Source organism: Phoenix dactylifera, unplaced genomic scaffold (assembly GCF_009389715.1).
Source record: "Phoenix dactylifera cultivar Barhee BC4 unplaced genomic scaffold, palm_55x_up_171113_PBpolish2nd_filt_p 000373F, whole genome shotgun sequence".
Taxonomy (NCBI): Eukaryota; Viridiplantae; Streptophyta; class Magnoliopsida; order Arecales; family Arecaceae; genus Phoenix; species Phoenix dactylifera.
Genome location: NW_024067824.1, coordinates 375,289 through 446,678, shown reverse-complemented (window position 1 = coordinate 446,678; position 71,390 = coordinate 375,289). Strand labels below are relative to the sequence as shown.

Below are 71,390 nucleotides of genomic sequence, written 5' to 3'. Positions count from 1 at the left end.
TAGGCTACTTCAGGTTGGTGAATTTGGTATAAACTTTACTGACCAAAATATCTTTCAGATCATGATCGTTGACTACAAGCTGATCTATCCAAGTGGTACCGCAACTGCTTTTCTTATTAATGGCTTCCACACTCCTCAGGGTGCCAAACTAGCAAAGTAAAATTCTAAAAGAACTTACAAATCTATTGTGCTAAAGCCTATCATATTTTAGTGTTTTTCCTTTATGTTACATCGATTTGTTATATATTTCAGGAAACAGGTTAGTATATTAGGCAAGTGCTTTGTCTCCAGCTTCCTCTGGGGATTTTTCCAATGGTTTTACACTGGCGGTGATGACTGTGGATTTGCAAGCTTTCCCACACTTGGTCTCAAAGCTTATGAAAACAAGTAATGTGCATAACCTTTCCATCCCCTGTTGTCAAAAATACCTCTCTCTCTTTCTCTCATTTCATTCATTTATTCCAATAAAGTGGGTTTAATATGTAAGATATTCATATACATATATTTGCTCGTTGAAAAGTACCCAACTTTAAGTTATTGCTTTTCTAAAATCATCATTCCCTAGCTTTATTGCTTAATTACATATTGGTGATATGATACTGTACATTGTTGTAGATCCTTCTTTGATTTTTCTGCGACTTATGTTGGAGTCGGAATGATCTGCCCCTACATTGTAAACATATCTGTTCTCCTTGGAGGCATCCTTTCTTGGGGAGTTATGTGGCCTCTTATTGGTAATAAGAAGGGCAGTTGGTACCCTGCAGATATCCCATCTAGCAGTCTTCATAGCTTGCAGGGCTATCGGGTAACTATCCACTCCTTTTCTTTTGTTATGCTGTTCTTGCTTGTGTTTTGATTGAACCTTCAATCCTATAAATAGTTTAAGTACACTAAATTACCCCGTTACTGAATACATGGTTGTTTCTCTTTTGCAGGTCTTCATAGGCATTGCCATGATTCTTGGAGATGGTCTCTACAACTTTCTCAAGGTCTTTTCTCGAACAATGTATTCCTTCATTTCTGTAGTGCGGAGTGGAGGTTCCATGAGCACACTTCCTGTCTCAGATGATGGTGGTTCTATCCCTACAACCACCACCATATCCTTCGACGACCAACGCCGAACTGAAATTTTTCTCAAAGACCAAATTCCAAAACCAGTTGCATATGGGGGCTACATTGTCATTGCTGTCATTTCCATTGCCACACTTCCCCACATCTTCCCTCAGCTTAAGTGGTACTATGTTTTGGTTTCCTACATATTTGCGCCGATGCTAGCCTTCTGCAATGCTTATGGTTGTGGCCTCACTGATTGGTCTCTTGCCTCAACCTATGGGAAGCTTGCCATTTTCATCATTGGAGCTTGGGCAGGTGCCTCACATGGTGGTGTACTAGCAGGTCTTGCAGCTTGTGGGGTCATGATGAGCATCGTGTCCACTGCATCAGATCTCATGCAAGACTTTAAGACAGGATACTTGACATTAGCCTCTCCAAGGGCCATGTTTGTTAGCCAAGTAATTGGTACGGCAATGGGTTGTGTGATTGCTCCATGTGTTTTCTGGCTTTTCTACAAGGCTTTCAATGACCTTGGCTTGCCTGATAGTGAATACCCAGCTCCCTATGCCCTTGTTTATCGGAACATGGCTATACTTGGTGTCGAAGGCTTCTCATCGCTACCAAAGCACTGCCTCACTCTCTGTTACATATTCTTTGCTGCTGCAATTGTCATTAACTTGCTACGAGATTTCTCGGGGAAGAAGATAGCAAGGTTTATACCACTCCCAATGGCAATGGCGATACCTTTCTATATTGGATCATACTTTGCTATTGACATGTGTGTAGGGAGCTTGATATTGTTTGTGTGGGAAACGGTCAACAAGGCTAAAGCAGATGCATTTGCGCCGGCAGTGGCCTCTGGTTTGATATGCGGTGATGGGATATGGACTCTGCCTCAATCTATACTTGCTTTGGCTAAAGTGAAGCCACCAATATGCATGAAGTTCCTCTCCAGGAAAGTGAACGTCAAAGTTGATGAATTCATTGCCAAGTTAACATAATTTCTTTTTCAACAAGAAATCTGTGACAGAAAATGGATTCATGGATCAACTATGTAAGCTGCTTATCCACCAACACTATATAGCATTTAAGTGGAGAGCTGCATTCTGTAATTATGGTTTGAGTCAACTATCATTTATTTAGTTTTTCAAGTTTGACATGCAGACGTTACTATGTGTTTAAAAAAAGCTTTAGTTTTCTTTGCTGATGAAAAGTGAATAAAGCTTTGGTTGATTGTAATTCCTTTTATCACATCTAGTTGCATATTTTCTCTACCAAAACCTTCTCTCTGAGCCCTCCTTACCCTGCAGTCCAGCAAAAGAAGTGTTTTGTTGCTATAATACCCGGATTTACTATTTCTTTTCCAACTTTCATAAGTATTGGACTTTGACTCAACAAAAATATCATGGCTTGCATCTGATACTGGTGCCAATTTATTGACCTAAGTTAATGAATTGTTCGGCTTTGTAATGGTGCAGTATTTTGAAAACAATGCAGCAAAGGTCAACAAGCCAAGCTTGTAAGAATTTGTTTACTTCCAGTTTACATTAATAATTGAAATTCGTACATTTTTCGTATCTTTTGACCGTTTATTCCATACATCTCCTTCAAAACTGTCCAAGCTTAGATATGTCCATTCTGCTTCTGCCCCAACATTTCTTTGATAAAGCCTTCCTGGATTCCATTATGGACATAAGCTTAGGTCACCCGAATATAATTCAGCTGCTTGTTTTCTTGCTACCCAAAGAGCTCCTTAAACGCCTCAAAGCTAGATCTCAAAGGCCACATCTCTCATAAATTTCTGACTTATTGCAATCTAGTCACAAGGTCCACTGCACTACTGGTTCACCTAGAGGACTAGAAATTCTTGTTATCCCAATCGTACACAGTGAACAAAAAAACATTCCAAATTGCCTTGAAAGGATCACAGCTGGTCAAGATATGATCCACCGTTTCTGCATGCTCATTACAGAAAAAACATCACCATGGATTGCACCCAAGCTTTCTGATGAGATTGTCCTGGTTTTCAACTTGTTTTTGTAGCTCAGCCCTAGGAAGAACTCGTCTTTGAGAGGTGCCTTTGCATTCCATAAGGATGCTGCAAATTGGCATTTGGTGCCATGGTGAGTATACCTGACTTCTCTTCCCTTCAGACTACCAAAGCAGTAGAGTTGGAGAGTGATACTAGCAAACAGAGATTGTTGGATTCCTCTAGTGGTCATCCATTTATGTTGGCAGGTGCTTTAGGTTCCATCTGGATGATCTTTCGTCGAAGAAATCAGCCACCATGGCAATTTTCTTTCCGCGCACCTTAAACAGGTAAGGTAAAACAGTTCTAAGTGGGCAATCACAAAGCCAATTATCCCCCCTAAATAGAGCAGTGAGCATCGGTTCGGGTTGTATCTTTTGCACGAAAGAATGATTGATCTTCCTTCGCGACGTCATCCATTGGATCGCACCGCACAGCTTTCAAAGCAGTCCAAACTCTATCATTCATCGGCTGGTGCAGATCTCAAAGCGATGTTTGCGCGATCCATCGGCAGATTGGCATGAAGGAATGTGAATTATTCTTTCATGTGAAAGATACAACCCCTACCCAGTGAGCCCATTCCCAATCACAACAAAGGAACTCTTCCTGTAATTGATAAAACGGCCAGCAATTAACCCAAAGCAGCAGAGAATTTGTTCATACACAGGTATTGTCCATTTTATCCTTGGCAAATGCAAGTGTGTTGTCAGCATTGGAGTATTATTTTTTACAAACACCTAGAAATGTTGGAAGAAACTCAAAGAATCTGTTGGGTCCTGGGCTTTTATCTCCATTAAAATCGAAGATGGCTTTTTTATTTCTTCCATTCTAAAAGGACTCTTGAGTGAGCATAAATCCAGGTACAGAGGTGAGTAGAGTTTATCCAATTTGAGGTCAAGGAGCAACAAGAAGTCTGATAAAGATACTTATACAGAAATCCATGAGATGCTTTTTAACCTCTATGCAATCAGAGATTTCTCTTTACTTCAATTCTAGATATCTAGTTATATTTCTTCTGAAAAACCCGCAATATTGTGAATAAAAAATTAGTACTATTATCTCCCTCTTTAAGCCACTTTGTTTTGGAACGCTACTTCCAGCATACTTATAGTCAAAGATTTGCATGAATTCCCTTGTAAACAGCTCCACTCTCTATTTCCACAGGCGACAAAGGTACAAGTTCCTCCTTTTAATCGAAATCTTGGATATGCTTTAGCAGCTCATTTCCCTCAAATCTTTTGCTCCAAACCTTCAAAGTGGAATAAGTAGCTCTGAGCAGAACCAAAGCTATCGTTGCCCTGCTCAAATTCTTGACAGAATTCCAACTTTTTGAAACAACTTCATTAATGGAAATTTGCAAGAGCCAGCTTCTTACAAATTTAAAGAACCTCTATACTTTGTTAGGTCTAAAGAAAGAAAGTTTGATGGGGATGTGATTCGAGCATGGATTAGCAACGACAGATTGGATAGTATGAGATGAGAGAATATTCTATTTGGTGGAGATTAAGAAATGATCCAATGCTGTCGATATTGGATTATCTCTGTGGTTACTCAATGTATATTAATGACCTTTGAGCAGAAGTTCTATAAGCTGTACAGATCCAATGAACTAGAAGAAAGCCAAGCTTTCTGAGTTTGCTTGTGGAAAGCCATTCTATCAGAAGCTCGGCAAATAGCATTAAACTAACACTTGATAACCCAGGGCACAGCAAAGAATTTACAAACATCCTATAGTTCTTCCCAATATACTTTCTTTAGGTCATAATTAGCAGTCCAATGCATCGTAATCAACCAAGTAGAGTTCAGCATTCTGTCTTTCCATTGAGTCAAGATGGAGAATTTTCAGACATCCTTATGAGTTCTGGCTCTACCGTATTCTATCTAGTCTATTGAGTATACATCTTGAGGTTCCAATTGCATGAAGAGATGCCACTACTCAATTAAACTTCAGAGATGGAACAAAGAATAGCAGCAGAGGCATTGAAAAGTTTAGAGTGCGGTCCAACTACATAACAACTAGAGGAAGTGATTAAATCTCTTAACAGCTCTCCTTTTAATTGAATATCCAAGACTTCTTACGTTCCAGCTGAGGATAGATGTGAGCAAAGAGACGACACAAATCTTTTTAGCCCTTCAAGTTCAACACCAATTGCATCAGCACTCCTCAAAGAAACCAACCCTGCTATCTAGTAAGAAGACCATAAAGACTAAGAAGATGGAGGCAAGATAACTACATATTCAGTCACAAGAAGCACTAATCCAAAAATAACCAACAGCATAACATAATATTAGCATCCAAGAGCATAGTAGGACCTCTGAAGAACCAACTTGACAAAGCATAGAAGCATAGACAACCTTCCTTAAACTAACAACTCCTCCACCGACTATAGCCTAGATAACAATAAGAATGACTGAGTGGAGAAGAGAAATACAATGACCAGGAGAATGATATGTTACAAGAGGATGATACTTGGTTTCTAATAAAAATGATGCTAGGTTCTACTAATAGAAACATTAACGCACAATATGACCTGCACTAGTTTGTTTTGGCCTAATTATAAACACTTGGTGGATATCTACTCAAATACATATATATAACAATCAAACCTATGGTCATCATAGATGGGCAATACAACAAGAATAAACAGCAAGCAATAGAAGAGCACACGCAACCACATGAGAATACGAAATTTTCATGGTTGGACCAATCCAAGGCCTACATCCACAGGAGAACAATACAAATATAGTTTCCACTATCAATAAGAGGAGACTATAAATACAAGGAAGACACTACCTCGAATAGGATATAGGAAATGAATGTAACCTTCCATTTTTGCTCTTTAACTTGGAGAAAAATAGGGAACAATTACCCCTTAGAGTTGCAGGATCTTCTCCTTCTAGAAAGCCTATAAAAGTTCCAAGAGAATTTTGAAGAAGTGCTCCACTATTTCTTCACCTATCCCTCTCTCGTTCCACACAAACTCATCCAGCCCAAAACAGCCCCTTTAAGTGACCAACAAGCAGGGATAAATATCATCCCTTTGATCAAAACCTAATTCAGTGGTTAGTATGGAAGATGGGTAAGTTACTTGAGTTAGTAGGGAGGGAACGGAATTTGGCTTCGCACATGGGCCAGCCCAGTATAGTCCAATAATCTCCCACTTGGAAGGCAAATCTCTGACCTTCAAAATAACCAATCTTCACTCTTTATAACAATTTCCATTCTCCATACATTGTTCTCCACCCACCCAGGCCAAATTTCTACCAACCTGGAAAACCTCCTGCAAAATTTATTTTTGTTGGGAGGCACAACTTTGTCGACATATGGGCAAGGTTTATCCTTGTATGGATCTTATCTACACTCAAATCATGGTGTTTCAAAGCAAATCAAATGACATGATACCAAACATCTATATGCTTTGTGCCGGAGTGATAAGCTGTATTCTTTGCCAAATGAATTCCACATTAGCTCTCATAGTGCGTAACATATCTTCTTTATCTCACTCTAAGTTGACCGAGAAATCTTCTCGACCAAAATATCTTTGCTGCTTTAGTCAAAGAAACATACTAAGCTTCAGTTGAATGAAACCACAATATCTTGCAACTTTGACATCCAATCAACTGCACCACCACCATTATGAATACATATCCAGTAGTAGACCTTTTTGTCTTCCTACAGCCGACATGAGCAGCAACAACAAACCCAACAGCATTCAAAGAAGAGCATCTAGAATATAAGTTAGAATTCTGTTCCTTAAAAATACTGAAGGATCCATTTCACTTCTTGCTAATGTTCCCATCTTGGATCAGACATTTACCCCGAAACAACTCACACTGCATATGAAATTGATTTGTAGCAGGCTAAGAAAAAGAAGAAGAGTAGGGATTTTATAGACCAAAGAATGGAATAGGCTGAGCCTCTTCTCAGGCCGGGTGTGGCCAGTCAGCTTTGATACCATACTTGGGTTGTGAAACCCCCTGCTTTAAGGTTTTTGAGAGGAAAAGAAAAATAAAAGTGATATGAGCAGCAGGAAAAAAAATATATTTTAGGATAGACCTTATGGTTGATGGTTCACACACGAGTCGTGGTTCTAGAGTCGGTATAGCATTTTATTTACCCATAGGGCCATGAGAATTCTAGTTAGACTTCCTGACCAACATAGCCAAATATTAAGTGGTTTGAAGATGGGCTTTTGAGATGGATATTCCTATGGAGAAGCTTTTAAGATCAAGGGATGAGAAAGAACGGCCTGAAAAGCTAATTGTGGACAACTTTTGAAAGTGTTTCAACCACATACATACTCATATCTAGGATGGGTAATGAGCAAGCGAATGTAATGGTAGCCAAGACATCTATGTTGTCTAAGGGGGCCAACTTAGTGGCCAGGCGTCTCTCTGACCTGATAACTAGTATCGCCTCCCTGCCTAACTCTATCAACACGCTCCTTCTTTTACAATACTTAACAAGATCTCTCATGGACAAATTCTTATTAAAGCCTTCTCTGCCATAGAATTGGGCCTTTGGGGTCAACCCAACGACTTGTATGAGGAAGCGACACAAAGGAGGCTCGAGGGCTTGTTGAGGAAGGCAGCAAGGGCCGCTGAAGGGGGAAAATGAAATTAAATTCTGATATTTATTTTGTACTTAGTAAAATAGGTCAGGCATGTTAAATACTATTTGAAAATTTTGTTATATGCTGTGAAATATGTAAAATTTGACTGGGCAAGTTATCTATTTTGTATGTATGTATTTCCAGCATGGTTATGTTCTGGCCCCGTCAATAGAGATTATTCGTTGGCCCCATCGACTTGTAACTGTGAGAAATTAGTTTCGACACTATTGTCACTAGTTATTAGAATAGTGGTTTTTGGATACTGTTACCACCGATGATTAGAATATTAGTTTTTAGATACCGTTGCCACCGGTAGTTAACAATAGTAGTTTTTGGCACTTTGTATGACCCATGCCACTGGGTTACGTGGCCGTAGCCTATTATTATTGGAAGTCTGATATCAGAGTTTTTGTGAAAATGATAAGAAGTTTCGAAAAAAAATGCTTATTTGTGACTTATTTTGTATTTTGGTTAAATATCTAGTATGCTTTAACCCCACTTTGGGGTATTATATTACTTACTGAGCTAGTGTAGCTCATTATCCTGTTTTGTCTTTTTTTTTTTAGATCTAGAGGTTTGATTGCACGGGATTGGGGAGTGCATAAGATTTTGCTCAAACTGGAATTTTGGTTAGACTAGCTAAAATATTTGAATTATGTTGACATATACTACTTTGAAACTTTGTAAAATTGTTTTGAATATATTAATGTTTAAATAAATTTTTAAGTATATGGAATCACTTTGATATGATCAACTGGCTTACATACCCATACAGTCTGCTGTGTGGGCGTGCGGTATCTATTGCGCTCCGGGCTTGGGGCGTGACACTCTCTTTGACAATTTGAAGTGCCCATCTAGTGGTGTAGAAGCTGACTTATAGTCAATCATACCAAATCCATTAAGGACTTTGCCAATGTAATCAGACCGACTCAACTAAACCCTGCCATGCTCCTTGTCTCTATGAGTCTCTAAACCCTGCCATGCTCCCTGTCTCTATGAGTCTGCATGCCAAATACCTTCTTAGTTGTCCCTAGGTCTTTTATAGCAAACATATTAGATATTAAGATTCAGAGATTTAATTTCATATTGATCATTGCTGGCAATTAACATATTATCCACATAAAGCAACTAAACAGTGAAAGCACCATCTGTTGACCCTTAAAAGTAAATATAATGACTAATTTGGTTCTAACATATTCTTTATTTCTCATGAAACTATCAATTTTCTTGTACCACTGCCTTCAAGCCATACAAACCCATCTTAGACTTGCAAACAGAATCTAGATTGACCTTTTCCACAAAGCCTTGAAGCTCTTTCTCTCTCTCTCTCTCTCTCTCTCTCTCTCTCTCTATATATATATATATATATATATATATATATGGAGAGAAAGAGATTTACTAATGCAAATCAACATAGAAGGATGCAGCCTTGATGTCAAGCTGCTCAAGTTCTAAAAAAAATTCAGATGTACAACTAAAGACAAGAGAACTCAAATGGGGGTATATTTCACAACTAGTGCAGAAGTTTTATCGAAGTCGATGCCTTACTTTTGCCCATATTTTTTGATGACCAACCTTGCCTTGTAGCTTTTGAAACCATCAATCTCTTCCTTTATCACATATAGCTATCTATTATTCAATGATTTGTTGCCCTTTGGAAGGTTCACCAACTCACAAGTATCATTTCGATGAAATGACATCGTCTCATCCTTTATTGTGCTTTGCCATTTTTCACTTTCCAGATAATCTATAGCTTCTTAGAAGCATTCAAGTTAACCAGCATCAGTAAACAAAATAATATAAGAAAGTGAATACCTTTGAATAGGCTTAGGAGGTCTTGATGACTTTCTTAACTACTGTATGGATTTGGCACATTCTCCTCATTTTCAGAAACATCCAGCTAATGCCCAATTGAACCTGTGTTTTTTTCATGATCAACAACATCATCATCATAAGCACGAGAATCATCACCTTGCACATGCCGAGGAGGAATGCATGGATTAGTAACTTGAAGCTCGATTATGAGTTTTTCTTCCTTTCAGTCTTTACCCTTGCTTTCTTGAAACATCGCATCTTCACAAAAGATAGTATCTTGGCTCCTTACAGTGTTTTAGGCCAGCAGGTCCCAAAGCCTATAGCCTCTATCATCACCAACATACCCAAGGAACGCACACCTCCTTGACTTTGCATCAAGCTTAGCTCTGTTCTCTTATGGGATTTGAATATAACCTTCACATCCAAAAACTGTCAAGTGGTCATAGGAGATGTTCTTGCCACTCCATAAAGTTTCTAGAATGTCACCATCCAATGTAACACTAGGTGAACTACTAATCAAATAGATAGCTATATTGTTGCTTTAACCTGAAATGCCTTTAGAAGACTTGACCGAGACAACATGCTTCACATGCTCAATAATAGTTTTGTTCATTCTTTTAACCATACCATTCTGTTATGCCTTGTGACGAACCATCGTTACCCTATCAATAGCATTTTTCGCACAAAATTTATCAAAAATAAGGGAGCAAAATTCTCCACCATTGTCAGTTTGCAAGCTTTCGATAAGTCTTTCAGACTCTTTTCAACATGGGCTTTGAAATTCTTAAAGATATTAAGAACCTGATCCCTAGATGCGAAGGGATAAATCCAACACTTTCTAGAATAATCATCTAAATATAACAAAATATAATGCATCACCAAGAGACTATGTTAATAGGGTTACAAATATTAGAATAGACCAATTCTAATGCCTTGCTTTTTCTATGAGATTCATTTCTTTTAAAGTTAACCCTACGTTGCTTTCCCATGATGCAGTGCACAAAGAAATCAAGAAATGAATGCTCAAAAGTAGGAATGAGGTTTAGATCTTGTAATACCTTCATACTGCACGCGCTAAGATGACACAACTGACTGTAGCCAAACATGAATATCACAATGCTCACTAATTGTTGCCACCGTGTCATTCTTTTAGTGCTGTACCATGGAGTGTATATAGACTCCCATGACCCTATCAAAATTATAAAACATCTCCTTGATATCTTCCATGACCCCTTTCCAAATCTGACTAGAAATATGAAATGATCCAATTGCCCAGCCGAAATTAAATTCGTGGTAATCTCTAGAACATACTTCATATTAGTTGGCGTATTTGCTTTCCTGTCCCTTTGCTTTATGACAATATCACCTATGTTCATGGTTTTACAAGCACAATTATTTCCATGATAGACAGACACTGTCAACATCTCCATAAGTAGAGAAACATGACATATCCAAGCATATATGAAATGAAGTATCTGAATCCAATGCCAGAGTGTTTGCATTAGATAAACCTATGCATGCAACACTAAAGTGACTCCATCATCACCATCGGATTTGGTGCTAGCTCGCCATCACCATCTTTTGTTCTTTTGCTTATTCTTCCAAGCATAACACTTCTTTGTGCGACCAATCTTTTTGCAATGCCAACAAGTGCTCTTTCTTTTTTGTGACTTTGACCTTCCCTTGCTTTGAAATTTCCCTCTACCACTAGAGGATGGATCTCTTCTTAGTGACTTTTCGCTATCTCCAATAGCAAGTGCTCAAATTGATACATTGGACATTTGTGTGAAAGCTTGTCTAGTTCCTCATTTAACAATGAAGTAACAATATCGTTCAACTTGAACTTTTTCTAATTATATTAGTCATAGTAGAAACAAGGATATCCCAACTTGAAGGTAAAGAATCCAAGAGAAACAAGCATAGGACTTCTTCATTAAGATTAATCTAGAAAGCTTTCAATTGAGCCATAATAGAATTGAAGTCATTCACATGCTTTTGGATTATGATGGCTTGATTTTCATGAGAAATAGCTTCTTCACAGTATGCACTTGTTCACACCACAAGGTCACTTGAGTGAGTTCTCTAAAGGTTCCCAAAGCTTGGATTCCATCTTGCATCGATAAACATCAAACAATATAAATGTGAGATCCATAGTCTGATGGCTGCCATGCATTTTTAGTTAAGACTCGTTCCTTCTTTGTTTGGCATATCCAAGGGTTTAGCATCTAAGTACAAATCAACAAAGCTTTGATACCAGTTGTTATGTTACAAAAGGATGAAACTTGGTTTCAAATGGAAATGATGCCAGGTTTTAAGAATAGAAAAACTAATGCGCAATATAACATGCACTAGTTTGTTTAGGCCTTTCGACAAGTACTTGGTGGGTATCTACTCAAATGCATATGTAACAATCAAACCTGTGATCACCATAGATGGGCAATACAACAAAAACAAATAGCAAGCAATAGAAAAACACACAATCATAAGAGGACACCAAATTTATGCGGTTTAATCAAACCCAAGATCTACATCTATAGGAGGATGCAAAGGCAGTTACACTATCAACAAATGGAGTTTACAAAATACAAATTAGACATCACCTCAAATAGGATATAGGGGATGAATACAACTCTTTATTTGCTCTCTAACATTGGACCCTCAAATATGCAAGATTTTCTCATTGTAGAAAGCCTCCAAAAGTTCCAAGAGAATCTTTCAAGAAGTGCTTCCCTATTTCTTGACCTCTCCCCTTTTTTTTCTCTCTTATTCCACATACTCACTCATCTAACCTAAACCAACTCCTTGTATGTGAGTAACCAGCAAGATAAATATCAACTCTTGAATCATGTAATGGTAGACCATTCAAGCATAAGAAATGACCTCATTTTCCTTCATGATCAATGAGTTGATATCCTCCTTTATCATAGACTTGTTCTATGATATGTTGTCCTTCATACTTGGGCTCAAGTTTGCCTTTAGTGCAACTGCTGATGATGATGGGTCTTCTAATCACCAAGACTGCATCTCCAGGCTTGAAGACTCTTTCCTTGACCAGCTTGTTATAAGTACCAAATATTCTCTTTCGAGAGCTTCAAGTTGTTGCAGCCAAAGTTGAACTTTCTCATATTTGGTTAATCAGCAATGAGTTGCTATTTGTCAAGATGGAAGCTTGACTTTTGAAGGAAGAATGGCTTCTCCTCCACAAATTAAAGAATATGGAGTCATATCAGTTGGAATGCGGAAGGTGGTGCAATATGCCCATAATGCTTTGTACATCTTCTGGTGCCAATCCCTCTTATGCCATTTGATAGACCTTTACAAAATATTGCTAAGTATTTTATTAAATGCCTTAGCAAACCTATTTGCTTGAGCTTAATAGATGGAAGAACATTTCCTTCCACTTATGACTTATATTTAGAGATGAACTCATAAAGTTTGTGAGACTTGAAGGCTATGTCATAGTCCAATATAACTTGATTTAGCATGCCAAACTAGTGGACAATATTGTGCTCCAAGAATCTAATCACATCCTTTGCTCAAACATCACAAAGTGGAATAGCTTGTGCCCATAATAAAAAATAATCAGTAGCAACAAGGATGAAACAATGGCCCTGTGATTCATGCCCCCTGCTGCAAATGGCTGAGCAGGCACTGTTGGATGAAGCAGTGCCGGCGGTTAATGAATAAAATTCTCATTTATTTGGCATTCATGACACTTCTTGGTATAGTTCATGCAATCAAGAATCATATAGGTCAATAATACCCCATGATTTTTGAGACAGTGAGCCATTTAGGTCCTGACTGATAACCTAAAGTGCATTTCATCCATGGTGTGCTGAGCTTCTTGCTTTGGTAAGCAATGTAGCCACATCTAGTCATATGATCTTCTATATAATGTATCATTTAAAAAAGATACCGGGTAAGTTTCTTTATAACTCTGCATGCTGCGAAGCATCTTCAAGATATATATATCATGTTCAGAATAATTTATAAATTGGAGTCTCCAATCTTTGATTTGATTTCATTATCATTATCTGATTTAGCTTGAGCATTCTTTACCATCACACCCCCAAATCGAGATCATGAGCCGGGGGTCGTGGCAACCGCTGCATACTGAAACTCGCATGCAAGCCATCTCATCATGATGTCATAATCAGACAGCAAAAATAATTTAAATAATAACATTTAAATTCTAAGTAAATGATAAAATTAAAAGTCTTACAAAACCAACAATATTTTAAAATCTTGCATCAACTCTAAAACAAAATTTTATCTAAATAAAGATGTCAGAATTTTATCTCTTATCGCTCTCTCATGATAAATCCTTGAGGCGAGCTAATTCTTCGTATCTGTAAAAATAGTAAGAAATCGTATAATGAGCTAAACAACCCAGTAAGCAATAACACTTTAACTAAATAAATCAGATAATAAATAAAATAATTATTTACAAAAAATAAGCATATGAATTTCAACAATTTAAAACTAAATTCAGATATGCAGCATCATCAAAACATTCCGTGAGCCAAATTTATTTTTTTTCAAAATCCAAATATCGTTCATAAATCAATTTCTTTTAAATATTAAATTCAATTCGACAGCCCAAAACTATGATCACATTAAAGTATTACTGCATAACCCCTAATAGCAGGGTATCAAAATGCCAACATACAATCCCACTAGCAAGTTATCAAAGTGCCAATGTACAATCCCACTGGCAGAGTATCAAAGTGCCAATGTACAATCCCACTAGTAGAATTTCGAAGTACCTAAGTACAACCCCTACTAGCGAGGTATCGAAGTACCAACATACAACCCTAACTGGCAGGGGTATCAAAGTGCCAACGTACAATCCCTATTAGCAGGCTATCGAAGTACTAACATACAATTTCCATTGGCAGGCTATCGAAGTACCAACGTACAATCCCCATTGGCAGGATATCGAAGTACCAACGTACAACCCCCACTAACAGAGTTTCAAAACATAGTTTGGCTGTGAGTTCAAATCTGTTTCAATTCAAAACTCTTTTTTTAAAAATATATTTAGTGTTCCAAATTGTAAGATGCGATTTCGAAACCAATCAAATGTAATCCATATCAAAACCAATATGTTCAACCAAGAATCATACAATATTCTAGAAAAAAGACATATAATAATAAAACACCATGCATCAAATTCATAAATCAAAAATAATTTAATTTAGAAAATATTTATAATTTATCGATAAATCTAGAAAAAGGGTTGCATTACTTATCTTGCAAATGCAAACCAACTAATAGATTCAATTAATTCCGAAAATTCTTCTCAGAGCCTAATATTCCAAACTTATAATTTTCATTAAAATTTCATTATAATTATTTTAAAAATAAAAATTCTAAATTCCAACATCCTTACATTTACAATATTTGCTTCAGTTGCAACTGGTAACAATGTCTAACACTAGTGTCAACACAAAACCTTTGCTCCACTTGTATCTATGCTATTTCTCCATGTGAAAGAACCAATTTGGCTGCTAACTCAACCAATTCATCGGTGTATAAATTTCCATTTCGGGGAACATGGCTAATCTTGATAAAGGCAAATTTCTGGGTTAAAGATAGGTATGGCACTAGTTTTGGCTTTCTGATATCATATATGCCTTGGAGCTATGGCATGGCTAGTTGTAAATCTTTGAAGATGATAGGTATTTATCTCTGAGGCCACATAATAAACACAGCCCCTGGTCTAGCTCTTCTCTTGTTTGGGCAATCCTTTATCATAGCTCTTCTCTGAGGCCATAGTCAAAGTACATCCTGCCATCATTAACAAGTGGGGAATCATTAGGAAGGGGATGAACTGCCAAAAGATCTGCAAAGGCATACCTAACTGGAGCAAAAATAACTGCCAAGCAATGCTTTTCAATAGCTTGTTGAAGCCCATGGACAATACACTGGATTTCTTGGAAACCTTGCTAAAAGATAATCAATTCCCTTCTCTCTTTCCTATTAGAGGCCCATATCCAATGCTTAAGCAATTTAGGTGACAACGATGCTCGCTTCTTTGGCGACTCCATTTTCATTTTGAACCAAGATTAGCACCTCTCGTAGGTTGGATTAGAATTCTTTATCTCTCTTCTTTAGAATAGCCCAATTATAATGATCCAATGTTCCAAATGCCCGTGATATTAAACCGGATCTTTTTTTATTAATTTTTTTTTATTATTTTTTTGGGATACTAAGGGTACTCGTTTGGTTCCGAGCAGAGAGAAGGAAGAAAGTTTGGTCAACAAAAAAAAAAAAAAACTTTTTTGATAATAGTTTTCAAAAAAATTTATTTTATTAAAATAAAATTTTTATATTTTAAAAAAAATATATGGTACATAGAAAGGACTAATTCTCACTATTTAAAATTAATTTTTTTAAAAAATATTTTTGATATTTTTTTATTAAAAGTATAATAGGTATTTTACATTTTTTTTAGAAAAAGAAGTGTTTGTTTAAACATAAGTCATTGGGTAATATATTATTTTTTATGATTAACTAAATATATAAAAAATTAATTTTTTAAGCATCAGTTTTTGAAAAAATATATTTCAGTAAGAATTTTCTTTTTTTTAACGAGCTGAGTGCAGGATGAAACGAAAAACCAATCACCTTTTAGAATTAGGTATTGGCTGTGGCTGAGTTAAATTCCGGATGCAAAATGCTTCGAAGGGTGTGCAGTACAAGATTCTTTGAAAAATGGTGGCCAGTAAGGTCACGGTTCAATGTGGAAAAAGGGAAAAGATTTATAGCACTGGATATATTACACTGGAAAAAGTCATATAAAGCTTGTGTTGAGCTACTCTAAACCTAAAATCAAAATAAGCAAATAAAAAAGATGGACATGGTTCAGAAGGAATCCCAAATGTGCAATCGATCTCTCTGCCCCCTTCTAATGCTCATATTATGCACTTATGTGGCTCTACTAGCTGAGCCGAGCCTAGCGCCCATAAATATTTTATTTTTTGCCCAAAAATCCACAAATTCAATTTGGGTGGCCCCACTTGTTGGTGAACAAGTGCTTAATCTTTCAACATATTCAAACAATAAATGAAGAACTTAAACAAGAGGGTTTATTTGTTAAACATTTGCAATTACAACATCTGAAAATCCAACAAACATTAAAAACTAAAATCACTTAACGATAGTGAGGGAAAAGAAATCTTGTTAGAGGCTCCTCCAAGGTCACCGAAAAGAGTTGTAAAACTAGAGCCCATTTTGACATTCAGTGATCACTTCCCTTCGTTGACTTTGTGTAGGTTCAAATGTTCTGCCACCTTCACCGGTGGCTGCCAACAGGGGTGCAAATGGGTTGGGTCACGAGCGACCTGCTCCAATCCAATTTTTTATTCAAGTCTTAATTTTGGACCCAGATCCGACTTGATAAAAGGTCGGGTCGGGTCCACCACTATAATTTTTGACTCAACAGGTTATTTGGGTCGGGTCAGATCTATGTATAATTCGGACCTAATGCAAAAAATTCGGGGCCGATTTGGATCCGATTTGAGTGAACCCATCCATGGCTTCAGAACTTATATTTGCACCCCCGCGGGCTGCCTAAATAATTATATAGATTCGGGTCGGGTCGGATCGGGTCAGGTCATAGGATTAAAAAATCCAAAATTACCTAAATTTCAAATAGATCGGGACAGATCGGGTCTGAATTCAGTAAACCCAAATCTGACTCAGAAAATAGAATGAGTTTAATTTTAGGATCCGATCCGGCCCTATGGATTATTTAAAATAGATTAGACCAGGTCTAAATAGGTTGCATCGGGCAGGTCACGGATCAACCCGACCAATTGCAACCTTGGCTGCCATTAAATGTGCTTGTGCAATGTGGCCCAAGGCCCAAAAAGGAGCGCGGAGGTCGGCCCACCGGGGACGCCGCCGCGACTGATTTGGAAGGCAAGGGGGGCAGGTAAATGCGACCGGAAGACCGAGATTTCGCTTGTCCTCCCAACAGCAGCAACATCCGGGCGGCCGAACAAGCCTTCAATCCGGCAGTGTATAGCGGGCGCCGTGAACAGCGCTCCCCATCGAAGCTCTCAATTCAGCGAGGGCGATCGAGCAAGGGAGATGGGAGACCTGAAGCTCATCCTCGCCGTGATCTTGTTTCCGCTTCTGCTCTCGTCCTCGGCGAAGGTCGCCGCCGATTCGGGAGCGGATGCTAGCGGCAGGAGCAGCAGCGGTAGGATCTCGGGATCGGACTTAGGGTGGCAGATCCTCAGCAAGCGAAACTTCTCCTCCCAGATCCGCCTCCATCCCCATATCCTCCTCATGGTCACCGTTCCATGTACGCCCCTTTGCTCCTTACTCTCCCTGCCTTCTCCCAGAGTTCTTTTCGTTGAATGAGATTTTAAGTGAGCTGTACTAAATTTGTTGTTATTGATTCTTGAACTATGTTGATACCAACCTTTGTGATTTGAAGTTTGTTGTTGATGCCTAGATGTGATCGAGAGAAAATCTTGTTGAATCAAACTAGGTTCTTGATGCTGTTGGAAATATGAGAACTAATCATGCGTATGAAACAAGTAAAAGGGAAATAATTAGGGGGCTTGGAATCGAGGCTCAAATTTGTGGCCCTGAAGTCACTAAGGCCTCCCTACGTGTGGTTGCGACTGGCGTTGAGGGACCCCAAGATATGAAAACGGCCCCTATAACTTGCACAGTTCTCCATTATGTGGAGGGAGTTGAAAAACCAATCCTTATCTTGTTGCTTGGGTAAAAAATTTAAAATAGATGGCAGAAAGAAAGAGGGAGGAATTTCTCTCAGTTCAGAAGAAAAAAAGGAGAATAGAGGGATTTGGGGGGACTTTCGCAAGAGGACTATCAAATATTGTAGACCCACATTAGTGTAACATTAGGCCTTGAAAGACTTCCTCCAACCAACCCCTATCTCACAACATGCCCCATAAACATCTCAAATTAACTGGCCTGTACAACTTTCTAAAAGCTTACTAAAAAAATATATAATAAAGAAAACATTGAAAGTTTTAGGAATTGTCATTATGTTTTTCAACATAGAGTGTCCTTACGCTTTGCAATATAAAGTTATTGAGTAAACAGATGCTTTAAGCAAAGGTCATTATGTTTAAATATGAATGTATCATGGTTAGCTATCACATCTTAAATAACTTTAAATAGACCTAATAAACAACTTGCAGACTCATGGAGATTTCATTGGATTTCTTTGTAAGATAACACCTAGAATTCTAAGTTTCTCTTTTTCTGAATAAGCATCAGAACACAAACACATATGTGCAGACATGTGTCGATACTCTATCCCCCCCCCCCCCCCCCCCCCCCCTCTCTTTCTCATGCCTGGGTTTTTTTGCATTGCTGTGTTTGACATTTGAAGACACTTAGACACTTGCCAAAAAGTATTACTCATAAAACACTGGAGGGAGGGGGAGGGGGGGGGGGGGGTTAGGGTGGAGGATGTGATTGATCTTGAGCTTAAAGCAGAGTTTCCTATTAGCGCTACCCTTTGCTTTATGAACTAAACCAAACCAAAGAGCTTTTATATTGTAGGATAACACAAATGTGATGCAACATATGGTGCTTGTCACCTCTTAGAAGTTATGAGAAGTTCATGCAGTGACCGTTGATATTGATAAAAGTTATTCATTTTTCTTTTATCATGACTAGCCCTCTTAATCAGCTTTTGGAGAAACATAGTATATCTTCTTGGTAAACTTGTTCTTATGGTACATATAGCTCAAGAGGAGAGGTATAAATGCCTTCTGGGTTGACTGATGCACCATCCATTTTTGTATGCTTGTTAACAATCTTTTCCATCCATACATCAAACATTTATGACTTTGAGTTTTTGAAAATAATATGGTATATGAACTTATTTATCAAGGATTATATGGAGATAGTATGGGCTTTCTTGCAAAAATGTTGAAGAAATACTTTCATGAAGCAGTTTGCATAGATTCCTAGGTCTTTCTGAAGGCATGGTCATAGCTAATAAATTATCAATATGTTGTGGGCCATAGGTTAGTTGAAATCTCATATTCTTTGGAGGACTTAATCAATTTTAGTCTACGGAAAATTATAGAAATATATGTTGTTAGTTAAGGATTGGAGACATGTGTTAGTCCAAATCTTTTGATCAAAATATGCTATGATTGTAAGATATTTCTAGCATTGAAAGTTGACTAATTGTGTATGTTGGGATTCCTTCTTGTTATTAGCATAGATATCAAGTACCTGCCTAATAGGTAGAATCAATGGCTGACATGCTCCATGCGTGACCATTATTTGTAACACATCATTTTAAATGTGGTTTTTCTCGAAGACATGTGTCACATAGCTTACTGATGCATGGTCGGTGGAACCATTCCGAACTGGATGGTTCGGGGCGTATTGAGCTGTATCGGCGGCATGCTGGGACGGTTCCTACAACCGAAACAAAATACCGTCTATGGAGAGGGAGAAGGAGAAGGAAAGAGGAGAAAAGAGAGAGAGAGAGAGCGAGCAGGGGAGGGAGGGAGAGGGAGAGGAAGGATGAGAGAGAGATGGAGGCTGGCAGGTGCAGGGCCGCTTGCCGACTTTACTTAAAAATCGGCAAATTAAAAGGGCCCCCTCCAAGACCCTTAGTTCAAACGAAACAAGAAAACCGTAGCGGAGCCCTTCCTCCACCACCTCCGTGTGGCTTGCTAGCCTCCGCCACCCTTCTCTCTCCCTCTCTCTCTCCTCTTTCTCTCTTTCTCTTTTTCTCTTTCTCATTCTCCCTCTCCCCCATCTTTACTATGTCGGTACGAGCCCGACACGGAACAATACAAGGGCGTACGGACCTGTGCCGCTGGGCAACTGGTCCGGGCCCCGGTCCTGGCACAGTAGACCTTGTACTGATGTTTAAGGTTTGTTGGTTTTTTGATCATATGTTGCTTATGTACTCATTTATGAAGGTACTAAAGATACTTTTGCCCATAGGGGAAATTTTTTTGGGAAGGTCTTTTATTTATTATGTCTTGAAATTGAATAGGCTATTGAAACTTTATGGAATGTTAGAAGTGCTTCAAGCTACATACAGTTGATTGTTAAATGAGGGAAGACAAAAGAAGGCTACATGGGCAACCTGTCTAGTTTGCTACCAAGACAAATTGCTGCATTAGAAGTTGGTTGCATGCACTTCCTCATGCCAAATTGTCCATAAGATAGCCTTCAACAAGCCCTGTCTTGATGTTGTCTGTGATGGAAGAGTATAGATTTGTTATGCTGATGACGTATCAGGAATTAAAGTATCCATCTGTAGCGAACTGTGTCTTGGATACGTACTATGAGAAAAGAGCATCCACAGACCGCAAATGTAGGTAACATTATTCCATGTGTGCCTTCCCATGTTCTGCTGTTTATAGGCTCATGTTTGGTGAATATCTCTTCAAAATGGACTGATATAGGTTGATATAAAGTAATATTGGCTTCTTCCCTAGTTTTCTATTTTTGAATATGTCTGCAACAGTCAAGAATAATTTATCTTTCTGCTTTAGTCGGTCAAAAACTCATCTCAATTTTCTATTACTCTTTTCTTATGAGGGATTTTTAAGCATATTGGACATTATAACAAGAAAACTCATATCTTATGTTGGATTAAAGTCGAAAATCAAGGAAACTAATGACATATAAGCTTTTCAAATCAATATTAAATTCAAGCTTCCCACAAAACTACCAATATGCACGAAACACCTAAATATATTATTAATGTGTGGACATATTTAGGTGTCCACTTATAGTTCTTGTTGTGTATTTTGAGCTTATTGGTTTTGTTAATGTGTAAAATAGTGATGTTAATGTTAATTTCGTGTGATATATTACTTAAACTATGTAGTGCACATTTTAGAATGCAATCAACACAAATATCTAGAATAACCCTATATTTCAAACGTTATTTTCAAATCTGAAACTGTATATGTATATATATACATATCTTACACTAGTACAAAGCCAAAAAATTTCATGCAAAAAATAGTTGTAGTAGTTTATAATGGCATACTAGTTGCAGGCTCTTTTGCAGACTTGCATATCTTTCTATGCTAGTGCATGCGATTATTAACATTATGCAACATGATAATCGTACTATGCTGACCATGGTATGCCGTACTGGCCTAAATCGGATGGTACAGAGCGTACTGTACTGTACCGGTTTGTATCGATACTCGGTATGGGTGGCGTATTGATATTCGAAACACCAAAAATCTCGTACTGCACCATACCTATGCTGTGTTAGTATGGCACCAGTACGGGGTCCAGTACCGCGATGACAAATCTAGATGCTGACCCTTGACCATCATGGATCTGATACGTGATACTTTAACTATTCTAATGAATTACTTCTCAAAATGTATGTCATCAATGTGATGGAGGGTATTGAGGAGAACATCATTTAGCAACATTAGCTGCATGGTGAAGTATTATGGGGTTGTAGAGAAGATAATGGGCGATCATGGCTCAATGTTTGTGGGGTGAAATTTGAGAGGATATCAAACTTCTTTCTTATTTTTCGAGTTTTCATTTAATATACTTGTGGATAAACTATGCATGTTAATATACTCTGTAGAGTTTTCAAGGCTTTGTTTATGTCCAAGATTTAAGTACTGGCATGTCGTGATCTATAATAGCTATAACATAGCAAGAAGGTATCACTGCTAGCATGCCTTTTGGCATCTAATTGTATTGAGTCTATTGACACACGGTATATCATCTCATTTTTGCTATTTAGGCACCAAGAAGTGTACAGTATTGGTATGATTAAGTGTCGTACTAGTAGGGGTATAGGTATTGATAATTGTTTTGAGTAGTATTAATCAGCATGAATGCAATTTTTAAACTCAGATCAATTTTTTGTTGCTTTGTACTGATATATAATTGTTTCAACAATGTAATATAGTTTTTAACCGGTCTGTTGAAATCTAACTATAAGGACTCATGTAGGTGTGTGTTTAGTCCCATATCAGTTATATATTGGAAAGATCTTAAGTACTTATATAGGACCAAGAAAGCTAAATAATACCTTTCGGCTAGCCTTTTTGGATAAAATCTTGTGTCGTTACAAATAGTATAAGGGAGGATCCGCTCATGGCTTGTGTGGACTAGGGGACACCATAGTATAAGCCCATTTGCAGTTGAACATGGGCCAACATTAGTATTTTGTGATTGAATTTGATCGGATTTGGACCTTTAGCTTGGCGAGAATGTTTGTGAGGACCTGTGCAAGCGCATGTTTAGTCCCATATCACTTATGCACTAAGAAGATCATGCACACTTATACAGGGTCAAGGAACCAAAATAATACCTTTTGGTTAGTCTTCTTGGATAAGGTCTTGGGTTGTTACAATTAGTAAAAGCCTAGAATTTGTATTCCTCCTCCCCCTTATGACTAGATGCATCGTATTGTTCTTTTGCAGATTATTATATTTCATAGAAAGGAGTCAGGAAAGTGTAACTATCACATTAAACAATGCAAAAATTATTAATACCTGTAGATTTATTGTTAAAGCTTGTAGTCAACTCCTCAAGAGAGTTATTCAACATAAATAAGTTCAAAATGCTTTTTATATTAAGTTTGTTTGAGGAAAAGGTGAAACATCTATCATTTCATTTCACAAATTATAAAACAAAAAGAACCTCTAGCTATCAAAAAGCTCAAGTACAAAATCCAATTAGTGAAATAACTACAAATGAGCTTACATTATAGATTTATTACCTATTTGCTTAGTTATCATTTATAAATCAAAAATTCTTCTCAAAAAAAGAAATTATATAAATCTTCTTAATAATATATATAAATTGTGAAGATGATTCATGTAAAAGAGATAATTCTTTCATTAGTTTTATTATATAAAATTTGAGGTTTCATGCAGCGACTATAGTATCCCTCCTCCTCAACTCTTTTGAAAAATTTTATGAAAAAATTGCGACAAACTTAAGTTTATTTTTTCCAATTACTTGAATAGAAGATAAAAATATCTTTCCCATTGGTTACATGTTCGAAGTGTTAGATTTGCATAAATAATAAAAACCCAATCACAATCATTTCATTGATCATATGCTCTTCACATTAAGAAGCTTTGGTTGTAAGCTATTTATGAAGTGTTTCTTTAGCTTCCTCATTTGCTTGACTCTTGATTTGTAATTCATCCTTAGAGAGCTTTTTCATGCCTTATGTCGCTGCAATTTTTTGTAGTTTGGCAATCACTGACATTGCATCATTATTGATAGATGTCAACCTATCATTCATCTGGCAAAAGGTCATCTTCTCATATTTAACATTTCATGAGGATCGTCAATTCTAAAACTCAACTCCTCATTTGTTAACATGATGAACAAGGAAAGAAGCAAAGAAAATAGAAAGGGATCAATAAAACGACTAGAATAATAAAGCAGGACCTTTTAGCCCCGATACCAAATTTGATGTAGGGCAGCAAGGGTTAAAACATTTCAGAACTAATTGCAAAATAGATCTGTTCTGATGTCCCAGAAAATCAATCTGCAGTTCCAACTGTCTAGTGAAGAAAAAGATAACAGTAGAACTAAGAGACAATAGTAGAAAGTAGGGAAGAAATAAAGTGAAGTAACAATAGAAGAAGAAGAAGAAAGAAATAGAGAAGAGGTAGGGATTGAAAGAGGTAAAGGTAAGAGAATCCAAACCTGGCTGAAAGAAATCTTTTCATTCATTTAAAACAAAACAAATTATGTACAATGCTTTCTCATTCAACCCTAATAGACCCTTTTAAAGACTTTTCATGACTTGCATTTCAAGCAAACTAGGACTCTTGATAGGCAAGTAACTAATCCCCAAAATATTTCCTAAAGAAATAAAGTTCAGAATAGCACACACAACCCTATGTATAAAGACACTGAAAATAATAAAAAATCAAATCCTAATGATTTTATGACTTATCCAATCCAACATATACCTAATATATAACTCTTTTAAATCAATTTCACTTTAAATAGGAATCTAAAACTAATTCTAAAAATTACCTAAATAAGAGTTTCGAAAAAATACAAAAAAGTGAACAACTTTTTTAATTCACATCATTTTGTTAGTATGTGTGTGCAAATAATTTTAAGCAATATGTCCACTATTTCTTGTGCTAAGAGTAATGCCATCTGTTCAATCACTCAAGCAGGATATAAAAATGATGTGAGGATGAAGTATAGGTGGTTCATTATTTGTTCTCTTTCCGAACATGCATGTGTTGGAAGCAAATTGGTTGCATTGGCCAACAAAATTAGTTAATATTTTCTACTCTTAGATGCTGTTCGACCTGTTGTCTGATATGCAAATGAATATTTAGACGCAATCAGGACACATCTCAAGGCACTTTTATGGACTCTAGAGTATTGAACCTGTGCCCCTGTAAGCTATCCTTTTGAAGACAAAGAGTGTGGTTTCCCAAGAATGTCTGTTATCAAATCCAATCCTCATGAGAGCTTTGGAAAATAGATTTCTCCACCTCCCTTATCAAAAGTCAAAATATGGTCTTATTCATCTTTTGACATTTTGATAAGGTTACAATTCTAGTGAGCATAAAAGAGTGGTAGCATCTAGTATCTTCTTTCAATGTTTTTCCCAAAAGATTTAGGGTCCTAATAGAGGCTGGGAAGGCACTTTCCAGCTAATAGATTTATGTTTGGTTGGTACTCTTTCCTATTCAGATTGCTTTGAATAAATATAGACAGAGGATCGATCAGACCAATCTCTCTTGTGGGTCATATTCGTACAAGGAAAAGAAATTATATATAAAGAGTGGCATCTAATCCTATGCTTAGAATTAATTTAAGCTTTTGAAACCTTTGGTATGGAGTGTTATGGGAATAAGGGTATTTTAAGAATTGAAAGTTCTCTTTCGTAGCCAGGCTTTTATAGAGTTGTAAGGATAGGGAGCTTACAGACTGTAGGGTATTCTTGATAATTGCATGTATTCCATGTACTTGACAGCATCATGATGGACAGGAACCACCAGCAGTTGTGCAAGTATCACAAGCTATAATTTTAGGCAGTGGTAAAAAGTAGGGAGCTATAGTGATTATAGGCTATGCATACTCTTTCCATAGGAGTTTAAAACTGTTTACCGCTATGAGTCATGTATGTACATGGTGTTTTGTTGGGTTGCGTCCAACTATTATCATTACTTGTGTAGGAAATGAATGCAGAAAGGTGTCAGATTTTTTTGATAGATTATATTGATATGATCAAAAGATATAGAATTTTTATCGTGCAATTGTTCTTCACTGACTGATTTCATCTCTTTATGGAATTAAATGGAGGTCCTTCTCATAGCTACCTTGCACATTAAATGTAAGTTAAAGAACTTAAACTCGTGGTTGCTCTCAAAGTGTACATCCTTCAATTCACCAACTTGATTCCAATTTAGTGCAAGAAAATAATGATTTAGTTGTTTATTGATTCAATAGGAAAACCATAAACTAAAGGAAAACAATTATCTTCATTTTTAGACTCTAATTTAATATTGAAAAAAAGGAAATTGTTTTATTAATGTGCTTGGATTTATCCATTTCAGATAAAAAGCCGAAGGAAAAGAAAACAAATGCTTTCCATTGTCCTGAAGAGAAACATGGTTGTTCTTGATGGTTTCATATGTACTACGAAGAGTCAGTAGTGCGTAAGCCTGTATGACTAATGGATTATTTCCATGACCTGGTCATGCAGTACACCTGGGCTGATACAGAATTATACTGATCAACAGTGGTGGTGCAGTAATATACAAATGCATCATGCCCATGACCTGTTGGTGCAGTACAATTGTAGGGTATGTTAGGGCATAGATGATGTTTCAATCGGGAATGCCATTCTATGCTAGTACCTAGTTAAGTAGATGACAGTACTACACTGACATGTTAGATGAGATTCCAAAAATACAACTTTCAGTTTCAAATATGTTCTTAGCAATGATACTAAGGGAAAAAGTTCCTACTCGTTGCCGGTAAACTGTTGATGGGCGAGAATTCCTACTCGTTGCTGGTAAACTGTTGATGACAAGCCTATTCTGCTATGTCAATTTAATGGACCCTAACATTCACATCAAGAACTGAATAATTTTCTCGTTATTTTATTCACACTTGTTGTTCTTATTTATTCTTGTTCTTATTTATGATTTATTAATTTACTACTACTACTATTCTAGAAAGGGGAAGGGATAAACCCCACCTAGCTACTACTGCTATGTCAGAAAAGGGAGGGGATGAACCCCACCTGGCCAACTGGAATTGTTGTTACTTTCTCTTCTTCTTATAATAAAAACAGAATATATTGTGGGGCCTTTAATATGGAGTAGCATAATCTACTTGTTTTTCAGTCATGATGAGTTGTCAGTTTCTGATAAAATTATTCAGGATGGCATCAAGAGACTCAGATCATGAATTTTGGTGTTGCCAGGACAACATGCCTGGTCATTAAAACAAGAGACTCCGAATCAAACGTACAACTAATGGTAAAAGGAGGCTCAAATTTATAATTTTGTGTTATGTATGTATGTATGCATCTATGTATGTATATTTAAAAATTTGGTAGGCTCCAGGAAAGAATGTTTTAGGGGGCAGAAAAGAGTTGCTGGGCTGCATTATTGGATTCTCCATTTCTGTTTGGTCATTCTGTCAAGGTTGCTTCTTCTTAACAGAGGTTAATAACTAAGTAATCAAGAAATTCTGAAGTTTTTTGCATTATGTTTTGTTTTTTAACAGTCTTTTTTCATCTTTCAAGTTTGACTGTAGTCTCTTTTAATATGCAGGGTCTGGTGAGTCGCGATCCCTAATGAATGAAATAGCACATCTGGTTGCTGATAAAAAAGAGAAGCTTGACTTCCTAAGACTGATGGTTGTTTATAAAAATTCTGACAAGATGGTGGCTGATGTTCTTGGTGCTACTGAGGGAATAACATTATTTTACTATCACCACTCCATGTCATACAAGTACCATGGGAGACTTCGTCTGCAGAACATCCTATCTTCAATATATCATTTTATGTCACTTAAACATGGGGAGATTCCTCTGAAGCCCCTGCGCAGTCAAGAAGACTTACAAAATTTTTTTGAATCAACAGATAAAGCCATACTTCTCCTTGAGTTCTGTGGCTGGTCAGCTAAATTGTTGCATAGAAAAAATAATGAAAATTATGAGACTTCCTTGTCTGTCCAAAATAGTTCAGAGCATGGTTTGTCATCTTAACTTATTTTGTTTCCTCTTGATTACACATCTCTGACCATCTTAGTTTTATTTAAGCAGCAATGCACAAATAGGAATAAATTTTTATTTGAGTATTGACAATGTGCTCTGGAAATATTAAATGCGACGACAACTTAAAATAGCTCAATTTGAAATATATCTATTTGAATATCTGCTTTGTGTTATTAACTTATTATAGTATCTGAATTTAGATTCTGGGATCACTGTCTCTGGGCTGTAGGATGGAGTGGTGCCTGATCAGGTGCTTAGGCAAAAAATAAAAAGTAACACCTAATAACATGCGTGGTTTTTGCTATTTCTGTATTTCACATTGATAGGGTAAAATTCTGAATTTTTAAAGTTTTTCTTTTGTAATTTCTTTCTTCATATGTTTTGGATAAATCTAAAAAATTAATTTGATTGTTTCTTCAGCTTGTATTCTTCTCTCTACATCTTCTCTATATATCAATCAAATATGGGCCATCAAAGTTGTGGTGTTCTTTTTATTAAGATGATAGATTTGCTGTGATTTTAAATTCTTGTAAAGCGAACTTCCTAGGTGATGTTCAGGAACCTGTATCCCATTTTCCTGCTTTGGAAAATTGCTCTGGTTTACTTTGTTTCCCATGTAATTAACTTATTCTGTATTTGAGATTGAAAAAGTTGTGCACATTTAGATTCTATTTTGCTGACACAACTGTAAAATTGCAGTTGACACCATAGGCGAAAATTTTGCCAGAGGAGCAGATGGGACTCTAGCATTTCACAATGCAATCCAGAAGGTGGCTTATACTTTTTCAATGAACTCAATGAGACTGCTTTTGGAACTAAAGTTGATCAAAATGCTTCAGGTAGGAAAAGTCCTGATAACTAGTTTCTTTTGGATCAAACACAGGGTAAGAAAAATGAAGAACTAACATGTGGGGTCAAAGATGGGATAGCTGGTTCTCATTTTCTTGGTGGATTTACCTTGGCAAATCAAAGTGCTTTGAAGGAAAATGAAAATGGAAGTGTTGGTTCTGGGAAATCATGTACGAAGGAAGAGTTTCAGCGATTTGAATCCGTTTTTATGAAGTTCACAGCAATTGCAAGGGAGCATTTTCTGCCTCCTGAAAGGCAGAGGTTTGGTCTAATATCGCAGAGATCTTTGCTTCCTTTCTTAGGTGTTGGCAATCCAGAGACATGGTTGATTATCCTTCATTCATCTGAATGTCCCAATTGTTCGGTGATACTCCAAGAAGGAGAAGATCTTAGAACCATCCTTCAAAACCACTACTCTCTTGTCATAGAGGTATTATTACTAAATTTGTTATGTCTTTTTTATTTGTTAATCATAATCAAGGTTTCAGATCTCGACTGCGCTGTGTCAACCCTGTATTGACTTCCTAGTGGCCATAGGTATCATCTGGTTTGATGAACGGTGAGTAGATACGGGGAGCATACTGTGTCATATGCTGTGCTGGTACATGATCAGTATGGGTTCCATATGCAAGACTTCAAAGTTCAAACCCTGAACATCATAAGTTGAAATATGGCTAGAAGTTTGCACAAATACAGAAATCTGTTCGATATTATCTGAAAGGGCCTAAGTAGTCTATCTAATACTTTTTTAGTATTTTCTCTGTGCAGGTCAGTGTCCATATTTATAGTAAATACACATATTATTGGTCACTATTGTAGTTCTAGTCTATGAAGCCTAGACATGGACGTGAGATATGGATACAACACTATGGATATGCTGAAACAATGCATCATGAAAATTAAGATACAATATGACTAGGACACGTCAAGTGATAATTATGTTTATCTATATATGTATGTATGTGCATGTATGTATATATTTATCTACATGTACATATGTATATGCATACGTACATATACACAAATACAAATTCATATATGTAAAGCATCTATGAAGCATACTAGGCTATTAACATAACATAGTTCATACTAGGTCATTATTCCATAGACCATTGATGTAGGATGGGTTGCCAAGGATGGGATCAGAGTATGCCTAGATCAATTAGGACTTGAAAATAGTTGTCTAAGAAAAGTAATTGTCCAAGTTTGAAAAGAATTTGTAAAATGGTATTCCTCGGTCTCATGGCTTCCAACAACCACAACACAGCAATGCTTTGATAAGAAACTTGAGTAGCATTCTGACTAATCAATATGCGATGCTGGACGTGTTTCCAGCATCACTTGAAGCACTTTTAAAATGAATCCAAGCATGAACTGCTGTGCCATCCCAAACCACCTGATTTGGGGCATATGGTGCTGTACCGGTCAGAATCGGTACAAAATTGTATTTGGGTCGGTACAGGCCCTGTATTGCCCATAATACCAAGACGTACTGAGGTGCGTATCGACTTATGCTAAGGTGTACTGAGATAAAAAGTGAGAAAATGGCTTAAGAGTTGTCTTGGTACGGGGTGCATCTCGTACCAACCTATACCGTACTAAATCGGTAAGGTACTGAACAATGCCAAATCTCTCTCTACTAGAAAATTTTATGAGGATCAGGTCTTTTGTGATGTGGTAGATACCGGTTCATGTCATATTTTGCTTGGGCAACTGTGGCAGCATGATAAAAATTCCACTTACAGGGGAAGGATAATCCTCATGTATTTTACAAGGATTGAAAGAAAGTAATCCTTGTCCCAGTTTGTAGTGAACCCTGGACCAAAATTTCTCAAGTAGAGGAGTGGTCATTCCTAACTATGAACAACTTTTTGGAGTCGAAGGAAGCAGGTCAAATTTATGCCTTGGTGGTGAAGGGTCAGGTTTTTGAGCCTCCCAAGATACCTGAAAAACTAAAAATATTTGATCGTGGAATTTAAGGAGATAATGCCTGATGATGTTCCTAATGGATTATCTCCTATGAGGGACGTCCAACATCATATCTACCTCATCTCCGGTGTAGCTTACCAACTTTGTAACATTACAGGATGAACCCAAAAGAGAATGTAATTTCCAGAATCAGGTGATTGAGTTGATTCAGAAGGCATGAATAGAGAGAGATGTGCCCGTGCACATTACTAGCTTCATTGACACCCAAGAAAGATGGCGGTTGGCTTACATGTGTTGGTAGCAGGGCTATTAAAATCACTGTGGAGTACAGACTTCCTATACCTCAGTTGGAGGGATATTCTGGGCATGTTAGAGGGATCTCGATTGTGTTCAAAAATAGGTTTGAGAAGTGGCTATCATCAAATTAGGACCGGACGAGGGGACTAGCAGAAGACAGCTTTTAGAACCAAGGATGGGCTATATGAAATTATGAATGGTTATTAATGCCTTTGGACCATCAAATGTGCCAAGCATGTTTATGAGAATAATGAGTCAAGTGCTTATACCTTTTATCAGAAAATTCGTGATAGTGTACTTTGATAATACATTGGTTTATGGCCAAAATGAGGAAGAGCATATTTCCCATCTTAGAGAGGTGCTAACCGTGGTTAGGAAAGAAAGTTGTATATTAATTTAAAAAGTGCAGTTTTATGACTGAAAGTACTGTGTTTTTTTGGGCTTTGTGGTGAGTGCTTAGCACATCCATGTTCATCAGTAAAAGGTGGAAGCAGGGTTTACTGTGCCGGTTATCCGACGGCATGAGTCAGTACGGGCCCACGCCATGCCGTGCTAGGCTTATACCGACACAGGAGACTGTGGGAGAGAGAAAAAGAGAGAACGAGCAGGGAAGGGAGGTAGAGGCCGGCGGAGGCCGGCGCTGGTGCAAGTGGCGGAGGCCGCGATCGGATCCCTATTTCGAATCCACCACCCTCTGCCGGCCTCCCTCCTTCTCCCTCTCCCTCCCTCCCCCGCTTGCTCTCTTTTTTTCTTTCCTTCTCCTTCGACGACGACGTCTCGATTGCTTTGCTGGAACTGTCCCGGTTTACCACCGTTACGGCTTGGGATGCTCCGAACCGGGCGGTTCGAGACGGTTCCGTTGACCTTGGGTGAAAGATTTTAGGAAGTGGCTTACACCAAAGACTGTTAGTGAAGGAGCTTTCATGGACTTGATACATTTTATTGCAGATTTCTAAGGAATTTCAGTGCTATTATGTCTCGTCGCAGAGTTATTGAAGAAAGAAAAATTTCAATGGAATGAGGAGGCAGAGAAAATTTTTGCATTGAGAAGCTTTCTAGTGCTTCTGTTTTAACATTGTCAAATTTGAAAAGCTATTTGAAGTAGAGTGTGATGCATGTTATGTTGGAATTGGAGCTATCCTATCACAAAGAAGACCAGTGTCCTTTTATAGTAAAAAAGTGATGATTGTAAAATGTGCTCAATATACGAGTTAGAGTTTTATGCTTTCTTTAGGCTTTGAGGTATTGGAGTCATTATTTAATACAACAAAAATTTGTGCTTTATACAGATTATCAAGCATTGAAGTTTATTGTTAGCTAACAAGCCATTAGCTGCATGCATGCTAGATGGTAAGAGTTTCTACAGCAATATAATTATGTGTTGAAACATAAATCGGGTCAACAAAATAGTATTGCAGTTTTCTTGAGCCGAAGAGCGTCATTATTGGTTACTGTCATTACTGAAGTTGAAGGATTTGAATATCTGAAAGACTTATATGTAGAAGGTGAGGATTTGAAGGACCGTGCCAAGTACCAAAATAGGCAAAGAACAAGCAAATAAAAGTAAGTGCATAAACCACGGCCAACAACTCAATGATTTTTAGAGTAAAAACATGAAGACTACACACAACACAAATAATAAGTAGGAAATTTATTAATAATAAAATAATTAAAAATACATAAATCTCTCACTTTTTGAGTTTCAAGACTTCTAATCACTTTCCTTTTCTTCTTTCCCTCGAGTCACCATTCTACAGGACTCACACCCCTTGCAGAGGAGAAATATGGGAACTTATAACTGATCTCCTCTGGTTCCTATACTGACAAAATTACAGACGTATCCTTCAGGGAGTGCCTTTAGTTCACTCTCTCTCCCAGCTTTTATTTCATTTTGATGGTTCCTGATTCATATTCCTCTTGAAGCAGGGTCTGCCTTTCATAATTGTATGATTGTGCTGTTGCAACCCATTTATGATTCATTCGGCTAATGGAATATTTATTCAATTACTTTCATGTTAATAATATTATTTATATAGATATACTATTAGTCTAATTACGCTTAAGAGAAGTATATGCCGTGAGATTTATTGCATCTGTTTTGACCTGTTCTGTTTATGAATTTGATGCACACTAAAGCTTCTTTGTGACTCCAATTTACTAGAGGTGGTTCCCTAGTTTTCATTATGCAATGTTACTTTTTCTTATATGCTATAAAATTATTTAAATGATGTATATTGCAATATCACATACTTTTTTCCTTTTAGCTTGATGCTGATGGACGCAATCTTGAGCCTGCATTTCCATCAGACAGGCCTTCAATCATTCTTTTTGTTGATAGATCTTCAGAATCATCGAAAGTTAGAGGAGAGAGCAAGTCATCTCTTGAGGTTCTTAGAAAGTTTGCATGGTACAACCAGATTTCCTACCAGAGAGTTTCAGGACTTGATGGCAGTATTTCCAAAAGTTCCTCTGGACAAGCTTCTTTTGGAATGTGGAGCAGAAGTATCTCAGATGCCCTAGGCCATCAGACTCGAAAAGATAATCTGGCCTCTAAGATAGTGAAAATCAAGGATAATATGGCTATTATGATGGTAAATGAAGGTGAAGGTATTTCATTGAAAAACACTGCTCCTGACAATCAAGGTAATTCTGTTTATGATATTTTAACACATCTACTTCACCAGAAAGAACATGCATTGAAGACTAAAGAAACCAAAATAAGTATACTAGCAAAGGAAGTTGGCTTTCAGCTTTTGTCTGATGATTTTGAAGTGCAAGTAGTAGATCCATTGCCGTCGAGTGAAAACGATCAACCTAAAAACATGATTAAGAGTGATGTGACTAGTCCAAAGGATCCAACTTCAGAGTTACCTAAAGAATCTGTCGAGCCGTATGTCAGCATGAATGATGCTGATCTTTTGGATGCTACTGATATTACTACAGTGGATGAGGGGAAGCAGCCTGAAGCCATAGATATGGAAACTGATTTTCAGCAAACTCAGAAAGCAGTCACTTATGAACTTGAAACTAACAAATTTTCCACTAAGTTAGACAAAAAGGTTAAAGTTGATATAGGTGTTTTCAAAAGCACACAACTTAGTGAGGACCAGAAATGTTGTAACCAAGAGGAAGTGGGATCATTCACAAGTCGTGATGAAAATTCTTTCCATTTGGAGCAGAAATCACCATGTGCTATGGAATACATAAAAAAGGAGCAAGTTGAGCATACTGATTGTCATTCGAATGGAACATCTTCTAGCGAAGTTGCACCAAATTTGAGAAATATTTCTAGCCTGAATTTTTCAGGGTATGATGTTTCTGAGAATAAGAAATCCACGATCATAAGCAATGCAGATAGGCTTAATGATCAGCACCAACCTTTTGTCAGCTCGTTTTTCTTTTCTGATGGTGGTTATCAGCTACTACGAGCCTTGACAGGGGGGTCTAAGATTCCATCTTTGATAATACTTGATCCAGTTCGGCAACAACACTTTGTATTTTCTGCGGAAACAGAGATTAGCTATAACTCTCTACTTAATTTTGTGGACAAATTTCTCAATCAAAGTCTTACTCCATATCAGCGTTCAGCATTGTCTACTCACAGTTCAAGGGAGACTCCAAGGCCACCATTTGTGAACCTGGATTTCCATGAGGCTGATTGTATACCTCGAGTGACAGCCAACACATTCTGTGAACTGGTTGTAGGTTTTGAGTCCTGTGAAACGGGAAATGTAGTCTCATTTTCCAACACTGAAAGTTTCTTATCTGCCTGGAAATTGGATGTTTTGGTGCTCTTCACTACTTCCTGGTGCGGATTCTGCCAGCGTATGGAACAGGTTGTGCGTGAAGTATATCGAGCTCTCAAAAGCTTTATGAATACACCAAAGGCTCAAGCTCAAAACGTGGATCCTACGCAAATCAAAGGTACTATTTAGTGCAGTTCTTATATGGGTGTAACATGTCGTTCACATCATGAATCTTGTCAGTAATTTTGTATTGACTTCCTTATTGTTAAGATTAGTTTTAACATGTTTTACCTCAAGAAATGGACAGTACCCCTAAAGACATCAATATGAAAGCAACATTTTTACATGCTTAACTAGAGAGGTAAGGGGTGATGTTGGGAAGGGGGGGAGGGGGGTACTTTGACCTTGCAAATGATACCTAACTGCATTAAGATAAATCTACGGCATCACCTTGAATATGCTCCTCACTTGTATCATGAGGTGAAAAAAATGATATACAACTTTAGCTCAGAAATATGACACAAGTTCTGGAGAGCCTTTCTTGTAGGATGCAAGGTCTTTGTAGCTGAATATGTAATATATAGACTGATAGAGCACTAACACACTGGCTTCTCTAGTTCAATATGCTACTGTTTTGTTATTAGTCTTAGTGTACTACTTTCAATTGCTGTTCAAGCAGTTGTAATGATTATAACTCTTCATTATCACTCATACAGTCTGCCATTTCTTCCTTTGTGGACCACATATGCAAACACCATTTATTGTAGAGATGATTATAATTCTATTTTTAGTAATCTAATATTTACAAATGGCAAACTATTTTAAAAGTACTAAGATATTGTCATGTTCTTTATTTTGGCCTTTTAAATTTTACTTTTTTGGGAAAAGGCTAGATGGTTGTGAAATTTTACTTTGTCAAATGGTGCGTTGCAATGCTGCACCAAATTTCTATTCATACATACAATTGGAACCCATCTTATTACACCATGATATTTATGTCCACTAATAATGCATTACTTGCCTAACAGATAACAAAGAGGATTTTGCTTTGCATGGGCTGCCATCTATACTTGTGATGGACTGCACGCTAAATGACTGCAGCTCATTCTTAAAACCAATGGGTGAGGTAATTATTGTAAATTTTGTTCTTAAATCAATGTTTATGTTGATCGACTAGGTTTTACCTCTTTATATATCTATATATATATATATATATATATATATATATATATATATATATAGTATTTGTTACCTTTTCTTTTAAAGTCACGTCATGTTTAAATAATTATTACTAATGCAAATACTTTATATCATAGCTTGCTTTAAATGAAATAATGATTGAATATACTTGCAAATGATTTCTAAAATAGTCAAAAGCTTACTTTAGTTTAATTAGTGTTGAAGATCTTAGAAAGTTAAATTGATATCTTCTTTGCGAGGGATAAATTGGAGAAGGGGCCATGCATGAAGATATACAAATATGTGGTGAAATTGTTGCAACCCGAGATTTAGGACCTGGTTGGAAGCCTACAGCTTGATCCACCTGCTGGTAAGCTACAGTGCAGTCGATCGCACCAATTTGGTGACCGCTTTTGGTGCCATAGAAATAACTTGACCTGCAGTCTATCTGCAGCTCAAGGCCAAGCTGCAGCAGCTTGAAGAAGTCAGCCCTGATTTAGGTCCAACTCTATTCGAGATCTTACCATGTCCATGAGAAGTGGAGAATGACTCCTTACTCGAGATCTCTTCATGATTCACTTTGTTGTCATGTTAGTACCCTCTTTCATTTCCTTCACTCTTTTCCCCTTTGTCATGCCTTCACACTCCCTCTCCCCACCCCTTCCTTCCTTTCAATTCTAGCCATCTACCCACTAAACCCTCTCGGTTACCCGATCTCTTCCCCGAAGCCCCTTCCCAACCGCCTCTCCCATTGGACTCAACATCTTGACAATAGTTCCTCGGGTCTCTACGAAGCATGTGTTTCAAGTGGGTGTGCACCACTCTCATCATCTTTGCCCCAAAATCGGTATCTCTAGTTGGTCATTGGGAGGGAGGACTAGCAGAACAGCTCCCTGTTGGTTAACTTGCCAACCCCCATGGATGTGGCAGTGGGGCTCTAATGCATCGTGGGGAGCTTTTCTCAATTCATATTTTCTTCTATGCGAGTCTTCCCCCAATAGAGTCTAAAGTTTCTCTTTTCTGACCTCACTTTTCTAATCCAGCTTATAGACTAAAGAACTCTAGGTGTTAATCATGCCTAATAGCACCTTGGATGACATACACATCTCTTAAAGATTAGTTTCTTTGTATCTTGTTATTTAGGATTTTGCTTCCTCGAAAAGTTTGTATTTACATAATTATAGTTTTAATTTTTAGATTTTATCATTTATTAACTCTGGATAATAAATATTGTTCAATTATGAAGCAATATTAGCAAATATAAAATTAACGTTGCACAATCATTTATTAATTAAGCCTAAAAAATACTTATCACAATTAAATGTTGGGATAAGCTTAGCGCATCATTTACTAGGTAACTGCATCTCTTGTAGTTGCATTCGACCCAAACAATTTCTGTAGGCTTACTGTATTTCTAGCTACAGCCGTCCAAACATAGTAAATTCAACCACAGGAAACGTAAATTCAATTCCAGTCACATGCAACTTGAGCTGCAAATGCAGAGTTCCAAACAGCCCCTTAGTTGAATCTTTAGGTTTGACTATCTTAATTGATCAAAAGCAACAATAATATTGAACAGTTATTAAAAAAAGAAAAGAAAAACATATGAATTGTATCACAATCCTTAAATCTTGAATAGTATCTAATTTCATAAGTTTGAACTTTGCGTGTCATATATAATCCTATCCCTTTATAGATAGAAAAAAAATTTGGGCTATGTTTTGGTGTTGCATCATAAAACTAGTTATAAAGAACTTCAATAACTCATCTTTCTTCAAAAAGCTCTGCAATATTCCTCAATAATTTCTCGAAAAAGATTGTATAATAGGTGAAGTGAGTTATAGTGCCCCATGAATCAGTTTACTATGTCCAAAAGAGTTTTTCCATTGAAATTAAGGAGCTTTAAAATGCATAATTGAAATCATCATTAGAAATTTAAGAGTCGGTTTATTGAGAGTTTAAAACCACGTGGTGAAATGCCACAATCAAAGTTTTCATTGAGGAATGAGGTACCATGAAAGGGTCGAATCATTAGTAGCAGGAATCTTCCATTTAAGGTCATGCACCCACTTCCAAATCTCCTCAAAAGCTCGTCTCTGCATCTTCTTTCTAGGTGTTTTTATTAACATTTTTAGAGGTTCATTTCCTATACCTACACCTGACCTGCTTCTAGTAACTAAGTTCATAATACATTAGTTTTAAAAAGAGTTTCAATAATTCACGTATGGTCATAGATCAAATTATTACTAGGAAGTTCAAGTGTGAATTAAATGAAATATTTTGATCATTAAATAGCCAAAGTGAGAAATTCTCTAATAAGGAGGGAGATATTGTGAATGACTAAATTACATTTTAAATTTTAAAAAAAACTCCAATATTTCATGTACTTTCATATTCTCCTACAAAGGTTCACTTGTACCCTTGAGGTCTGCTACGGTAACAAGGCCATATATATCCTCATAGTAAATTGGATGAGGCCATAAATATCCATGATGTCTATACATATACTAGTTAACTAAGGGTGCACATGTATCCTAATCAATAATTCAAGTGAAGCCACACATAAACCGAACCAAGGGTCCATATATATTCGAATTGATAACTCGATGAGTTCAACTATTCCACTAAGCTAGAGATTTCATCTGTCTTTCAAGTATGGTATTATTATAGATTTGAAATAATTACACAAATGCCATATGGAACATTTATTTAAAAGCTACAAAAAAATAAAAAAAAATAGAAAAGTTTCTAACAAGAACAAAATTGTAAGTCAAAAGACATGTATGTGCTCATATATCAAATAGAAATAAAAAACATAAACTCAAACTAGCACATAAACTAGATTTATCAGAAAAAATAAGACGAGATCTTTGCAACTATTCATAGACTTGAAAATACACAACAACTTTAAAATATTGTTGTCACAAGCAAAAAGCCGTCTTTTGATTTAGGGGGATCATTGGACCCACGTGGACTACTTTGGCCACTTCAAGTAGGTTTGGATAGGGTCTTGGAGCAAGATCTACTACCTTCAACACTTGATTGCAAATCCAACTTTCAGAGGCCGCAACTCTTAGAATTCATGAACCTGTATGCATTAGATCCAAATTCTCATGAACAATTGATGAAATTGGAAAACACCAACCATCAGAACACACTTACAAAGATGGGCTATTATATGAGGGGCATGTTATGTGCCTGCAAGCTACTGATGAAGTACATTAGGTTCTAGAGGCTTGTATTTCTAAGATTGCAGGACATTGTGGAGTGGAGAAGATACTAAATTAAAGGAGATATGTCTATTGGCCCAAGCTGCAACAAAACATGGCTTAGTTCATTAAGATTTGTGTACCATGTAGCATGTAAAGGCTCTCAAATAGAACGCTAGGGTGGTATACACCCTTGCCAGTTCCTAGCAAACATTGGGGAGTCTCTCGGTAGATTTCCTAAGAGGATTGTTGAGATTGAGGTGCGCCTTGATTATCTATACGTGCCAGTTAAATCTTTTAGCAAGATGGTGTGCCTAGTTTCCTATAAGAAGGTTATAGAAGAAGCAGCTACATTTCAGCATCTTTGGAAAAATTTTGGATTGTCGTCCATTATTTCATATAAAAAAAAGTTGTTTCCCAAAAAATTTCTATATATCCTTATAGAGGATGATGCATACTAGATTGAAGAGGAGCACTGCCTTCCACTTACAGAAAGATGGATAGATGGAGATCGTGAATTGGATATTGGTGTACTCGTTCGAGGATATCATTCCAAGCATTCAAGGACTTGGGGTGATAGCTTGCTTTCCAGTTCACGTACAATCATGGGTTAAAACATTGTCAAAAATAGGACGGCATGGTCAACATCATATTATTTTAGTGCGAAATTGGCACCAGTATGGGTGTTGGGATGCCAAAACAAGGGTACTGGTTTGTACCGACTGAATCAGTCGGTATTGATGGTTTTTCAAAAAATTTTTTTGAAGTCGTCAATTTTGGTACGTATTCTTGGTACTGATATCGTAAGGGTTTGGGTATCAGTGTTTAAAATATTGGCTATAATGGAGCTATCCACAATTCTGCCTAAAGTCACTTTTGAAGTATGTTTGAGATATTTGAATAGAGTCCATCTGACCTAGAGATTATGGTTAGTATCAAGACAAAAAAACAAGGAGATGGGTGATTAGGCACGAGCTCGAAGATTCTAGAAAACATTAGGAAGGTGCATTAGGAGATTGAGGCTTAGCCACATATCACAGCAAAGGTACAAAGATTGACATTATAAGTGTTATGCGAAGTGCAACTTCCAAGAGGGGGAGCTTATTCTGAAGAAGATTGGGCAAAATGCCTTCCTGCTTGACTTGCCACCTTATCTGGAGATGGACTCAGTTATCAATGTTGTGAATGTGAATCTGCTTGAGCCTTCCATATTGGATGAAGATCAAGGGCAAGAACCAGTGCTACCAGCTATGGATGATTTATGGATGGAGCTAGAAAAGATACTAACTGATGTTTGCATTGTTGAAATGAAGGTTATAGAAACCAGCCACAAGATTATTGAGTCTTTTTGAATAGGTTGGAATGATCAACTTCCCATCAAAACCAAGTTGTTGAGTATGAGACAGGGAAGCAGAAGTTTTCCCATCTCTAGTTTTGATTTTGCAAGAGCTAAATTCCTTAAACAAGGGAAGCACTAATCCAAGAGGATCATTGTACTAGATTGCAGATGCTAGCCACTTTGGGTAGGTTTGGACGGGGTTTTAAAGCAAGTTTCGCAACATCTGTTACTCGATTGTGAACCCAAACTTTCAGATGCCACAACTTTCTCAAATAGCTTTCTATTGTGAACTGGAACTCATAGATAACTTAAAACAACATAAAATGATGTGAGATAACTTATTTTTTTTTTCTTTTCCATTTATTTATTTCCATAAGCTTTTTGACTGAAACTTCAAGTTTCCAAACCTGGAGTGAACTAGTTGAAATTGCCTTTGCACTTTTATGAAACTTATAGCCAAGATTCGTCATCTTGGTGTTGAACCCCGTATCGGTACCATCCTATTACAATATTGGTACGTGGTACAGTATGGTAAGGTTTGGTATATCAAGTGTCGATACGGTAAGGTTCGACATATCGAGTGTCGGTACAGTACAGTACCACGTAATGGTTTAGTATCGGTACAAAACAGTATGCTTGGTTTGGTATGGTACTAACCGGTCTAGCAAACCTTGCTTATATCTTTTTGTACATTCATTAGTTTCTTACTATTATTGATAGTCCTAATAGCTTTCCAAATTTTTTTCTATTCCATAATTGCATGTCAATGTAGTTATGTGCATTCAAAGATTCACTAACTAATTTGATCGACAATGGCCTTCTTTCTAATGTGTGGCTGGATGTTTTTCTCCCGACCTCTTTTCTGATGGTTACATGTTATGCAAACTTTTATAAGTTATGATTTTCTGTTATCTGAACTAGAATTCTAAAGGTTTCTTATCACATTGTCTGTGTTAAGTCCATGCCCATTTTCATGCTATTGTAGAGTTTAGGAGTTAGCGCTACAAGATTGTTTATTGATATAGTGGACTAATGCATCTATAATTGAACCTGAAATATTAAGATCATGTAAATTTTCATGTCGACACTCGATGATCAGATGAAAGCAATGAATTAGTGGATATATCAGGTTGGTGTGTTTCATTTACTCAAACTCTAAAATGATTCATATGCTTCCTTGTTAAAGCAAAAAGGCGTAGATCATTGTAATCTATTTATCTTGGTCTTGTGACCTCATTTTGTGCAATAATGGAATTTGACTGGGTCAAACTACTATCTCAGATTTTAACCATTTCATCGATTTGCATCTTGATGTATACAGACGGAACTTTATCCAGCACTGTTGCTATTTCCAGCAGAGAACAAGAGTGCTATTTATTATGAAGGTGATATGTCAGTCATTGACATCATGGAATTTCTAGTATCTCATGCAAGCAATTCTCACTATCTAAACAGGAATAAAGGTATTTGTATCTTGACTTCTTTCGGTCTTCCAGCCTATTTGTACAGACTTAGACACACACACACACAAGCTTGAATAGAGTATTTAAGTTCACGCGGGATACTTTCTTTTGCTTATCTATTTGTCTTTTGAGCTGCACTTAAATTTCAATTGTCATTTTTCTGAAGTTAGAGAAACATATGAAAGATCCTCGCTAAAGCATTGCTATTCATCAAAACCTGTTATGATGTCTAATAAGTATATTTGAGGAAATAAATGTATAATACCTGATGAAATGTCACTAAGCATTGGTCATGGACATTATGTTACAAGTAGCCAGCTGCTCTTTTTTTGCTCGCATGTTTATGGATCTATTTAAGCATTTAGCATGCTTTTACCATGCCAACCAATAGAAATTACAAGAGCATGGAAACTAAGCTTTATGTCACCTTTCTAAGATGGTTCATTGATCTTATTTATTTGCTAAAATTTGATCTGAGGCCACATAATTGTTATGTGCAATCACCTTGGTCTCTGGTGGCTTCTTTGGCAATATGCATGCATGCATGCATGCAAAAAATAGAAAGCTGCATCACTGAAAAATTTTAGCTCATAAAGATATGCCAGAATTTCACCATAAAAGTGAACCTCCCTGAACCCATATGGATGCAGAACAAGAATAAAATAGACCAAATGCTACTTTACCGATTAGGGCAGGGGGGCTTCTATAAAACCAAAACTCGGAGAAACATAATAGGACAACATACAGAATTCGCACTCATGAAATGAGTCAAATGAGAAAGAACAAGGAGAAAAGGCAAGGAGCGCTCCACTTTATCACATATCATAATCCCAAACCATCCTTCTCAACCATCTATACCACCTCTCACATGCATAGCACATGTCTAACTCTGTTGACAGACACGCCAAGGATTAGTATCGTGCCAACTTTACTTAAAAATCGCCAAATTAAAAAGCGGCCGACCCCTGTTTCGAACAAAACAGGAGAACGACTGCGTAAATCGCGAAAGGGCCCGGCGCCGGCCTCCCTCCCTCCTCCGCTCTCTCTCTCTCTCTCTCTTTTCCTCTCTCGTTCTCCCTCTCCCCCGTCTGTTCAACTATGTCGGGATGGGCCGGCATGGCATGGCGTAGGTCTGTACCGACTCGTCCCACCGGAAAACCGTTACGGTGCCCGATACCAGTTCTGCCGACATTGATCAACATAGTACCAAAATAGTACCGGTACGGGATCTGGTACTGAGATCACGAACCTTGCTTGCTATATCTTTTTTTGTGGTATTTTTTGCTTGTATTAACAATGTTATCTTCCTTTTGGAGGAGATTCGTAAGCTACTCGTTAACACTGTTAATATACAAAAGAATTAACATATGTTGCAGCTAGCAAATGCTGTAGCACTTTCTCCTTGTTCTTTTTTGGTTCTTGTGTTTGTGAATATCTGAGTTTAGTTTTACAGAATCCACGCTTTCGGAGGACCAGTAAACCTCGTTTAGTAAGGTTTTTTATTAAGATAGAAGATATAGGGCAGAAGAAGATCAGGCACGCAAACCAAGTCTTTCCAGTCGGGGAGTCTCGTGAATCGGGGTTCTCAATAGAGGAGAGTAAGGTACCCGCTTGGGTGCTGAACCGAGTGACCAAAGTGATGATAAATAAAAAAAGAAGGAAGTTTTGGGAAGGAACTCGGCAAAATGATCCCGTAACTTCGGGAGAAGGGGTGCTCTCGCAGAGCGAGTAGCTCTTCTAGTCGGGCAGCTGTGTGACAACACTCCAGAGAAAGCGGCGCTTTTGTGTAACATGCTAGGAAGTCTTGATAGTCTTTCGTATAATCTCTTCTTCAATCCTAGAAGCAAAAATGGAGTGTCCTTTAATCAAGGCTGACGCTCGATCGGAACGGAACCAAGGAGGTCGTGTTGCGTAACGAGATTGCGCTATAATGCGATTTCATCACTCCAACAAATAATCTACTGCAAACGAGCCAAAGAGAACAGTTCCAGCTCAAGCGGGTCGTCGTGAATAAACTCCTCGCTCTTCCGGTAGTAGGAACTCGGACAAGTAGGCGATCCGAGGCGGATCAGTGTATCCAGACTCACGAGAGGCTTTGAGTACTCAAACATTCAATCAACATGGTTGGGCGAACGCTGTTCCCTTAATCAGTAAAGTTCCACTCGGTCTTTTTAATTCTTGTTCTGCATTCATATGGGTTCAAGGAGGTTCGCTTTTATGCGCAAATTCTGGAACATCTTTTATGAGCTAACATTTTTCTCTCACGCAGAGTCTAACTTTAGCTGTTATGTCGGAGACAGTGAATTGTCTGCTACTTTTATTTCTGTAAGACTGTAAAACTCCTCAGTTGAGCTAATCCTAGACTTGATATATACTGGAACTCCTTGTAAGAAACAACATAAAATATCACTTCTTAGGAAGTTTTGATCCATGGATAAGAAACTTCTTTTTGCCAGATAAAACCCTATTATGCTACAAGTTAAGTTGATTATGGCACATGATTTCATTCATTAGTTACTTTATAAATCAAATTGCCAGTTAGAGATGCATGCTTATCTGATCATTTTTTTAAGATAAATGAAATGGCATTACTTACTTGGATGTCCAAGCTGACTTCAGATAAGCAAGTTTACAAACTAAGAGAGATTCAAATTTATATTGCTCAACAATTGGGCCAGTGCAATGGTTGTAATTATGCTAGAAAATACTGGGATCTCCCCCCTTCGTCCAAAAAAAAAGTTGGCCCAATCATTTTTTTCCTCAAAATTTGCTGAAATTTTGCATATATTCTTTTGCCACTGATTTTCAGGAATTCTATCAGTGCATTTCTTAGTTTAACATTAATAAAACCTCTGTCTGAAATTGGTAGGTTTTTTGTGGACACATGCGTGGAAACGAAGCAAGAACAGAGCAACCTTACATGATGTATCTTCTTTATCAGTTCATGAGCAAGCGCATTATGCTGAAGATCAGCATAAACAACTCTTTTTTCATGCGGAAGTCAGAGGAAATGTTGACCACCCTATTGGATCACATACATCAGGAAACTTTAATGATGAATACAAGCATGTAGATGTAGGATCAATTCTTGCTGCCACTGATAAGCTTATCAATTCCTTTCCATTTGATAACTCCACTGTGCTTATTGTGATGGCAGACCAAAAGCAGGGATTCCAAGGTATGATCACCAATAAGCGTATAAGTTGGGATGTTTTTAAGGAACTAGACAAGGATCTGGAGCCTCTAAAGCAGGCTCCTCTTTTCTATGGTGGTCCAGTCATGGCTCATAGAATGCCCCTTGTTAGCTTGACGAGGAAAGAGACAGAGGGGTATACAAAAGTTGTAACAGGTATTTATTTTGGCAATCCTGTGGCTACAAGCCTCATAATTCAACAGATCAAATCAGGACATCATTCTGCCATTGATTATTGGTTTTTTCTGGGTTACTCAAGTTGGGCATATAACCAACTTTTTGACGAGCTAGCAGAAGGAGCATGGAATTTGAGTGAATCCCCAATCGAATACCTAGACTGGCCAGATAGCTGAAGTTACAGTTTGTGCAAAGTTCTTTGATATCAGGGTTGGAAACACTTGCCCATGGAATCTTCTGTTTAAGAATATGAAAGAGTACTGGAGTTGTGGCTAAAGGAAGAGAAAACATGAGCTAGCTTGAAGAGGTTAGAGTTTGTATTTGTGTGATAGTCATTTTTTGTAACTATCCCATTCCTTGTAGGTCTATTACCTTGGAATTTCCAATGAGATATCTGGTGGTACATGCAATTTTTGTTAAGAAAATGTGCTGGTTCTTTCGTTTTGGAAGAATAAACCAATGTATCATATTCCACAAAAATTTCCAGTCTTCTATTTTGTTCTTTAACAACAATCTTTATTACTCTTGTTATAGTTACTTTCTGTCACAAGATTGGTGTACCTCTTGTTAACATCCTGATTATAGTGACCATAATATAATTTAATATTAATTTTTAATTACTGCAATAATTTCAAATTTATTACTTTAACATATGAATTTAGTGATATAGTAAATTTTGAGATAAAGTGTAAATTACCTAAGTAAAATGAAGACATGAATTTCTCTATTTGCCACATCTTATAGTTATCAATTAACTCCAAATTTTGGAAATGATTTTTTTTAGAAGAATAGTCATGTTTCTTAGTATATCTATAGTAAAATAATGTTCAGGTCTTATCATGATATTCTCAAACTATAGAAAAATGGTCGTATTTCGTTTTAACTAATTCTAAAAGTACATTGGACTATATATAGGGTATTTTGCAAAACCACTGACTTCATTTTGCATTTTGCAAGTTCAGATCCATTGTTTTTCATCTGTTTCTTTTGCAGGAGTTCTCCAGTTCTAATATTTTCGGATGCTTTTAGACTCTTGCCCCTTGTCCAGCTTTATGTTTAAGTAAGGTGGGTGCACATGTATTTTGTGGTGCATGCACATACTTTGATAGTTTAAGCACTTTTTTTTTAAATACTAAATCCGAATGTTTCACATGCAATGCACATTTACAGGTTAGAATCTATCCATGGGTCCTGGGGTAAACATGTCTAAGAACTTAAAACCTGGTCATTCCTTGGAAAAAATAAAAGTAATAGTCACATGATATATAAAATGACAATAAAATGGGTCATTTATGAAAAAATTGTCTTATTTATATTCTTTATATTTGAGCCCAGATATTCTGAACATGGTCTCTTCATATCTATCATAATATAATCTCCATTCTATTTCCATTGTTAAGAAAAAAAAATAATTTGGTACACAGTCACATCAAAGGCCTCTAGATAGACCATAAGTAGGAGCTTTCAGTACCTTTTGTATCATTTCAACTAAATATTTTTCAGTCTATGGTATTAAATTTTGGTTGAAACACTGAACGAAACCATGTCTCAATTTGATGAAAACCTATTCAAAGCTGAGGTCAGCTTAAGGGCCCAAACTGATTTCTGGGGCTTCATATATTGTATATGGACTATTTGTGCTAATTTATTGTTAAATGCCACATTTCATTGTATTCTAGAAAGCATTTTCTAATGATCAGAATTTGAGGTCTAAAAAAAATCGAGATGTTAAGATCTAAAAAAAATTAGAGCAAAGACAAAATTTCTGAAATTGATATGTTTATCTTAGAGCTTGTCTCATGCACATGCAGGCTTTCATGTCAAAGATTGTCTCCAGACAAACAATTGAATATTATTCTTTGAAATGATGAGGCATGTTTTCTATAATCTTTTTTATTTTTTATTTTTATCTTTTCTTAATGTGGAGAGAAGGAAAAATGATTAATTCAAATATCCCAACCCAATATTCTTTAAGATGACATCTAATATATGTTCTTGATTTCTTTATTTTTCTTCATTATTTTTTGTTTCTGCTCTAGATTTTTTTTCTTTTATTTTTTAAATAAAAGATTGAGGCCAACTACCAAAATTACTGAATCTGAAAGCTCGTTTGACTCGGCCAAAACTGAGTCTGAAACTGAGTTTTTGAACCTTTCTCCAATCATTCTATTCTCATGTCTTTCTACCACATCACATAACTTAATAATTGGTAAATTGTGGCTCTCATGGACAAAAGCTTCAGAGGAAAAGGATTCTAGGGAAAAAAACAGAACATGTGGAATGGAAATTCAGCAAAAACTTTATTGAAAATGGGATCATAATTAAGATGGATGGACAAGAAATGCCATGAAGTGATCTGTTGCTTTATTTAGAACCTGTTATGTAAGATGATAGAGACATATAAATTTAGAGTTGGTTGGATAAATCCGAGAGGTGCTTTTGAGGTTTTAAGTGATCAACACATACCTAAGTGACTAGAGTCCTTCAAACTTCAATCCTAGCTACGTCAAACCCTTCCTTTGTCCCTCCCCATCTCATTTTCATATTGGTATTTGTTGGATATGCTTGCACCCTCTTCTTTTGTTCTCCGTCACTCACCTTTAATTTGTGCAATTCTTCTATGTCTCTAATATGCACACGTTGTTCACATTAAAAATAACATATTCCGTGATACGTTAGTTTGAAACAATTGGTACACTTATGCCAAGACTGAACCAGGATGCCCTTAATGCTACCTTTTATGTAGGCACAATGTATTTGGATTTAGAATTGTCTTTCTACAGCTGGTTCTGATGTTTAAACAGTTTTATTTTACCCCTGAAGTACAACTTATTTAATTCCTCCATAAGTATACTTTTTCTAGTTTTCTATAATATGCATTCTTATGTGATTCCTCAAGTTTCATGATTTCCTTTTAAACTCTTTTTGATGAATACATTTATTTTTAATTGTTGTTGGTGGTGGTGGTGATGGTGGTGGTGGTTGAAGATCCCATTGGCAAACCATAATACAAAGCTTGTGGACCAAACCTGCCTTGCTTGTAGTACATGGACCTCATGACATATATCTACCTCTTGTTGGTTTTTATGACAATGATCCTCAACTATTGAAGTTATCCTTTACCAACTTGTTGCCAAAAGCTCATAAATTTTTGTATACCTACTCCTTGTGCAATTTGAAGTTCCAACCTCCAAATGGCAATGTATTGATGCTTGGCCGAACTTTTATCATTGTATTCATGTTAATACTTGTTGTACTAGTTTTTCAGTAATCCCAGTATAGGTCATCCCGATGGTTTTCATCTAGCTTTCCTTGCCCATTTATCTCTATTCTAGATTTTTGATAATATCAAAACTTATTTTTGTTGTTTTTCTTAGGCTGCTTGCATTGACTAAAGCTTAAACCTTGCCATGTTATCATAAAACACCTCTATCCCCAGGGTTGAAATTTCAAGATAGAGGGCCTGAACAGTATGTACACACTGTGGGGCGTAACATACCAAAGAATGTATTGGCCGGTACAGCTTGGTATGGTCAGTATGGACTATTTTGGCCTCCAAATTTCTTTTTCCTTTTTTATTCTTCAATATTTTAAGTTGAGTTCATACAAAAATAAGTTTATTGATTTAAATGCTTGCAACATCCTATTCTCTGTGTGCTGAGCAGCTTTTATTGCTATTTGACATGTGTTTTGCTATGAGTTTAGTCTTACATATCAATTCAAATATAAGTTTACTGTAAATCAGGAAACTAATGAAAAAATACCAAATAGCCAAATGCTGTCAATCTGTCATTATAAAAAGTCTACTTGATACAACTTTTTGAGAAAACAAGTCTACAGTTGGTTGAGCTGGGCAGAGCCAAGACTAATTATCCCTTGTCTAAATAGCCATAGCTCTTCAGAAGTCTTGACTGTTGTACCATCTAGATTTGAAGAAGGCATTTATTCTCAGGCAGCTTCGGGAGCAGATATTTTTAAAATTGCCGCCAAGAATTATCTAGATCTTCCTACAAGTCACATCTTTTCTTTTTTTAAAGAAAGCTATATTTCTTCTTTCTCTACTTTATATATAATTTGAGATCTGATCCCATTTATTATCTCATTTGAGAACAAGGTCACAAAGAAATGATGAGATAATTATGCAGGTTGAGTACTTGGGGAAACAACTCACATGGTTTGAACGTCGAACCTACAAAAGTTCACATAGAGGAATTAGTGGACTATGGCCTAGACTGTTTTTAAAACTGTAGGCTATTAACTTAGTCTTTATTCCATTTCAAACAATCAATCTAAAACACAAATTTAGAAGTACAAAAGTTTCTCCTGTCTGCCCATCTAATGGAAGATACATAACGCTTTTACAAGGTGAAAGTAGCATTCCTTGACCATGATTATTTACCAACTTCTAGACTCATCTCTTTGAAGCATTTTGTCTATTTTCTCTTTCGCGTCTCTTTTCTTGATGCATTTCAGTTTGAGGTATGTCCTGTTGATTACATCTCCATGTAAAAATGTTGGACAATAATGCATGCTCTTGATAATAGAATTCACAGGACCCTTATTCAAGCTGTATTTGGTCAAATCTGTTATAATTCTAGACGCATTGTTTGTGGTCTGTCTAGGCATTATATCACCTGGCAAAATTTATACTTGAGACCGATTAAACTTGGCATCCTCTAGATTGCATTTTTTATCTCAAGTAGCCTAGACCACCTCTGATCATAACTCCTCTTTCCTTCGGAATCTGAAAAATATGATTCAGAAGTTAGATGTCTCTGAGAATAACTTATATGTGCTTATAGTATCTGTTCTAGAAGAAATTATAAATTTACATGAACTGGTGTCCTGCATGAAAAACATACATCATACTGTGTCATTAATTTGCACAAATGTGAACATGGATGTTGAGAACTGATACAAAGATTTTAGATTAGGAAATCACATACATTGCCATATGAGTGCAGGCCTCTCACATGATTCTGAACAGGTGTCCTGCAACGTGAAACACTATTAGCAATGCAAAGTGAGCAGGCATAGGTGTTCCAGGGTATTTAGGGGATAATAACCTTTGCTGAGGCTGTTAAACGTATGGTATCTTGGATTAGTGAATCAATATTGGCTTCAGACCCTGGATTCACATAGATGACCTGCTCGGTTGTGTTGAAAGAGTTACTGAGAGACCCACATCCACCAATTTCAGGTTGCTGAAACTAGAGAGAGAGATAGAGAGAGATGGGTTGAAAGACTTACAGATGGATCGCTTCCACCAATTTCAGGTAGCTGGAACTCACTACGCTTGCTTGAAGGTAGAACCCAAACATCAAAAGTGGTATTGATCTGGAAACACCCAAACATCAAAAGTGGTATTGATCTGGACCCTCCACCCCACCCGCCCCTCCTTCCGTCCCCCAAAGGAATCAAACTTGTTTCATCCTTTAGAAGTGGAATGAGTGATGGAGTGATTTCTTTTAAAACAAGGTTCGCCATCTCGGTATTGGACCTTGTACCACTACCACCCTATTACAGTATCAGTATGCAAGTACAGTATGGGACGGCGAGGCGTACCGATTGTCGGTACAATATGAGGTTGTATACTGGTTCTGTATCGGTATGGTACGGTATCGACCGGTATGGCAAAACTAGTTTGCATAAACAAGATGTGTTATGTCAGTTATGTGGCTGTTATTTATAGGAATGTGACCAATTGATGAGATGTCTACTCACCAATATCTAAGAAACATCACATGCCTGGTGCACTTGCCTGCCTGATGCATGACTTTCAATGCAAATTTCTATCTGATAACTATTAATCATCCATTACTAAACTGTTATCCTGTGACAGTTTGTGTTGGTTAATTTTGAGCTTGATTTCTGAAGCCCCAATGATCTGGCTTTGTTGTTTGATGGATTCTTTCATGTTTTTCTTGAACTGCATGTCCTGTGCATCAGCACTTCTATGCTTATTTACTCCAAGGTTGGTGAGACTGTTTAAATGGCTTGACTGTGTCCTAAGGAAACTAAAAGAAACTTTTAACATATGGTTGTGCTTCCCTCTTACATAATCATTATATGATTGTAACCTTGTTTCTCCAACAAAGGTTTTTGTTGCGCCAATGTGATATTTGATACAGTGGTTTTGAGAAGTTGAGGTAGGCTCTTAGCTAGGTATGTAGTTTCTTTTGCAGTATGTTTGTATTTCAGCTATCAGTCTTCTGTTTTGATTTGAAGCATGCTACTACAAGTAAGATGATATTATGAAGTGAAAGACCAAAAACATTAGATAAGTCTAAAGAAATAAATAAATAGGTATTAAAACATGCAAAAGCAATTGGTATTTTAAAGTATAAATTTTAGTACTTAATTATATTGTTAAAGTTTATTCTATTCTGGACTAGCCAAAAAAAAGTTTAGTCTATTCTGAACTGGTTGTTTGTGTTTTCATAGAACGTTGTCTCTAGTTTTGAGGCATACACTTGAGATAATAACAAGAACTACTGAACTGGCAATCAAGTTGTTATCTTCAGTGTCGTCTTCTGCTGCAAATTATTTGTAGGTCTTTTTCTGAGGATACATGTTGCATTGTACAGCCAAGTGATTTTTTTCAAATGCTATTTCACTTGTGAAACTTTTGTGACACATGTGTACAGGTTTCCCATGGGAGAGAGAGAGAGAGAGTGCGTATCCCACTGGTTTTGGCTCATAAAACTTGTACCTCTGTACAATATGATGAGAAGCACCAACCGCATTTTCTGTTGAAGGCCGTGATTATTCTCCCTTCAATAGAGAATCCAAATCCAGTATGCTGAAAGGGGTTTCTTTGAAAGTATCAGCAAAACAAACAAGTTTCTATAAATGTTCCAGCTTTATCCCATTTTATGAAGCATATGCAACCAATTAAAACTGATCTATGTGTTGTAAGGCTCGGTGTTCAAGTTCAGTGGCAGAATATTTTGTTGATTTTGGATTGAGGCTATTAACATAGCAAATGTTTGCTCTGAATCATCTTAATCATCATGCATTTTTTTGATGATTTTCTTTATGCATCAAAAAGAACTCCATTGATTGAGAACTCCTAAAATCCACAATGTAATTGATGAATGGATTGTTGGATTTGACAATTCAAGTACAGATTTTGCACATCAGCTAGCATAATCTGAGACCTGTATGGTTCACTGAAAATAGGAATGCAAGGGAGACCACCTTTTGAATCGAAAGGCTAATAAAGACTTCTGCATCCTTCTGTCCATCTTCGGCCAGGTCTGCTAACTGAAGCTCTGCAAGGGTGAATACATAGTCACAGCTCCATTTACTGTTCCATCCTGAACTAGATGTTGAAATGGTGATCAGACGGCGAGGTGCTCTTGAAACCTTGCATGATTTCTTTTTCGAATTCTGGGAAAGAATAGAAGCAAAAAACATTCTGTTACATTTGCTTTGGCAATTAATTGCATGTTGAAATTACTTTGTTGTGAATTCATACATCCTTAAATCTGTTTGCAGTAAAATGATGTTCTTATCAGGGAGCACAATTTCACCTGTGGGATTTCATCTTTACTCGAAGAAACAGCTGCGACTCTGGCCTCAAAATGTGAGCAGGTCGGCAGTTTGAGGCCTTGGCTTAGTCTTCTGGTATTGCCAGGTTGATTGTCAATAGGAGTGAAGAGCCTTGAGATGGAGTGATATGATTTCGCCATCTCCAATTGCGTGGAGATTTCAATCTTTCCTGCTCTTCTTTTCTACCATGCAATGGATTTTGTAGACCTTATCGCTTTGGCGGAAATGGTTCATGTGGTCCATATTTTTAGTAGTTAAGCTACTATCTTTGTGCTTCCTTATCTACAAATGCTGGTCCACCATGCGCCACACGTCAGTATTTGCTGTGGGCCAATCTGACTATATAAATATGTTGGTCCTCTCTAAGGTATTGTTTTGGCCACTTCAATGCCCAAAAGATGTTATGCTTTGACTAAAAATTTTCACCCACTTGCCTGAACCTAGTACTCAAGCTCAAGGGACTTCAATTTGATCATGGGCCTGGTTGTTTTCAGGCTGCACATAAGGCTTCTCAGGCTGGGTCGGCCAAATAGCTTGAACAGTTCGGCAAACAAGACATGTGTCAGATGCACCGATTCTATTGGTTATTCTGATAAATTTTTTATTTTATTTGCTCATGATACTTAGTATATAGCTAATATAGGATTAAACACACGGGCTTCAACTTATTTTGGCATTTAAGACTTTAAAAGGAATATTGATGAAGCCGCTTTAGCCGAATATATCATTAATGAAAATTTTTCATCATATAGGACTTTGAAACGAGAAGGAATAAGGCTGAATGAAAATTGGCAGTTTCCGGTGTTTTCCCGGTAATTATTGTTACAAACTTTTCCATTATTGGCTGGGCGTTACTCTATTTGGATATTAGCTAAACCTGAAAAAATCAAATAGTTTACACAGTTAGCTGCGGAAGGGAAAGCTGATCAAAAGGATTTGAACTCATCCATCTTCAAGTCTTATGGGTACTGACCAGAAGAATCGATTCCACTTGGTCATTAGACATAGTCTCTTGTGTATTTTTTGGTACAAATTGGATGCTAAGAAATGTAACGGGTTATTTTTAAGATGAAGACAGATAGAAGGAAGACCATGTTCCTTAGCATCATGCTGGAATGACCAGAGAAAGAGTAGAAGAATCATGTTGGATTTATTGCTTAAGGCTGATAGTAGTAGAATCCAAAAGAAGAAGAATAAGCATATATACGAAGGAGCTGAATGTAGTTTGGCGAATGGTGGCTCCTGACAAAATGGAAGTAATGCTATTTCGGTTCTTTTGTGCCATGCCGCGGAGTCATGACGTTGAGATTTATGATACTATGGGCTGCTGACTGTCGAGTTCCATTGCCTTGGTACAAATTTGTTATCTTTTGCCAGGATCTCAGGATCTATGGGCCTTAGTGGAGAGGATCTAACTCGGGTTTGATATGTGCAGTATCATTTGTGGGGCTTAGCCGCTTAAGGGCTTGGGATCTATTCACTTGACAGATGGTTGGTGATTGAACCTCTTGGGATTATCATCAGGAAAAAAAAAAAACTCTTGGGGATTACTGAATTTGAGTTTGGTCAAAATTTCTGTTGGATAAGGTTTTGGATGGTGGAAGGATGTTGTTTTCTGTTGCTCTGTCGTCACTAATATATTTTTCAATTTTTTTTCATTAATTTGGGCTTGGATATTGTTTGCTATTGCAGGTTTGTTGTGGCTTATAAACTTTAGGGCTAGCTCGGTGGCCCTTTTGAATCTTGTTATCTGAAATTAAATTTTGAATGGGCTTTTTCTCCCATCCTTTATTTCCAAACAAAATTAAAACAAAGAAAGTGGGAGAAATCCTGCCTCTTCAGCCTCGCTTCTCGGTTGCTTACAAATGTCCAAGCAGTCTTAGAGACAATTTCAGCTTAAATCATTTCACATTAAAAAAAAAAAAAATCAAATCATCAAATATATAGATGAGTATAAGCTGTAAACGGTTTCTTCTTTAAAAACACTAATAGAAAGCTAACTGCATTGACTTTGATAAAGCTTTAAAGCATTCATAATCACATAGCTCCCCATTTGCACATGAGAGGTCATAGGGATAGTCATGAATTTCCTATCAGACAAGAAGCATTTTAAATGAACTACATGCATCTACCAAAAAATGAGAGGACATGCGGATGACTGCTTATAAGTTATGAGTGTGCAAACATCCCATTAAATCTGCAAAAAAATGCAGGTCTTTTCCACCATCCCAAACCCCACATGATGTTGGTGCCATAGTTAGCGATCCAAGCTGCAAATTGGTTGCCTTCCTCGAAGGAAAAGAGAGTGAGCTGCAGCAAATGGAATGAGGTCTGCTAAAGAATGGGTGTCCATTGGTTGGTCTTTTTAGAAGGATTTCTCAAAGAGTTTTGGGTGTTATAATGGTGGAGATGCAATGCAAATCGTCGTTATTAGTGAAAAATGTCCTACAAAACACATAAAATACATGTTTTCCAACAAAGATACCAATTTCTAGTGGGAAAACTTGTTTACCAAAAGGCTCTCTTAATTGATTTGGGATATGTTTGTTCATATGATGTTTTGGAAAGCTTGTGTATTAGTATTTAGTAGCTGACTTTAATCATAGCAGAAGCTGAAATCTTCAAGCTTTCTGAGATGTTTTAGTGTACCTTTGAGATGCTATCAGAAAATAGATTTTCCGGATAGGTTCGTTTGGCAACTCAGTCATTGTTGGGCATTCACAAATCACAATGCCTTTAACTAAACGCCTTATTAGGAAGAAAAATAAACCTTTTTAGTGAAATCTTGCATGGAGATTGGTGCTGCTGGCAATGACCACCACATATGGCATTCTTCTCTTGATCTGATGAAGAAGTCATTCATCCTTAAAATGAGGCTAAAAGCCATGTCATTATAGAACTTAAAACCTCAAAATCTTTCTAGAGTATTGTCGAGATGAAGTTGGGGTGACTGCAAAACTTCATATTCAGAAAAAGAATATATGTAGGTTATAGGATCTCAAAATTAGTTGAATATAGATTATAGGAACACCATAGCAAACTTTTGCGTTCGAAATTTGCTTAACAGGGCAAAGGAGATTCATCAAAAAGATAGAGAGAGAGGGAGTCAAATCAAACATTGTTGGAGAGAAACATATCATGCTGCTGATATGTTGGTCTCTAAACCAAAGCAAGTCTGAGAGTAAATTTATAAAAATTGTCTGTGCAGTATCTGTGCAGAAATACCAGAGAACTAGAAGCCTCTTCCCTCAGTCTCTACTTCCAAGTCAATCCTACTGCATATGCAATACCTATAAACTTGGCCTCCAGTAAAAGGCTTTGTATTTGCAAAGTATCAAAGTTTTGCTGTCATCTCACTACCTAGTAAGTTCTTGGCAGATGTACTTTCACCCAAATGGTTGCATCATTCTAAGCTGAACTAACTTGGTATATATTGGCAAGAAGTTTTACATACATATTTAATGCAGTGGAATTAGAGATAAGTTTCTTACTAGATTGAAAGAAAAACAGATTTTGATTTATAATATTGGATAGGAATCAATTTTGTCTATGATAAGCTTTTTTTTGTCAATTTGGTAAATATGCAGCTGGCCTTCTAATTATCAGGAGTCATTATCATAGAGAAAACTGGTAATATATGTTCCATAGAAAAGTGATGAGAAGAAACAAAACCTTAACTATATAGTTCACAAGTGCTTGGAACATGTTACCAGCTAGAGATTATGCAAAACAAGGTGCAGATAGACATTAATTGTTGAAGGAACATATCCAGTCACACCATATGAGCATTACGAGAACAGTAATATTTAACATATTCTTTGAAAACTAAGCAATTAAAAACACATTCAGAAGCAGCTGGATGTTAGATATTTCTACTTGTCCAAATTATTTTCAGCAGTTTGGAACTTTGAAGTTTCAAAGAACATTACATCTTATCCTAGTAACGGCATAGACTCCACTAATCGCATCCCCATCTATCTGTTTAAAAAAACAATTAGCATTAATTAGCAAATGCTAACTAAGACATGATCTGATAAAAAATTGTAAAACAGAGTAACTTAGAATTTTAAAACTAGAGAGTACATAACTCTAAAGTGTCTAGAGTTCTAGCTGACCACTTGCTTGAAATTTATGCATTGGCTTAAAAATGACAGTTTCATAGGCCAATCTCGCATTTGAAGGTTAAATAAGAATGACATAAAAATAACAATTGAAAACAATATATATAAGGAATTTAAAGGGTTATTTCTTGGTTATGATTTCAAAATAAGCATTGTGATTGCCATACCTAAGTTAAAATCTTGTCTCTGACATCAAATGTTAAGAATATGCAATGCTAAGTAGGTAATTTTGCTCTTTTTGCTGAATTACATCATCAACCATGTCAAGAGTTTACAGGATTTAATTCATGCAAGACAGCAGTCAGTTATATGATTTTAAAGCTAAGACCAAAGGGCCTTATACTCCTAAATTAATCAAGATGGGAAAACCTAGAATGTAGTAGTTTAAAGAAGAATTTTAGGACTAGACAAAGAAGCTGCACATACCTTTTTTTCCTGGAAAACTTTGATTCCTCCGATGAAAGTGGATGAATAGCACTTGTTCCTCGTTTTCTAGTCACATTCAGCTCCATCAAACGCATTTGGTTTTCCTTCAATTAGCAAACAAGCCATTGGTATAAGAAGCACTTTTATGGATCCATGTTCTTTGTGAGCAGCACAAAGAATATACCACCATGGTTTCACCGGTTGAAGCCTTCACTGGCACAATTGGCTTTTTACTATAGCTCTAGCTCACTTCTTGCTATAATTTCACAAGTTCAAAATAGTTGAAGAATGTATATAGTTTAATTTTAGTATAACATTAAAAAAAAAAATTTACTATTAAGAAACCATTATTTTCTAGCTCTTTGTAAATGAGTGTCATAACCGGCATTATTCCATGACCCAAAATTTCTTGTTTCTGTACTATGAATATATGTAAGGTTGGATATGTATTTTGTGGCGCCACAGGACTTTGGTCCATTGATGGGTATCCTCTCTCCTTATCACAGGCTGAAGAGAGGGATTTTTGCGTTAGAACCTAGAACAAGGCATTCGCAATGTATTTCTAAAAGATCAATGTGAATTTTACACCTACTTTTATAATTGAAAGATTAATATACAAGAAATTCTCTATGCGAGCTATTGTGAAGCATAGTTTTTGGTCTAGTTGACACATATAATATCACTACAATTATTAGCACTTTCATGCATGTGAAGTTAAGATTAAGAAGAAGACATTACCATAAAGCCCTTGATACTAGGTTCTCCAAACAAGCTTGATGTCCAAGGCATCATTTGATGTGCCGAACCCTTTTCATGTGACAAAACCTACTCGTATTATCATAAGATTCATGATATAAAGTTGGATCCTTTGGACAAATTAACGAAATATGGGTAGAGAAAAGAATTTCACTCATCCTAAAATAGTCTAGGGACTGTTAACCATTAAGCTATGGACATGACGATACATTATTGGTTTCATGTTTGCTTCAATTCCTACTATATGATTTAAAATTATTGATGTAGTAGAAAGAAAATTTCATGATTTAAAATAATTTCAGCATGGTTTTTGGTCGAGCTGTCACAAATAATATCACTCCAACTATTAGCACTTTCACGCATGTGAATTTAAAAGTAAGAACAGACATTACTATTAAGGTAATAATGCTAGGTTCTCCGAATAAGCTTGATGTCCGGGGCATCATTTGATGTTCTAAACCAATTTCATGTGCTAAACCCTTTTCCTGTTATCATAAGATTAATGTTGTAAAGTTGGATCCTTTGGAAAAAATAATGAAATACGGATAGAGAAAAGAATTTCACTCATCCTAAAATGGTCAAGGAACTATTAACCATTAAGCTATTGACATGACCATGCATTATTGGTTTCACATTGGCTTCAATATCTGTTATATGATTTAAAATTATTGATGTAGTAAGAAGAAAATTTTATAATTTAAAATAATTTCAGCATGGTTTTTGGTCAAGCTGTCACAAATAATATCACTACAATTATTAGCACTTTCATACATGTGAATTTAAGAAGATGACATTACCATAGAGGCATTAATACTAGGTTCTCCAAATAAGCTTGATGTCCTAGGCATCATTTGATATGCTGAACCCATTGCATGTGTTAAACCCTTTTCCTGTTGTCATGAGATTAATGTTATAAAGTTGGATCCTTTGGAAAAAATAACGAAATACAGGTAGAGAAAAGAATTTCACTCATCCTAAAATGGTCAAGGAACTATTAACCATTAAGCTATTGACATGACCATGCATTATTGGTTTCACATTGGCTTCAATTTCTGTTATATGATTTAAAATTATTGATGTAGTAACTAGAAAATTTTATAATTTAAAATAATTTCAGCATGGATTTTGGTCAAGCTGTAATAAATAATATCACTACAATTATTAGCACTTTCATACATGTGAATTTAAGAAGATCACATTACCATAGAGGCATTAATACTAGGTTCTCCAAATAAGCTTGATGTCCTGGGCATCATTTGATATGCTGAACCCATTGCATGTGTTAAACCCTTTTCCTGTTGTCATAAGATTAATGTTAAAAAGTTGGATCCTTTGGAAAAAATAACGAAATACAGGTAGAGAAAAGAATTTCACTCATCCTAAAATAGTCAAGGAACTATTAACCATTAAGCTATTGACAAGATCATGCATTATTGGTTTCACATTGGCTTCAATTTCTATTATGTGATTTATAATTATTCATGTAGTAGAAAAAAAAATTTATGATTTAAAACAATTTCAGCATGGTTTTTGTTTTGCCTGTCATGGATAATACCATTCCAATTATTAGTACTTTCATGCATGTGAATTTAAGAATAAGAAGAAGACATTACCATAGAGGCATCAATTCTAGGTTCTCCAAATAAGCTTGATGTCTGGGGTATCATTTGATGTGCTAAACCCATTTGATGTGCCAAACCCATTTGATGTGCCAAACCCTTTTCCTGTTATCATAAGATCCATGATATAAAGTTGAATCCTTGGAAAAAATAACGAAATACGAGTAGAGAAAAGAATTTCACTCTTCCTAAAATAGTCAAGGGATTATTAATCATTAAACTATTTGCATGACTATGAAGTATTGCTTTCACATTGGCTTCAATTTTTGTTTATGATTTAAAATTATTAATGTAGTAGAAAGAAAATTATATGATTTAAAACAATTTCAGCATTGTTTTTGGTAGCTGCCATGGATCATATCACTATGATTATTAACACTTTCATGCATGTGAATTTAAGGATAAGAAGAAGATATTACCATAGGGGCATTAATATTAGGTTCTTCAAATAAGCTTGATGTTCGGGGCATCGTTTGATGTGCTGAACCCATTTCATGTGCTAAACCTTTTTCCTGTTCTCATACAGTTCATGATGTAATGTTGGATCCTTTGGAAAAAAATAATTAATTATGGGTAGAGAAAAGAATTTCACTCATTCTAAAATGGTGAAGGGACTGTTAACCATTAAGCTATTGATATGACCTTGCATTATTGGTTTTGCATTTGCTTTAATTTCTGTTATACGATTTAAAATTATTGATGTATTAGAAAGAAAATTATATGATTTAAAACAATTTCAGCATGATTTTTTGTCTACCTGTCACAGATAATATCACTACAACTATTAGCACTTTCATGCATGTGAATATAAGGGTAAGAAGAAAACATCACCATGGAGGCATTAATGCTAGGTTCTCCAAATAAGCTTGATGTCTGAGGCATCATTTGATTGTTAAACCTATTTTATGTGCTAGGTTCTCCAAATAAGCTTGATGTCTGAGGCATCACACAATTCATGATGTAAAGTTTGATCCTTTGGAAAAAATAATGAAATATGGGTAGAGAAAAGAATTTTACTCATTCTAAAATGGTCGAGGGACTGTTAACCATTAAGCTATTGATATGACCATGCATTATTGGTTTCACATTTGCTTCAATTTTTGTTATGTGATTTAAAATTATTGATGGAGTAGAAAGAAAATTATATGATTTAAAACAATTTCAATATGGTTTTTGATCTAGCTGTCATGGATAATATCACTATGATTATTAGCACTTTTATGCATGTGAATTTAAGGATAAGAAGAAGATATTACGATAAAGGCATTAATTTTAGGTTCTCCAAATAAGTTTGATGTCCAGGGCATCATTTGATATGCTGAACCCATTTCATGTGCTAAACCCTTTTCCTCTTATCATACAATTCATGATGTAAAGTTGAATCCTTTGGAAAAAATAATGAAATATGGGTAGAGAAAATAATTTCACTCATTCTAAAATGGTCAAGGGACTATAAACCATTAAGCTATTGTAATGAGCATGCATTATTGGTTTGACCTTTGCTTCAATTTCTGTTATGCGATTTAAAATTATTACTGTAGTAGAAAGAAAATTATATGATTTAAAACAACTCCAGCATGGTTTTCGGTCTATTAGATATCATGGATAATATTAGTACAATTATTAGCACTTTCATGCTTGTGAATTTAAGGGTAAGAAGAAGGCATTACCATAGAGGCAATAATACTAGGTTCCCCAAATAAGCTTGATGTCTGGGGCATCATATGATGTGCCGAACCCATTTCATTTGCTAAACCCTTTTCCTGTTATCATACAATTCATGATATAAAGTTGGATCCTTTGAAAAAAATAACGAAATACGGGTACAAAAGAATTTTACTCATTCTAAAATGGTCAAAGGACTGTTAAACATTATGCTATGGACATGACCATGCATTCTTGGTTTCACGTTTGCTTCAATTTTTGTTATGCGATTTAAAATTATTGATGTATTAGAAAGAAAATTGTATGATTTAAAATGATTTCAGCATGGTTTTTAGTCTAGCTATCACAAATATTATCACTACAATTTTTAGCACTTTCATGCATGTAAATTTAAGGGTAAGAAGAAGACATTACCATAGAGACATTAGCACTAGATTCTCCAAATATGCTTGATCTTTGGGGCATCATTTGACGTGCTAAACCCATTTCATGAGCTAAACCCTCTTCCTGTTATCAAAAGATTTATGATTTAAAGTTGGATCCCGTGGAAAAAATAACAAAATACAGGTAGAGAAAGGAATGGCTAAAATGGTAAAGGGACAGTTAACCATTAGGTTATTGATGTGACCTTCCATTATCGATGTTGCATGATTGGGTTCAATTTTGTTATATGATTTAAAATTATTATTGTAATAGAAAGAAAATTATTTGATTTAAAACAATTTTAGCATGGTTTTCGGTCTCTTAGCTATCATGGATAATATCACTACAATTATTAGCACTTTCATGCTTGTGAATTTAAGGGTAAGAAGAAGGCATTACCATAAAGGCATTAATACTAGCTTCCCCAAATAAGCTTGTTGTCCGATGCATCATATGATGTGCTGAACCCATTTCATTTGCTAAACCCTTTTCCTATTATCATACAATTCATGATGTAAAGTTGGATCCTTTGGAAAAAATAATGAAATACAGGTAGAAAAAAGAATTTTACTCATTCTACAATGGTCAAAGAACTATTAAACATTAAGCTATGGACATGACCATGCATTATTGGTTTCACATTTGCTTCAATTTCTGTTATGCGATTTAAAATTATTGATGCAGTACAAAGAAAATTGTATGATTTAAAATGATTTCAGCATGGTTTTTGATCTAGCTATCATGAATAATATCACTACAATTTTTAGCACTTTCATGCATGTAAATTTAAGGGTAAGAAGAAGATATTACCATAGAGATATTAGCACTAGATTCTCCAAATATACTTGACTTTTGGGGCATAATTTGACGTCCTGAACCCATTTTACGGGCTAAAACCTCTTCCTGTTATCATAAGATTTATGATTTAAAGTTGGATACCGTGGAAAAAATAACGAAATACGGGTAGAGAAAAGAATGGCTAAAATGGTAAAGGGACTGTTAACCATTAGGTTATTGACGTGACCTTCCATTATCAATGTCGCATGATTGGGTTAAATTTTGTTATATGATTTAAAATTATTATTGTAGTAGAAAGAAAATTATATGATTTAAAACAATTTCAGCATGGTTTTCTGTCTATTATCTATCATGGATAATATCACTACAATTATTAGCACTTTCATGCTTGTGAATTTAAGGGTAAGAAGAAGGCATTACCATAGAGGCATTAATACTAGGTTCCCCAAATAAGCTTGATGTCCGAGGCATCATATGATGTGCTGAACCCATTGCATTTGCTAAACCTTTTTCCTGTTATCATACAATTCATAATGTAAAGTTGGATCCTTTGGAAAAAATAACGAAATACAGGTAGAAAAAAGAATTTTACTCATTCTAAAATGGTCAAAGAACTGTTAAACATTAAGCTATGGACATGACCATGCATTATTGGTTTCACGTTTGCTTCAATTTCTATTATGCGATTTAAAATTATTGATGTAGTGGAAAGAAAATTATATGATTTAAAATGATTTCAGCATGATTTTTGGTCTAGCTATCACAAATAATATCACTACAATTTTTTGCACTTTCATGCATGTAAATTTAAGGGTAAGAACAAGATATTACCATAGAGACATTAGCACTAGATTCTCCAAATATGCTTGATCTCTGGGGCATCATTTGACGTGCTGAACCCTTTTCACGGGCTAAACCATGTTCCTGTTATCATAAGATTTATGATTAAAGTTGGATCCCATGGAAAAAATAACGAAATACGGGTAGAGAAAAGAATGTCTAAAATGGTCAAGAGACAGTTAACCATTAGGTTATTCATGTGACCTTCCATTGTCGACGTCGCATGATTGGGTTCAATTTTGTTATATGATTTAAAATTATATTTGTAGTAGAAAGAAAATTATATGATTTAAAACAATTTCAGCATGGTTTTCTGTCTATTATCTATCATGGATAATATCACTACAATTATTAGCACTTTTATGCTTGTGAATTTAAGGGTAAGAAGAAGGCATTACCATAGAGGCATTAATACTAGGTTCCCCAAATAAGTTTGATGTCCGGGGCATCATATGATGTGCTGAACCCATTGCATTTGCTAAACCCTTTTCCTGTTATCATACAATTCATGATGTAAAGTTGGATCCTTTGGAAAAAATAACGAAATACAGGTAGAAAAAAGAATTTTACTCATTCTAAAATGGTCAAAGGACTGTTAAACATTAAGCTATGGACATGACCATGCATTATTGGTTTCACGTTTGCTTCAATTTCTATTATGCGATTTAAAATTATTGATGTAGTAGAAAGAAAATTATATGATCTAAAATGATTTCAGCATGATTTTTGGTCTAGCTATCACAAATAATATCACTACAATTTTTTGCACTTTCATGCATGTAAATTTAAGGGTAAGAAGAAGATATTACCATAGAGACATTAGCACTAGATTCTCCAAATATGCTTGATCTCTGGGGCATCATTTGACGTGCTGAACCCTTTTCACGGGCTAAACCATGTTCCTGTTATCATAAGATTTATGATTTAAAATTGGATCCCGTGGAAAAAATAACGAAATACGGGTAGAGAAAAGAATGTCTAAAATGGTCAAGGGACAGTTAACCATTGGGTTATTCATGTGACCTTCCATTGTCGACATCGCATGATTGGGTTCAATTTTGTTATATGATTTAAAATTATTGTTGTAGTAGAAAGAAAATTATATATTGATAATTTTGGATGAAATAAAACATGAAGTCAACAGCTTAAAACTCTTAAATGGCTCACATATTTCTTTGTTATATGCACATACAGCTCTGTCCCCTTCCTTTGTTGCTCCAACATGTCCAACTGCATGTTGCACTCGGAAGCTTTATGCTGCATGATAAAGTTCATTAGTAGATAATCAAAATAAATAATAACTGTATGGATTACTTTTTGATTTAGGAGGCAATACCATCAAGCTATCAATTGATGTATCTTTTTGTTGCAGGCCTTCCGACCCGACAACAGCACAGTCCCAACTAACTGACGACAGAGAATGGCCCGCATCCCCTACGAGGTATTGTCCACTCTGGGACTCCGGCCCGTGCGTCCAGCGCTGACGGGGGGATACCCTCACGATTTTGCCCTTCAAAAGACGCCTCGTGAGGAAAGAGGTTTCTCCTCTTTATAAGGCGCAGACCTTTCTGCTGCCTAGTTGGTATGGGACTAAATTCGGGCCCATCCCACATCATAGCCCCCCAGCGGAAAGGTTCTATGCCGGTTTTACCCGTGACAATCCCGCAGGCCCAGAAAGAGTTTCTATGTGCAGGCGAGCCCTCCTTCTAGCGCCATCTGTTGCAGGTCTTCCGATCCGACAACAGCACAGTCCTAACCAACTGACGACAGAGAACAGCTCGCGTCCCCCACGAGGTATTGTCCGCTCTAGGACTCCGGCCTGCACGTCCAGCGCTATGGGGGGAATTTTTTCCGGCCCGCACGTCCAGCGCTGACGGGGGGATACCCTCACGGTTTTGCCCTTCAAAAGGCGCCTCGTGAGGAAAGAGGTTTCCCCTCCTTTCAAGGCGCAGACCTTTCCGCTGCCTAGTCGGTATGGGACTAAATTCGGGCCCATCCCACATCACTTCTTGTGGCTAAAGCAGTGGATGTCCTATTTCCACACCAGATGTATTTTGCTACAAGGATAGTAATTTCTTTTCTGGAAACTTATTGGCGAACTGTCAAAATTTTAAATGGAGATCATGAAAGACTAAGCTTCTAGTAAAGGTCTCCACTTCAGAATTAAGCAATGAAAGCATTAAATTTGGACTTTGTGCCCTCTTCTACAACAATGCTAACTTTTATAAATCTATGTTGAAAGTCAATATGATAAAGTCAGAAAAAAGAGCATATCAATAGAGTCAGATTGGGAACTCTGCAATATGATTCCCTATAATTATCAGGTTACTAAACTGAAGTTGCAAAGGCTTCCTCATAGATTTAGATGATGCCAACAGGTCAAGTCTTTTGTCTTGATACAATAGACCCAGGTTTGGTCCTGTCCTCACTCTAAGTAGTGTCTTGTCTAGTGGATATATTCATGGAATATTTAGTGGCCAAGAGCTTCGTTCTATATATACTAGATCTTGACACATGCTTCGCACATGAAATAAAAATTGACAGATCTGTTATATTAGAGAGGAGAAAGAGGATAATTGAGAACAACTATTATCTTCTATGAGGGTTTATCTTTATTTTTCAGGGTAGTTCAATTTCCCAACAATCCTTTTTCTATTTTTCTTTTGACATTTCTTTTATTTTTTGAGAAAAAACGTTTTATATTTCAATGATGTGAACATTCTAGATTTTCTCTCGTTATAAAAGTTTTCTCCCATTTCCTTTTTACGATGGTAAGAGCTATCAGCATTTGAGATTTAGTTTGACTTTCTTCTGGTTTTTTAACCTTGGATCGTTTCCTTCTTGGTTGGTTTCCATCTCTTGTGTTGAACACCCAGAATTTCCATTGTATACAGTAATATGTATGTATTTTGTACTTATGTAATATGAAGAATCTTGACTTTGTACTATTTCCAAAGCATAGCAAAGAATCTTACGTCGAACCCTTATAATGAAGCTAAACTTGATTGTTGGGAATTTCAGGTCATAAATTTCATTGTGAATGTTAAGACAAATTCAGATATTTAGTAGTTAAAGTGTAAGCAAAAGAATGTGATTTGTCATATAGATCCAAATATACTTAAGCATTAACTAAAAAGAGTGGAATTATAGCATTTGTACATGAGTTGTCCTTGAATGAATAAAGTATTTTCCATCCTATGGTTGGAAGCTTCTTTCTATATTTGTTACGGTGTAGTGATGTCAATGATTAATATCAGAACAATGAAACATGGAGTAAGGCCACCACTGAAAGGCTTCATAAAAGTTCACACAAGTTGAAATAGATACCAAAGACATTCATTTAGGAGAGTACTACCTGTACATGCATACCAAATGTGTCCTTCATTGGGTGGAATTGTAACTTCATCCCATGAGCAGAAGTTCCTTCCTGTATTAAATTTATGTTTCAGGTGTTAACTGTATCATGTCAGAAAGAAGTTCAGATAAAATTCTAAACTAATTATTTCAGAGGTTGTTAACATTAATTGTCTGGAATGCATCCAAGCCATTCACTGAGGCGGGGCTTGTTGAATGAGGCATCAATGACATTCTCCCTTTATTCATCATCTCTTGCTGCTAACACAATTAAATATTTAGAGAATATCTTTAAATCTTAGATGATAAGAATAAAATTTTAAAAAAATAAAAATTGATCAAAACAAAGATCAAAGGAGTAAGGCCACTAACTTCAGATGGCCAATTTTGGTGTGGAAGCATTTGTGGCATAATTTCTGGTGCCTGCAAAAAAAAAAAAAAAAAAAAAAAAGCATTAATAGTGACTTCTTATTGTTGCAAATTCATTAGTATAAAATTGTGATGAAGAATTTCAAATGATTAAAAATTATTTCTCAATAATATGATGTTAAAGTGAATTTCTTGGATTAAGGTTCTGTTTGGTATCCTTTTTTTCCTCTTTTTATTAGAAAAGAAAAAAACATGAAATCCGATGCAAAAATATGTTTAGTTTCTATATTTCTGTTTTTAATTTTTAAAAATGACTTCTAATTTATGGAAAAAAATGGATTAAAAACTTTTCACTTTCATTATTTTTAGAAGTAACTTTTTGAGCTTGGAACAACTCATCATATAAGTCATTCAGAAATCTAGACTTTGATGATTGTGGAACTATCAACATTAATCCATTACAATTTCTCCCTAACAATGAAAATATATCAAATTCTTGATTCTAGGATATCATGTTATATACCTAAAAAAACCCTTAAAATTGACTGGCTTTGGACCAAGAAAGCAGAATCACTAGTAGAAACATGATAATAAAAAAACTTCAAGTCACATTCTGTGAATTTGCTTACAAAAATAATGAATACTAATCTAAAGTCATTGCACATGAATACAATTGATAGTATAATAAGGTATTGGTAAAGGGTTCAAACCTTCTCTGGAGGATATGTTGGTAACTCTTGTATAGGCAATTGAGGCATGGGAAGCGAGTGCAATTTGGGGGAACTAGAGGTACCATTATTAGGATGTATCATGCTGAATGGATCCACACTGCTACGAGGTTCTTGATTCACTGATTGATTATCTCTTCTCTCCTTTGGTGGTAGAAGTGATGAGCTTGTAATTGAAGTGTTGGTACCGCTATGAGAAACAAGAAGAAGTTAGATTCAGCATAAAACTTTATCTCCATACAAAATGAGGAATGAACATGCATATAACAAGATCCCAGTAATTAAATATAATGATTTAATGCTTTTCTTGGATGTTAACTAAGATTCGTTTTTGTTGCAATATCACATTTTAATGAAAAGGGGTAAATTGTTCTTATTTGCTGTAGACATAGACTTAACTTCCTTGTGTACCATACATCACTTTTTTATTCTTAAAATGAAGTTCTTTTTGTTAACAAAATTAGAATTTATATGTCAGCATTATATGAGTTCTTTACTATATGAAATGGCTTGAACCTAATTATGATAATCCTTTTGGTTTGATGGTTTTTCCTTGTGAGAACCCTTTTACTTTGATATTGAAAAGGTAATTCTTCTTGTCAAATTTATTGGCAGTATAAATTCATATAAATGTTAAATTTGAAATTCAAACTTTAACATGCTTTTGCCATAATTATAGGTAATCTCTTTTAGTATTTTCTTGACGTTTCCTTGAAGGCTTTGGGCTTTATTATCCTTTTGAATTTAAGTTTTTAAAATAAAAGTTTTAAATGAATCTTATATGGAAAAATCAAAAAAATATTCCATAACAAAGAAAGCAATTCTTATAAGATCATCATGAAAATATTCAATAAAACAAATTGCCTATAATTAGACATTCTAGTACCTATTTTCTCTTAGTTTAGGACCTTGAGCAAGCTCTTTAAGTTATGAGCTACCAAAATACCAGAAAAAAAAACATAATTTACATTCAATTGTATATAAGAAAGAAAGGGCAACTAATACTAGATTACCTGGCAAAATGTCACCACAATAAATCATTATTTTGATACTAAAGAGATATTCTAGATGGTATAGAATTTGTTTTAGGTCCAAATGTAAGTCCTAATGATATTAGATACAAGAACACCAGAATTAGAATGAACAATGTGACTAGATCAATGTGCAAACTTAGGAAAGAAAATATCTGATCATCGATATTGAAGTAGAAGCTAAATTATGCATATTTAAGTTCTCAATAAAGTAACCATACATAATTTGGAATTTAAATAATCAATATAACAAGAATAACACATTCTACATCAATATACTCCAATTGTGAGATTCTATTATCATATATGCAAAATGCCTATAATCACTTGTTTCCACCTGGTCTTAGGCACATCCTCATAACTCATGTGCTCCACCCCTAGAATGGCATCTAAATTTCCATTGAGTGTCAAAGAGTAAACTATTTTGAGAAAAATAAGGCATCAACTAATAAAATATGTCCAAGATGTCCCTACCATAAACAATAGAGTTTGAGACTAATGTTGGTTTCAGGCAAGGTTCACCGAAATGGTACTGGAGGGCATATCGGCCAGCAGAGCAATTCAAATGTATTGAAATAGGGAGAGCCAGAAAGGGAGTGGAAGAGGGAGAAAGAGAGAGGGAGGGAGAAGGAGAGGAAGGGAGGAGGGAGAAGGAGAGGGAGGGAGAGGGAGAAGAAAAAGGAGAGGGAGGGGAGAGAGAGAGGCAAAGAGAGAAAGGACTCGAATAACCCTACTCATCATCATGGAGGGGGGAGAGAGAAACAGGGAGGGATAGAGTGAGAGAGAAAGGAAGATAGGGAAAGAGAGAGGGGCCTTTAATAGCTCTCCTCATCATGTTGAGGTGAGGAGAGAAAGAGAGAGAAAGAGAAGGAGAGAGACTTACATGGCGATAACGATGAAGGGGATTAGGGTTCCCAAGGGGGGGGGACGAATGAAGCAAGCAGTGAACAGAGACAATCCTCAAACAAATTATTTGTCTTTTTATGCCCCTAATGAACCCTTGAATCATGTTGATAATCGACCAATTTGGTTTGGTATGTCTGGACTAGCTGGATCGGCATGGTTCGGCAAATCGTGGCCTCAGGCATTATAAGATGTACTAAATAGCTAAATCCTGAAGTCCGTCATATAGAGCAGGTGAGCTTAAAGAGAGAACTGAGTTTTCACTGCATAGAGGACTTGAACCAAACTTGTAAAGTTCCTCTCTAAACAAACAATTTTAAGGAGAATTCTAGGAAGTTGGTTACTTAATTAGTGAAGACTATAAGTAAAAAGTATTATGTAAAATAGTGTGATTTAGGTTCTCTACGAAGTAGAAACTTACTTTTCACTTTAGATCAACCCGCCATACACAGCCAACTTTGACACCGGTACACTCCCAAGTAGATGTTTGGCACATAATGTAACACCTAATTATAGAGTCCAAATGTGTATGGCTCGTGAGTCCAAAGAGGAAACTTGGAAAGCACGGATACTTCAAATCACATGATGTGTCTATGTTGTATCCTTATCAAATATTGTTACTCATCAGATACTTCTCAGATACATGTCTAATACTTGTGTGAAGTATCCTATTTTTCAAAATTAAAAATCACTCTGGATACTTCCTGTATACACTTTCAATACTTCTTCAACATCTCTAAAAATAAGGAAAAAGATCAATTTTGTGGTCTAGGGAATTAATTTTAAAATATTAAGTATGGTTTGTAGTCTATGGAATAAGAACAAAATGATAAGCTAATAAAAGTTAATGCTACCATATAAAGTATGGATTGTATTATCTTAATAACCTGTTATGCTTTATCGATGCTTTATATGCATGTATGTATATCAAGATTGGCCATACTACTCTCGAAATTTATACCAGTTGACCGACAATATGGTACCATGATGTACCATGCCATTTTGGTGCGTACCAATAATGGGAGAGCCGGAGAAGGAGAGGGAGAGGGAGAAGGAGAGAGAGGAAAAAGAGAGAGAGGGAGAGGGAGAGGGAGGAAGGGAGGGAGGGAGAGGGAGGCTAGAAACCCTCATTAGGAGTCTCGGAACACCCTATTTGGTAACAAAATAGGAGGCGGCGTGTGCCAACTTTAGTTCAAAGAGGCAAAATAAAATAAGGATCCTCTATTTTATTTTGAAATAGGAGGTCCGTCTTGAGACTCTTGATGAGTGCTTTCGGCCCTCCCTCCGTCTCTCTTGGCCTCTCTCTCTCCCCCTCCTTCTCCATCTCTCCCTCACTTCCTCCCTCTCCCTCTCTCTTCTTCCCTCTCTCTTCTTCTCCTTCTCCCCCTGTCTCAGTAGATTTCTCGAACCAAGAGGTAGAATCTTGCCAGTCCACCCTTAGTATGGTTCAATACACCTCAAACCAAGTAGTTCAGGATGGTATTGTCTTCCTTTATATACATGTGTGTGTGTATTTATATTTTCTATTTAAAAGATACATACACATATATACATATATATACATGTACACATACATATGCATATATGCCTTTGTTCGTGCATGCACATATTCTTTGATGTATCCAAACTATATGGTATTCCAATTTTTCAAATTTTATCGTATCAGCCTATTGATATCATGTC

General features: G+C 36.3%; 5 protein-coding genes across 17 annotated transcripts in view; 2 read left to right on the top strand and 3 right to left on the bottom strand.

Annotated features, from left to right (window-relative positions):
- LOC103715487 (probable metal-nicotianamine transporter YSL12) overlaps positions 1 to 2,304 on the top strand; it is a 5,383-nt gene extending 3,079 nt beyond the window's left edge. Inside the window, exons 3-6 of the mRNA XM_008803123.4 lie at positions 59 to 156; positions 253 to 387; positions 616 to 805; positions 936 to 2,304. Of these exons, the coding sequence (XP_008801345.2) occupies positions 59 to 156; positions 253 to 387; positions 616 to 805; positions 936 to 2,054 (1,542 nt within the window). The 3' untranslated portion in view covers positions 2,055 to 2,304. The remainder of the gene's footprint in view (positions 1 to 58; positions 157 to 252; positions 388 to 615; positions 806 to 935) is intronic.
- Positions 2,305 to 17,412: 15,108 nt separating this feature from the next.
- LOC103706826 lies at positions 17,413 to 52,319 on the top strand. 10 transcript variants are annotated; one of them, XR_005508098.1, is made up of 11 exons: positions 17,413 to 17,824; positions 27,294 to 27,716; positions 28,439 to 28,509; positions 28,623 to 29,018; positions 33,079 to 34,738; positions 35,589 to 35,686; positions 41,609 to 41,750; positions 44,620 to 45,427; positions 46,114 to 46,185; positions 48,560 to 48,652; positions 51,768 to 52,319. XR_005508098.1 is itself a non-coding variant. In XM_039118565.1 (9 exons), the coding sequence occupies exons 2-9, from the start codon at positions 20,722 to 20,724 to the stop codon at positions 45,294 to 45,296; spliced, it is 3,594 nt and encodes a 1,197-aa protein (XP_038974493.1). In that variant the 5' UTR covers positions 17,428 to 17,824; positions 20,525 to 20,721; the 3' UTR covers positions 45,297 to 45,667. The 10 variants fall into 10 exon arrangements, 3 of the variants coding, with proteins under 3 accessions (XP_038974491.1, XP_038974493.1, XP_038974492.1); XR_005508096.1 differs by having other exon boundaries at positions 48,498 to 48,647; XR_005508095.1 differs by having other exon boundaries at positions 48,498 to 48,652.
- On the bottom strand, positions 49,356 to 52,854 carry LOC103699519 (large ribosomal RNA subunit accumulation protein YCED homolog 2, chloroplastic). Of its 3 annotated transcripts, XM_039118567.1 has the most exons (8): positions 52,656 to 52,854; positions 52,321 to 52,512; positions 51,833 to 51,922; positions 50,371 to 50,457; positions 50,187 to 50,267; positions 50,067 to 50,112; positions 49,953 to 49,965; positions 49,776 to 49,864 (listed from the first exon to the last, which is right to left on the bottom strand). In XM_039118567.1, coding segments are annotated over exons 1-7 (657 nt in total). In that variant the 5' UTR covers positions 52,815 to 52,854; the 3' UTR covers positions 49,776 to 49,864; positions 49,953 to 49,963. The 3 variants fall into 3 exon arrangements, with proteins under 3 accessions (XP_038974494.1, XP_038974496.1, XP_038974495.1); XM_039118566.1 differs by lacking the exon at positions 49,953 to 49,965 and having other exon boundaries at positions 49,356 to 49,864; XM_039118568.1 differs by lacking the exons at positions 49,953 to 49,965; positions 51,833 to 51,922 and having other exon boundaries at positions 49,356 to 49,864.
- A 3,600-nt stretch (positions 52,855 to 56,454) lies between these two features.
- LOC120105808 lies at positions 56,455 to 59,676 on the bottom strand. Of its 2 annotated transcripts, XM_039118556.1 has the most exons (5): positions 59,591 to 59,676; positions 59,180 to 59,272; positions 58,775 to 58,867; positions 57,222 to 57,325; positions 56,455 to 56,652 (listed from the first exon to the last, which is right to left on the bottom strand). In XM_039118556.1, exons 1-5 carry the CDS (start codon positions 59,660 to 59,662, stop codon positions 56,649 to 56,651), a joined length of 366 nt encoding a protein of 121 aa, XP_038974484.1. In that variant the 5' UTR covers positions 59,663 to 59,676; the 3' UTR covers positions 56,455 to 56,648. The 2 variants fall into 2 exon arrangements, with proteins under 2 accessions (XP_038974484.1, XP_038974483.1); XM_039118555.1 differs by lacking the exons at positions 56,455 to 56,652; positions 57,222 to 57,325 and adding an exon at positions 58,130 to 58,462.
- Positions 59,677 to 61,242: 1,566 nt separating this feature from the next.
- On the bottom strand, positions 61,243 to 67,956 carry LOC120105819. Its single transcript, XM_039118575.1, has 13 exons — positions 67,756 to 67,956; positions 67,049 to 67,099; positions 66,842 to 66,934; positions 66,678 to 66,749; positions 64,490 to 64,579; positions 64,132 to 64,224; positions 63,721 to 63,813; positions 63,314 to 63,406; positions 62,903 to 62,995; positions 62,495 to 62,587; positions 62,084 to 62,176; positions 61,676 to 61,768; positions 61,243 to 61,359 (listed from the first exon to the last, which is right to left on the bottom strand). Exons 1-13 carry the CDS (start codon positions 67,855 to 67,857, stop codon positions 61,243 to 61,245), a joined length of 1,176 nt encoding a protein of 391 aa, XP_038974503.1. The 5' UTR covers positions 67,858 to 67,956.
- Between the last annotated feature and the right edge of the window lie 3,434 nt (positions 67,957 to 71,390).

Coding starts and splice junctions, on each gene's coding strand:
- LOC120105819 (XM_039118575.1), bottom strand. CDS start 67,857: ATGATACATCCTAATAATGGTACCTCTAGTTCCCCCAAATTGCACTCG. Junction 63,814..64,131: donor CTAGTGCTAATGTCTCTATG/GTAATATCTTCT, acceptor GTATGATAACAG/GAAAAGGGTTTAGCAAATGC. Junction 62,996..63,313: donor CTAGTGCTAATGTCTCTATG/GTAATATCTTGT, acceptor GTATGATAACAG/GAAAAAGGTTTAGCAAATGC.
- LOC103699519 (XM_039118566.1), bottom strand. CDS start 52,814: ATGGCGAAATCATATCACTCCATCTCAAGGCTCTTCACTCCTATTGAC. Junction 50,458..51,832: donor TCTCATCATATTGTACAGAG/GTACAAGTTTTA, acceptor GGGTGTTTCCAG/ATCAATACCACTTTTGATGT. Junction 50,268..50,370: donor TTGGTGGAAGCGATCCATCT/GTAAGTCTTTCA, acceptor ACAACCGAGCAG/GTCATCTATGTGAATCCAGG.
- LOC120105808 (XM_039118555.1), bottom strand. CDS start 59,662: ATGGGTTTAGCACATCAAATGATACCCCAGACATCAAGCTTATTTGGA. Junction 58,868..59,179: donor CTAGTATTAATGCCTCTATG/GTAATGTGATCT, acceptor TCATGACAACAG/GAAAAGGGTTTAACACATGC. Junction 58,463..58,774: donor CTAGTATTAATGCCTCTATG/GTAATGTCATCT, acceptor TTATGATAACAG/GAAAAGGGTTTAGCACATGA.
- LOC103706826 (XM_039118563.1), top strand. CDS start 17,608: ATGGGAGACCTGAAGCTCATCCTCGCCGTGATCTTGTTTCCGCTTCTG. Junction 29,019..33,078: donor ACTACTCTCTTGTCATAGAG/GTATTATTACTA, acceptor TTTTCCTTTTAG/CTTGATGCTGATGGACGCAA. Junction 34,739..35,588: donor GGATCCTACGCAAATCAAAG/GTACTATTTAGT, acceptor CTTGCCTAACAG/ATAACAAAGAGGATTTTGCT.